Source organism: Choristoneura fumiferana, chromosome 22 (assembly GCF_025370935.1).
Source record: "Choristoneura fumiferana chromosome 22, NRCan_CFum_1, whole genome shotgun sequence".
Classification (NCBI taxonomy): Eukaryota; Metazoa; Arthropoda; class Insecta; order Lepidoptera; family Tortricidae; genus Choristoneura; species Choristoneura fumiferana.
This window is the reverse complement of record NC_133493.1, coordinates 14,567,867-14,639,955: the sequence shown is the minus strand read 5'-3', so window position 1 is coordinate 14,639,955 and position 72,089 is coordinate 14,567,867. Positions and strand designations below refer to the sequence as shown.

General features: G+C 41.4%; 2 protein-coding genes and 1 long non-coding RNA gene across 4 annotated transcripts in view; 2 read left to right on the top strand and 1 right to left on the bottom strand.

The window, feature by feature from the left end:
* The first annotated feature begins 13,993 nt into the window (after positions 1-13,993).
* On the top strand, positions 13,994-40,718 carry LOC141440237 (uncharacterized). The gene is made up of 6 exons (XM_074104694.1): positions 13,994-14,176; positions 26,249-26,424; positions 28,124-28,261; positions 34,613-34,700; positions 39,815-40,004; positions 40,601-40,718. The coding sequence occupies exons 1-6, from the start codon at positions 14,119-14,121 to the stop codon at positions 40,716-40,718; spliced, it is 768 nt and encodes a 255-aa protein (XP_073960795.1). The 5' UTR covers positions 13,994-14,118.
* An 18,737-nt stretch (positions 40,719-59,455) lies between these two features.
* Positions 59,456-61,939, top strand: LOC141440313 (uncharacterized). Of its 2 annotated transcripts, none has more exons than XR_012452685.1 (3): positions 59,456-59,576; positions 60,302-60,728; positions 61,121-61,210. XR_012452685.1 is itself a non-coding variant. In XM_074104796.1 (3 exons), the coding sequence occupies exons 1-3, from the start codon at positions 59,504-59,506 to the stop codon at positions 61,285-61,287; spliced, it is 558 nt and encodes a 185-aa protein (XP_073960897.1). In that variant the 5' UTR covers positions 59,465-59,503; the 3' UTR covers positions 61,288-61,939. The 2 variants fall into 2 exon arrangements, 1 of the variants encoding a protein (XP_073960897.1); XM_074104796.1 differs by having other exon boundaries at positions 59,465-59,576; positions 60,302-60,619; positions 61,121-61,939.
* Positions 61,940-69,518: 7,579 nt separating this feature from the next.
* The window catches only part of LOC141440265 (uncharacterized), a 3,097-nt gene continuing 526 nt past the window's right edge, over positions 69,519-72,089 (bottom strand). Inside the window, exons 1-2 of the long non-coding RNA XR_012452677.1 lie at positions 71,239-72,089; positions 69,519-70,356 (exon numbers count right to left, since the gene is read on the bottom strand). The exon at positions 71,239-72,089 is cut by the window's right edge and continues 526 nt beyond it. This is a non-coding gene — a long non-coding RNA (uncharacterized lncRNA). The remainder of the gene's footprint in view (positions 70,357-71,238) is intronic.

Genomic DNA, 72,089 nt, shown 5'->3' with positions numbered 1-72,089 from the left:
GCCACCTCCAGCCGCGGCTAGCTCCTTTTCTAGTTTAAGAGTGCGCTTTCTGGCCGCGGTTGGAGGTTTGACTACTGACTGCCTCCAGCTGCGGCTAGCTGCGTATTTTATTTTAAGTATTGGGCTCCTGGCCGCGGCTGGAGGTTTGTTTACTAGCCACCTCTAGCCGCGGCTAGCTGCCTATCATAGTGTAAGAGTAGTGATTCTGGCCGCGGCTGGAGGCTTTTTCTGGCTGCCTCTAGCCGCGGCTAGTTTCTTAATGTAGTTATAAGTTTTTCTAGAATAAGCTGAATATTTTAATATTTGAAGGTTAATGCGATTGTAGCCTATGTAAAATCGGCATTTCAATTGTCTAATATGCAAAAGAAATAAGCACCTAAAAAAACATCGGTGGTAAAGAAATGGGGGATAAGTCGTGCGGCCGGGTTTTCTACTCCGTGCGAGTCGGAGACTACTAGCACATCCCTTCCCAGTGTTCTTAACGGATTTTTCCCGGTCGTATGTCGTCCTCCCAAAAAAAAAATCTAACCTAACCTAACAAGGTTTGCACCGCGCCACTCGCCAGTTCGCGCTCCTGCAACCACCGCATCTTAGCCGTTCAGTGTCCACGCGTTATGGACTGCCCCGGGTGCGCCGCACTTAAGGAACAGCTAGCTCTACGGAACTCACAGATGTGCCGGTTGACCGAAGCGGCGGCCCGGATGCAGCAGGTCATTCTGGATTTTCATTATCTCTTGATCGTGATCATATTTTATACGCCGTGACGAATAAAAACGCATAACGAATTAGTTGTGACCCTGCCTCTTGAGGTAGAGGTAGTGACTCTGTGGTGTGCGGGGAGTGCGCGGGACACCAGCGGTGGGCATCGTTGAGAACGCCAAAAGAAGGCACCGGAGACCTGCAAAGATGCATCGACGGATAAAATTAAAAAAAAAAAACAGGACCTGATTTTTTGTGAATTTTTATTTAGGAGTACTGGTCGCTTAGACCTTGGAGGGGAAACCAAATAGGGACACCTATTATCAAAAGGCGACCTTAGGCCGACGTACTGAGCCTACAAAATCGACACGAAAAAAATTTGGAGATGCTAGACCGGGTTTGAACCCAAGATTCTCTGTTCGGTGGCCATAGGTCAAACCGCTTGGCTACCGCGGCTTTAATCATAAATAGTAAGTCGTCGTTAATTCAATACTTAAACCCGCATCACTTTTCTAAAAATAACTGACTGAGGACATTCGATGGTGTTGCTCATTTTGTGGAAGAGATTGAATTTTTTTTGGATGAAAACTCAGGATGTTCGTTGACAAAAGTTTAATCTTCATAAACTATTATTATGCATTTTATTAAGTTTTATGTGATTGTAACGACATTGAAATGCAGTGATAAATTTGCACTTTAAAGTTAAATATTTCGCAAACAAATCACTGAATCGAAAAATCGTCTTAGCAAACCCCTAATGGTTTTAAAAGAAACCAACGATATCCCACACTATAGGGTTGGATGAGAAAAAAATACCCCACTTTCCGTCTATACAAATGTTTTTTTTTGAGTTTTTAATTGCACTATTTTGTCGGCATAGTTTACATATATATCCGTGCAAAATTACAGCTTCCTAGCATTGCTATTTAGTCCCTGAGCAAGCCGCGGACGGACAGACAGACAAACAGACAGACAGATAGACAGACATGGCGAAACTATAAGGGTTCCGTTTTTGCCATTTTGGCTCCGGAACCCTAAAAAGCTACTGAAAGCGCCGATGCGCCTGAATGAAAACGTAACGCAATTTATTGCACTGAGGTGCATTTTTTTTTGTAGGCATGAGCCCCAAAAAGCGGATAAATGTTGTACACTTATCTAAGAACCATCGCCTATAACCTAGAAACCCAAACAAACAAACAAAGAACATTGTCAGAGTATGGGACCGGGACGCGTAAGTAATACACCAAGGTTGAGCTTAGACTGCTTTATTATAATGTTTTTCTCAAAAATGTCCGTAAAAGTTGACATTATCTTTACATATCAGAAGGTGAAGTGCATAGTTTATGGTCAGCGAAAAATTAAAAAGTTAAAAAGGTTGCAGGCGCGCTAGCTTGACAATAATGAATTAGCGCGCCTGCAATAAGTCACAATTTTTTTTATGTTAAAGAGGCCATGGAAATGTTGGCACAAGTCGTATACAGCCAAGTCTAATGGCCGGTATCAGATATTTTGTTGGAACTCCGGACTTTTTTACTGGGTCTGAAATAGCTTGTGGTGTTTTCGATGGAAAAATACACCTACAGTTTATTTTTAATGAAAAAAGGCGGGAAAGCATAAGAAAATATTGGAATAAAATTAAATTTTATAATATATTTTGAGAAAAAGTTTATTCTATTTCAGAATTATTCACCATTTTTGAGAAAAGCTTTATATTAGTCTCGGCTGAATAGCAATTGCTGGCTTCGTATTAGTTAAACGGACTCGCAAGCTCGTCCGTTTAATACTCATACTCAGCCAGCAATTGCCTACTTCCAGGCCGACAATAATCTACTATTGTCTACCCGCATACATCTATATATAAAATACCCACAAACATCTCACCCTAAATGCATGTCCTTCTCCGCTTCGTCGCCGGTAAAAAAGTGCTGCGCTATGGCGGCGTAAACTAGTTTATAATGAATTGCGAAATATCAATATTATTATTATCTACATAAGTAATAGGTAGGTACAGTCAGTTGCAGAAGTGGATGAGTAGTTGTGGTGCTCAAAATATTATCTTAGCTTCCTGGGTCCTCACTTGAGAACAAAAAAATAATAATTTGAACTTTACTTGATTGATGTTCGGCTCAAATTATGAAAACAGTGCATTGGGCGATTTGAAGCACCGCAGCCGCTCATCCATTTCTGATGCAGTACATGTACTGCTTATAATATTGAGGGTCTTTTATACCTACATCGTGTTTTTCCTGATTTCTGTTTACTTCGACACGGCTTAGTTCATTGATAAAACTACCTGCAGGCTTATTGTCTAACGTACTCGGAAACGCTATAGTATTAATTTTAGACAGTACTTTTTAGCAAAATCCTTAATAGTAAGCATTTTAAATTCGACAGTATTGTACACGCGCCAGCTATACAGTCTAGCCTCATTATCTAATACTGCCTGAGTGGTGAATCGTGATCAGGGATGTTATGGTGCTCCGTATCCGTAACCGAAACTATCGAATATCCGAAATAAAACAAGTATTCGTAACGACTTCGATATAAAAATTTTGGATAGTTTCAGATAGGGTCGGAGTCTAAATGAGACATGTTGTGACAAGTGTTTGTATTTATATTTAAACACTTGTGATGTAAGTATAGATGCGTGTGAGCTAACTTTGGGGCGGCAGATGTGGACTTGCCTTCGAAATCCAAAAGCTTAATGGTTACTTGACCTGAAATGTATATTTCAGAACTAAATTATTGTTATTATTATTTTAAAATTTATGACGGTGGAAGCATTGTACACTTCCACTGAACGTAGATATAGTTTAGATATAGTTAGTGTTTAGTATTGTAACTAAGGACCCCATACATCCCTGTATTTTTATTATTTATTTTTTGTATTTTTTTTCTTTAATTGTAGGTATACTTAATATAGTTTTTAAGTATTTTATTTGTAATTATATTATTATGAAAAAATGACTTTCTGCCAAGTTTCTTGCGGCGCATTCTTCTTGGCAATGATGATTGTGCCGAAGGCACAACCTGTATTAAGTGAATTTATGTTTTTATACTTTTTTACCAATTTTGAATAATTTTGTATGTTCTATTTGGCAGTCTCATTAAAGATACGTACGAGTTAACACGTGTTATGTATTTAGTAGGCTTGCAGACCCTTGAGGCCCAGTTTTAGCCCTTAAGGCACCAGACCGTAACAATGATCTTTCCGAAAGCGCTGGTAGTTTAAAAAAATGACGTGTAAAAATGCCCATTGCGTCCTATTTACTGAATAAATCATTTGAATTTTGAATTTGAATTTGATATTATTTAATAATATTGTAAATCTGTTAAAAAAATAAGGTGCTTTGGGGTAATTCTGTAAACGGGGTTATTCCATTTATTTAAAATTTCTCCTAAACGTGTTGATGTTTAAACACTGGCAGCACTTAAATGGACGCCCTATTTACCGCTCCTCGCGTCTCTCCAGATGATGCGAGGCGCCGACATCGGTTGGACGTGCAATATATTTTTTTTGGGTCGAGTGCATTTTCGTGCCAAAAAATTAAATACGAAATAACCCCAACACCGCTATCTGCAAAACCTGATAAGTTACAAGATTGAACTATTGATGTTATGACAAATAATCGTTTTTTGCGAACGACTGTGTCAGTCTAAAAGGCCTAGCTATAGTTTAAAAAAAAATCCCGAATTACCCCTTTAGGGGTTATTCCAGTGAAGTGATTCCCGAAATAACCCCAGCTTACTTTAGTATGGTAATTGTCTGAGGTATTCAAACTTTCAACTTTTCAAGATTTAGATTATTTTTATTTTTGGTGTAAGGGGGCCAACCTCCATCTATGGACCCCAAGCCAACCTTACCTGCCCGTGGTGCACCCTGCCGTCTAATAGACTGGACTCTGGCAGCTGGCTGATTGCGGCATAGCGCAGCCAAAATCGGCACAGTTAAGTCCCCGGGCCCCGGATGGGCTGCAGCATCGGCGGTGCAATAAACTGTGCCCTACGATCGCCAACTCGCATGCCCAGTGTGGGGATTATGGGCAAACCCCTACCAGAATGAAGCGCACGGCAAAGAGATGGCCCCCAGTTCCCGGTCGCCCCGCTATTCCTTGCCATAGTAGCGTTCATGGTAACGGCGGGGCAGAGGATGCTAAGAATCCCGGGCGATCCAAGGCTACCTAAGTAAACTGACGGACGGACTTTTAGGACTCTTCTAGCGCAGTTGGAAGTGGAGCTGGAGAACATAAGGTGGCATATTCAGGAGTTAAGTGAAGTACATAGAGAGGGAGAGGGCACCATCATCTTAGACTCGGGCCACCTTCTGTACTTCCGCGAGGATGATCAAACATCACAGGGTGGCGTAGGGTTCCTTGTTAATAGGTCCCTCTCTAACAACATTAAAGAGATCTCCAGTGTGTCGAACAGGGTAGCGTACCTGATACTTCGGCTAACAAAACGATGTAGCATGAAGTTTATTTAGTTGCTTGCATACTTGCTTCTTTGAAATGGTTATGGTTCACGCGAGCGAAGCATGCTCACTTGCAAGCTTGCTTAAATGTTTGCTTGCATGCTTGCTTGCTTGCATACTTGCTCGCAAGCTAGCTTAAATGATTGCTTAAATGCTTGCTAGCATGCTTGCTTGTTTCATTGAAATGTTTATGGTTCACGCGAGCGTAGCCGCGGGTAAAAGCTAGTTCAAAATATAAAAGTGACATGGCATTTCTAATTGTTTTATATACTTACTAGTATATTCCCGCGGCTTCGCTCCTCTCCCCCTATTCTGCTATTCGGGGCGGAGACAAACTCTCCACACATCAAAAATCATAATAATCTGTCTAGCTGTTCTCGAGTTATAAATGGTGTAACTAATCCAGCTTTGTTCTATAATGTATGTAGATTTAATATTCCTTTGCGGCAAATTTTGAGAACCACATTGCGTTTGTGGGGTTATTTCGGAATACAGAGATTGAAAAAATCTGTAACTATGGATATTACTAACGAAATAAAAAATAAAAAATGAATGGGGTAATTTTAGCCTAAAAAGAAATATGAATCTTGAGCCAAATTATAATAAAGTCCACCTTTCAATAACACGCAGAATAACCCCGCTATATTCCGAAATAGCCCCTGTGCAAAAAAAATAAGTAACTAGTTTTTGAATACCAATATTTCCATAAACCGATCATATTTTAGAAACTTTTTTATACAGTATATAAGATAGATTAGTGGAAACGACAGAAATATCCTAAGACTTTAAATATAATGTACCAACTCGGAGTAATTAACGAAATTACAAACGTCATGTCAACTCATCAAAAATCCACGTGGAATTACCCCAAAGCACCTTAGTTCGTTGAGTTGCTTGCCGGATTCTTAACAGAGGTTTTTTCGAACCGGTGGTAGATATACTTACTTGAGGCGTCCCTAATTTTATTTTACTTATTATTGTTGTCGTTATTGAATTTATTGCTACTCTTGTATTTTATTTTTAAATCCTCTTGTACAAATTTCCACACATATATATATGTTTATAGGTATTTATAATTCTTATATTTGTCATGATTTATGTAATATATATAATATAATATATATATAGTTTTTTCTTTTCCCGCAATAATTACGCGTTCGGTTACGTGGGTGCACACTCACCGGGGTTCAGCTGAAAACCAGCGCTGCAGTTCTGGTTACAGGGCTACGGCATATGCTGAGCTGAGTCCTTTTGGCATCACACTACAGCATAATATCTCTTATTTTCCTCTCTTCTCCTATTTATGTTTTTACTGTGTTTTTGTTGTGATGTAGTGTGTTTTTCTTGTCAATAAATGTTGTGAGTTTGAGTTTGAGATATTTTTTTAAATTCATGTGCTTGTTATACCCTAGATTAAATAAAGATATTTTGACTTTGCCTTTGACTTATGTGTTATTTTTTTGTTGATGAATGAACTTTAAACAAGCGTCAAAAATTAAGAGCATCTACACTGTTTTACGGCACGTAATTAATTATCTTAATTCTTGATATAGCGTCCAGGAGAAATCAACTTCATTAAAATTTGCCTGTCGAATTTCCCTTAAAGTTAACAGAAATCAAAAACATAAAATTAAAAAATCAAAAAAATCTGACTGCCTTCAAAACTAAAATAAAGAAAATAAGTCTAGTGGTCTAGAACTCTGTCAAGAAGCTCATTTAAGGTTCAACAGTCGGGACCCATTATCAAGATTTTTTGAGCTGGATACGATTTTAATGGGTCCCGACTTTGAACCTTAAATGAGCTTCTTGACAGAGTTCTAGACCACTAGACTTATTTTCTTTATTTTAGTTTTTAAGGGAGTCAGATTTTTTTATTTTTTTATTTTATACTTTTTTGATATTTCTGTGAAAATAGTAGATTAAAAGTATTATAACTATTAAAAGTATTATAGCGTATATTTAGAATGGGCTAATTATTAGCTTTCATTTGATTCCCATTTTGTTACAATACAATTTTTATTAATTCCTTCGCCATATTTTTTTCGCAGACGCTATACTGAAATATTATATGCTCTGTATGTCACTCCGACAGTTATGACGAATCCAATGATACCTCATATGATACAATCCGTCCAGCCGTTTAGGCTGCAGCGAGGACCAAATAAATGGACATACATACCCACATAGGTACATACATACATACAAATCAAACTCAAACTCACAACATTTATTGAGAAGAAAAACACACTACATCACAACAAAAACACAGTAAAAACATAAATAGGAGAAAAGAGGAAAATAAGAGATATTGTGCTGTAGTGTGATGCCAAAAGGACTCAGCTCAGCATGTGCCGTAGCCCTGTAACCAGAGATGCAGCGCTGGTTTTCATACATACATACATAGGTACGCTCGAAAAACATAACCCTCCTTCGGGCAGTCAGGTAAAAATAACACGTTGTACGTACTTATTCATGTTTTCGAAAATCTTAAAACCGCATTACACAAAATCGGGCATTAAAAACATTAACCTCACTCAGTGAACGTGTAAGTGGTGCTCGAGACGGCATTACGGCCTGTTCCTGTACAGCCGCCGGCGCCGCGCCGCATTGTAAGTAGGTATCGAGAGCGCGCTGAAGCCGCCGCTAAAAGGCCGCGGTGAATTATCCCGATTGTAACATTTGCGTCCATTATCGGGCGCCCACGTAAGTGCTCGATTTCCTAAGCGTGGAAGCAATCAAACCGATTATTGGGAATGGATCCGGCGCTCCGTGAAACAATAAGACGCATTAGCCTCTTGCGACCCCCCCCCCCCCCCGCAGGCTGCGCGGGCGCGGATCAAACGACCCCCCTCCCCAAATCACTCCCGTAATTGTTCGCTGATGGCTGCTCGATTGGAAGCAGGTTGAGAGGTGACTGCAAATATTGAGAAAAACGTTTGGTGCGTTTACTCGTAAATAATGAAACATGCTGGCCTCGCCTTGTCTACCTAGGCATAAACTTTATTTAACTTTGGATCGGATTAGTAATTAGTTATTCTGTGGTAATAGACCAATAGAATAGAATCACAGAATCCCTTAATAGGAATTAATTTCCAGAAAGCAACGAATCGTTTTAATACCTTCATATGGTCCTAAATGCGTGTAATCCGAGTTTGCCCCCTTCTAGGGGGTGAGCATAACTTTTGGGAGCCAAATAAAGTTTTGCCTTTTTGTCAGTTTTTAGGGTTCCGTACCTCAAAAGGAAAAAACGGAACCCTTATAGGATCACTTTTTGTCCGTCTGTCTGTTTGTCTGTCTGTCTGTCTGTCAAGACCTTTTTTCCCAGGAACGCGTGGAGGTATGTGTCAAGCTAAAATTTATACCAAATACTCAGATCTACTGTTCCTCGGAGCTGTGAAAAAATCAAACTTCTAAGGCAACGCAATCGAAAGATGCCTACAGCCGTTCATGCTGCAAATTTTCGACATTCGCAAGGGAATCAAAACCTACCTACGGGGTACCTCCCGTGATCTCAGAATCTTGAAATTTGGTACGAAGCAACGTCTTATAGCACAGATAAAAGAAAAATTGCGAAAAGCATCAATTTTTATTTACATCATATAAAAAATATATTTTTAATATGTTTTTAATAATTTGTACGGAACCCTCAGTGCGCGAGTCCGACTCGTAGGTACTTGGCCGATTTTTTGGTTTTTAGCACAAAAACGGTACCTACGTCATTTAGGACTAAATAAAGGAACGATTTCCAGCTTTCTGGAAAATAATTCCTCAAAACGCTATTAAAGGATTCTATGATTCTATTTTATTGGCCTATTACTAAATAATCCGATCCTACTAATGGAAGTTTGTAAAATACTTCAGGAAGTTACGTTATTATTATTATTGTCATCCCAGCCTATATACGTCCCACTGCTGGGCACAGGCCTCCTCTCAGAACAAGAGGGCTACAAAAGGGCGTCAATTATTATTGTATTACGTTATTATTGTTAATGCGACACAAAAAGAACGAAATAAGCTTCATGAAAAAAACAAGTTAGTATCAATAAAATTCGTGTAAAAACGCAAAAATAAATTTTGCTGCAAAGAAAAAAATATTATGGGAAAATAATCTAACAAATCGGTTGATGGCCGTTGCGATGGGACCAATGCAATGCACCTCTTGACCGGAAGTCCGGCAGCGGTTGATGATGATGATCAAAATCAATCACTACAGCTCCATAATTTATAAAGCGTAAGCGAGTAAACGGCGGCCACAAAACAATATACAAATGAATCGTTTAAGACACTCGTAATTAGCAGCGCGCGCGCGGGTACCACCGCCATCGCCACCGCCACCGCCGCCCTCAAAGCGCGTCGCTAATGGCCGCAAACAATTACCGCTCGCTCGTGGGGGGGGGGGCTCTTCGCCGGAGTGTGCTCTAATTTGGCGGCGCCTTCCTTCCGGCGGGGGGGGGGGGGGGAGCTGATCTAATCGCGACTTTCCTGCTTGTTGCGAGCTCTTTCATCTGCGCCTCCCGCGCTTCGGCGGCGCTGCCGCAAGGCTCGCCCCGTGGCTCCGCTCGTCCCTGGGTGGATGTCGGCTGCTGAGACCTTTGTGTGAGTTCCATCCGTGGAGCTGGGTGCCATCTAATCAGTATTAGAACTTTATTTATGTATACCTGAAGCAATTTAAAGTTCTGGCTAATAACATAAATCATATCTAATAAATACATTTAGCACCACAACAAAGTGCATAAGCCTGCGGCTCTACTGAGGCGGAGACGAGCGGAGCGGAGATAAGACGTGTAGGGATCGACCAATCATATTTTACATCTCGTCTCATCTCGTCTTCGAGATGTGTGGATTTCAACTAGGACCCTTGCAACTTTACTACTTTCAGAATAAAAAGTAACATGCAAATCCGTGTTTGGTTAGTGAATGTGTCATCGTATGAGTAGGTACTAAAATTATAATCAGTCGGCATTCGAACTTTATACCAAATTTTAAGTGTTCAAGTAGCTTTCTATTGCTGTGTTTTGGTTGCGGTGAATTTGAAGTTTGATTTTTTTCACTGCTTTCTTAGCAAGTATTGATATTAATTTCAGATTGATACCTTAAGGCTCCGTTTACACCAGAGATTTGAGAGGATGTGTTGCGAGGAATTAGTTTTCCATGAAAGATCTAAACGCTTCATTACGAGTAACACATCCTCGCACAGCACATCTCTGGTGGAAACAGCTGAGCGGAGCGAGGCGAGGTAAATGAAGCGTTTCTATTGGTTTGTGAAAAACACATTCCTCGCAACACATCCTCTCACATCTCTGGTGTAAACGGAGCCTTACGCGTTCCTGAGATTATGGACAGACGGACAACAATGTGGTACTATAAGGGTTTCATTTTATAGTCTTGACGCACGGAACTCTAAAAAACCGGCCAAGAGCGTGTCGGACACGCCCAAAATAGGGTTCCGTAGCTAATACGATAAAAAATTATTTTATACGGAATCTTTCTAGTTTAGGTATATTTTATACCTTAGGTTGCTATTTACTCTTAAACTACTAATAATTCTCAAGCAAACTTAGCCGTTATAGTTTTCCTTGAAAGTTTGATATAAAAACTACCATTCTGAATTTTTTCAAATTTATCCACCCACCGGTTTAGATTTTAGAGGGGGGGGGGACACTCGATTTTAATGAAAATTTGCACTTTAGAGTTGAATATTTTACAAACAAATCACTGAATCGAAAAACCGTTTTGGCAACCCCTAAATGATTTTAAAAGACCTATCCAACGATACCCCACACTATAGGGTAGGATAAGAAAAAAAAACATCCCCACTACGTCTCCGTCTCTAATTTTTTTTGAAATTTTTAGTGTACCATTTTGTCGGCATAGTTTACATACATATTTGTGCAAAACTACAGCTTTCTAGCATTGATAGTCCCTGAGCAACGCCGCGGACGGACAGACAGACATGGCGAAACTATAAGGGTTCCGTTTTTGCCATTTTGGCCCCGGAACCATAAAAAGGAAGGTTAAAAAGTACTACAGTCTCAAAGTTCGCAGTAACTGACCGATGTGTCGATTCGCTTGCCGCTGCCCCCTGCTCGACCAGACTTGGAGACTCCAGCTGCCTGTCGGCTGCCGGAGCCGCGAGCGCGAGCGCGGGCTGCGGAGCATCGCGGAGCACAAACGGCACTTCATTTCCGCCGATTAGCGACCGCCCCGAGACCGGGAGGGGGGAGGGGGGAGGGTAATGGGCGCTATTATTTTATGTTCCGGCGGGAGGAGGGAGGCGCGGATACAATTGGCTTAATTCCCGGCGAGGAGCGGCGGCGGCGCGATGATCGAGTTAATTGGCTGGAAGAGGCGCCGCCGGATGCCGCCTCGCAGCGCCAGCGGCAGCCAGCGGCAGGCGCGTGGTTCCTTCACCAGCACCTTTAGAGGGAGTACCTACTGTGATTTTATTTCGTACTAGCTAGAAGGAAGGAACTTGTAAAGGCTAACTTCATGATGTGCAAGTGCGAGTCCGCCTTACAGATCCAAGGCGCTAACTTAAAACTGAGGCCTTATTGCTGAACACACTTGGAATCACCATCGTTTTCATTTCACCACTTCTTGCTGTCACATGGAGGACAGTTTTACATTTGGCCGACTGTCGGGTCCCGCTGGGCGCTGACCATACTAGCACACTATGCTTCTTATATATATTCCAACACGTACCAGATCGAAAACGTGGCTGAACGTGCGTGAATCTGTCATCGCCGACAGTTTTTTCGGGTCGTCCCAATGTAACAGAGCTATTGTAAGCATACCTATCTATACTAAATGCATCCGTGGCATTTGTTGTGCTTAAAGCCTTCGGTCCGACCTAGTGTAAAGCAGCCGGGTAGGTGTACCCCTTATCTGGCTTACCTAATTTTGTTTGGCCCAAACTCGCTAGGCATAACATGTACCTACTTATGTAGGTATCAGATCTATGGCAAACAAATTTTCAGCAGAAAAGACATCTCGCATACCTATCTAAGACTCATTTTTCATAAAGAAACCATCGTACTATTGTCTCAAAAATAACTTCAGACACAAAGCTTGCAGAAAAGTACCTGTACTGTAGGGTAAAGAGGGTTGGATGCGATCTCAACTCACTACACAGGTGTTAAGGCAAATAAGATTAAGTTTCGGACATATGATAATTATGCGATACGAGATAATGCCAAAAAAAGGAAGAACCAAAACAGTCCTTCAGCTTTAAGAGATCAAACAATTCTAGGAAACGAAGGATTTTTATGGTCAAAAACACTTCCAACGCCGTATTAAGTCCTCCCTTAAAGTTTCTATGATTGTTCTTTGAGGAAGTTTTGTCACTTTGGGTAAACCATTTATCTACGTTATCTCCACACAATGGCATGAATCAGAACGCAACGAAAAGAAAGGGTTTATTTTTATCTCTGCGCTAGTGGACGGGTTCGCTGCAGTCGCAGTGAATGGCGGAACAACGGCGGCCGTAACGTGCCGGCGCCGCGTCCGGCGCGGCCAGGCTGGGCCGGGAGACGGCGGGTCGGCGTATGGCTCCGGTTTCACCAAAGATGTGTGAGGATGTATTTCGAGGAATGCGTTTTTCGTGAACCAATAGAAACGCTTCATTTACCTGTCCTAGCACAGCAAAGCTCTGGTGGAAACAGCTGAGCGGAACGAGGCGAAGTAAATGAAGCGTTCCTATTGGTGCATGAGAAACACATTCCTCGCACGCACACATCCTCGCACATGTCATGTCTGGTTGAAACGCGGCCTAAGATCTGTCTGAGCCCTGGTCCATCGATTATAACATTGTCTTTGAACAATACAGAGAATCTGGTATCAAGCCATCTGAGGCTAACAGAAATAGTCCGTCCGAAAAATAAACATACCGATAAAAGAGTAGGTGTAAGACTGGCTTACTAACTGACGAGACAACGCACAGACTAAACCACTGGAGGTAGTCTTCAAATTTAAAACCACGAAGAGATTTTTCGAAATTCCAACGGAATAGTAAATACTTTTGTAGGTAATAAAATAATAGGCAGAGCGCGATAAAGAAACAATTTATAACTCTAAACATACTTGAAAAGGATATGATACATAACTACATAATACCTACTTATGTTGATAAGAGTCTGGGTTTCGATTGCTACTACCACGGTGCGAGAGTTACCTGCACGCTTAGCGCACAATTTGATCCACTAGACTATTACTATAGGTAGGTACCCAAGCTCTGCATTTCTCTCGACCAGCTCTAGTTTTTTTTGAAATGGTCACCCTGAACGACTTTGATATTTAAGTTGTACGTAAACAAGTTTCATTTGAAATGATGTAATCTAATAGGCTGAATAATAAATCATTAGAGCAACATAATCACACATTTATAAACGTGCAATAAATGTAGATACAGGACGATTTAATAGTCACAATCCAAATTTAGAGATGTTAATACATGGCTTGTCCTTAATTTGACACTTGATATTTGAATTACCAAAACATGTTTTTATATCTACCTATACCGCGTCACTTGTCAAGATCTGGAAAGCGATAAAAAAATTTCATGCAACTAGTTGTGTGCGGTCCTAGAAACTGTCACATCAAGCTCTCTACGAGGACGTCGACTCCGGCGACCGGCGGCGGCGGCGGCCGCCGCGCGAGTGTCGCGGCGCGGCGCGCGGCAACCCCCACCCTCGCGCCCACCAATCAGCGATGAGAGGCGGGGCTACGGAGGAGACGGGAAGATCGGGTCTCCAGTGGGAGAGAGCGAGGCGGATGCGAGGGCGCGCGGCCGCGGCGCAAGGCGCGACTCGCCAGTGACACGCGGCGCCTCGACCAGGCAGCTCGGGAACGTTCGGTGCGCGACTAGTGTTCACCCGCGGCGCTGCCGATGAATGTTGCAAGTGTTGTAAAGTTGTAAGCCGCGGCAGCAGCAGCAGCAGCGGCCATCGGCGATGTCGTCGCGCCGCGCCGTGTACAGCATCGACCACATCCTGGGCCGCCGCCCGCGCGGTACGCATCCCACGCACCACACACCACACACCACACACCACACAGCCCACAGCTGGATATGCCCACTCTTCACCCGTGTTTAAAAAAAAACAACTAGCGATCAAGGAATTAAAAAATGATAATTAATGCTTTTTTACAGACATTGGTCTCGACCATCCGTCCGTGTAAATGATTGTCAGGATTTTTTTATTGTGGTTGACAAATGTTTTCATACATTGATCAACGTTCAAATTGGTAGTAAGTAGTACCATCAGCCAAATTAGTGGTCTATTGGTGATTTGATTTGGTGGTCTATCAATTTTTAAACAAAAGTTCCTGTCAAATGAATATGTCGCTAAAGTCGAAATTGAAAATACAAACTGAAATATAGATGCACAGAAAAACCAGAAAAATAAGACCATCACTGGGAATCGAACCCAGGTCCTCGGTATTCCGTACCGCGTGCTATACCGCTACACCACTGATGGTCAATGGTCAATTTAGGTTTTACAGGATGACCGTAAAAGTAAACATTTGGAATTCAAATAAAAAATACAAAAAGATTCCAAAAAACCAATCTTAATCAGCTAAAGTCGAACTTTCAAGTTGACAGACATATTGTTTTGTGACATGCAAACGATTATTTTCTTAGTTTGGGACTAGGTCAATTATAACTGGTGTCAAGTGTCCCATGATATTTATTTTTTACCCGACTGCCCGAAGGAGGGTTATTTATTTATTTAGGGTGGTAATAGACCACATATTTGGCTGATGGTAACTACATAGCTGTAAAACTCTTTATTGTACAAAAGGAAATCCAAAATACAATCGATTACAAATAGAAAAGTACAAAGGTATGTAGACTTATCCCTGAAGGAATCTCTGACAGTCTGAGTGGTGGGAGGAATAATCATTTGGAGGTGACCTCTTTTTGATATTTTTTTTTTGAAATTCCATTAGGTACCTAATGTACCTATTATAAGGGTGTTCAGTTAAATTAAGATACACAACCATCCGCTGTCCTTTTGCTGGGCCTCTTAAACTTAAAATAAAAGGGCTTGAACAATAGCTATAGTTCCCACGTGTGGGCTCAGTGCGGACTAAACTTCACGCACACTTTTGAATTGATTCACAAATACCTGTATGTCATCCTCGCGATATTTTCCTTCACCGTATAGCTCGTGGTAAATCCGTACGTACATTCCGGAAAACCGAAATGCGCGTCCTGGTTCGAACCCGTGAACCTCTGCGAAGAGGCCATTGCTCAGAACGCTTAGATTTCCGCGGCATAAGACGAGGTATCTTGCTACAACGCTATCCAGCAGTCTAGAGTACACAATAGGACCGATAATTATATGTACTTATGTAAATACTTTATTGTAAATAAAACATATAGAAATAGAAAACAACAAAACAAAAGAGTACAAAGGCAAACTTATCCCTAAAAGGGATCTTTTCAGGCTAACCTAAACAGGAAAGGAAAACTTAAAGACATATCGTCACTACTTTTAAAAAAGCTCGTATCTCAAAGAATAAAAAAAATCTGAGTGAACTTTATGACCATTTTTTCAAGGATCAATTTTGTTGATATAATTATTGATTTGAAATACGAGATTTTTTCAAAGTAGTGACGATATTATGTACTATCTACAGGGTACTAATAAGTTAGGTACCAATACTTTAATAGATGTCACTTTACATAAAAACTAACTAAAGTGAGTAGCTAAATCTACCAAATAAAGGGATCTAGATTCTAGGCGCTGAATACGATTTTGTCCCGTTCGGTGTTGAGACCCTTGGTTCGTGGGGTCCTAGGTAGCCTAGCGCTCTGAAACTTTACAAAGAAATATGGAAGATGTTAGTAGACGTCACAGGGAACCGAAGAGCTGGCAGCTTCCTCGGACAAAGAATTAGCCTAGCAATTCAAAGAGGGAACTGCCGCCTTAGCGTTCGATGCTAGGTATTATTTTATAATAGCCCATAATAGATATTCTCACATAGTACCTAGTTCAACTTCCCAGATCTAATTGAATTGAGTAAATAAAACAATAATCATTTTACTCTGGCGAATTTTACGTATTTATTATAGAAGATTATACACAACACAAGATACAGTAATATAATAGGAAAAAATTAATAAAAACAACATAAATATACCTAACTATAAAAAGAAAACACCATCTAGGAGGCCCTCCTGCGGCATAGACCCCAACACACTGGCGGCATTACCTCTCTGTACAGTTAGAGAAATTCGCTGGGAGAGGTTTTACTCTTAGTAATATTTTTTCCCTCTTTAAGCCCTCTTGTTCTGAGAGGGGGCCTGTGCCCAACAGTGGGACGTATATAGGCTGGGATGATGGGATGAATATTTTTTCATTTAATGTAATATGTATATTGTTTGACAAATAAAATTTTCAATTGCATGAAAATAATCATTTTTTTATGTTTATACTCTTTTATACTTATGCAAAGTAATGTTATGGTAATTAAATTTATGCCAACTTATCGTTATGCTAATCCACATTATGCGCATTCAGTTATGCGAATTAATGGTATGCGAATTAATAATTATGCGAAATAACGTTATGCCAATTTCAATTAGGACAATTAATTTATGCGAATTATAATACAACATTTAGACGACCAGATGGCCTAGTGGTTAGAGAACCTGACTACGAAGCTTGAGGTCCCGGGTTCGATTCAAACTCAAACTCAAACTCACAACATTTATTGACAGAAAAACACACAAATATACCCGTAAATATATTCCCGTGTCGGGGCAGATATTTGTATGAAAAATACGAATGTTTGTTCTCGGGTCTTGGGTGTTTAATATGTATTTAAGTATGTATCTATCTATATAATTATATTTATCCGTTGCTTAGTACCCATAACACAAGCTTTGCTAAGCTTACTTTGGGACTAGGTCAATTGGTGTGAAATGTCCCGTGATATTTATTTATTTATTTATTTAATAGACCCCGTTTAAACACTCTCCAAACGTAATTACTCTGTACCTACCTCTACATGTAATTGACAACATTATTGATATTAAATATTTTGAAGTTATGTTCCGTAACAAAGAAAGTTTTACTCACTGACTAGTTAAGTTAATCTCATTAACAGGATGTTCCAAGATGGTTTTAAGTAGTTGAACTATTTATACCTACGTAGAGTCGAGTAGGTACTATTTAGCTTTATAGCTTTTAAAATAATTGGTGCCTTCCTTTTTTGTTAGCACCTTGTGATCTTGTAGACGACCAACACATCCAATTACCTACTTACTACTGCAAGGTTCCAGTATATTCTTAAATAATCATATTTCATCCAAAAAAGTTACTTCCATCCAACCAAAACTTTTCTGATGATAATAATATACCTGATATATTTTTTTGTTTCTTGTGCGCGTACTCCTAGGAGGATTCTAGTCTCGTGCCTAGTACGCCTACAATATTTTTTTTCGTGTTTTGTTTTGACTGTATAGGTAAGGTTTAACGGTTAAATAACAAAACATCTTTTATAAAAATGTCATCTTCTTCGTTCATCTGTTTCGTTTCCAAACCTAAACCGGAATTTAGTTTGTTCGTATTTTACTCCTCCATAATAAAATTGCGAATGGGCCGTGAATCACATACCGCCTTACTGACGAGAATACAATCAAACCTGCGGCGGCGCGTTGCTCGGCGCGCGGCGCAGGCGCCGACACCAAGCTTACCGCTAGTTTTAGGGCTCCGGAGCCAAAAAGTACCTAACGGGTCCTTGTTATAAAGCTCCACCATCTGCCTGTCTTTCAGGTCGTCTGTTTAAAGGGCTGTATAGATATACGAGTATTTAGAAAGTACCTAATAGATATCTATACATGCTTTAATTTTTTAAGAATGTGTATTACAATAATGTAGGTACTTACCTAATGTAAAATAAGGGATAAAAATAACATGTTATTGGGTGTCTTTAGTTAAATAATCCTTGGCTCTTGACACCAGTTGTATATAGTTTGTATGTATTTAGGTCATACATAAGTATTAAATTCATACCAGTGTTTCGCGTCCCATTCTTTTTGGCGGTGGGTGTTTTGTCTCATCTCCTGGCTTTAGGTGCCACGTTGCTGCCAACACATTGGAGCAGCTTACTGCCGCCTATCTGGAACCTGCAAAAATAATAATAATAATAATAATGTGGACTCAGAGAACAGGAACATATAGTTTGGCGGAGGCAGGAGGCTTGCTGTAATATACTAGTTTGTGCTTTGTAATTGAATTGAATTCTTTTTAGGTCATATAAGTAGTATTAATATACATACCTGTGTTTGCGTCCCGTTCTGTTATATGCGTGATGTCTTGTACCCGGGTTGCACTACAAAGTTTCATGCCGCCACTCATCTGTGGTCTGTTTTTTTAAGAGTAGTTTTATACTTATTCACTTTCATTTCTTCAATTTGTCTGTTTGTAATTGATATGGTTGGTACTGGTCCGTGTTGATCAATATGTAAATGGTGTATATCATAATCTTTGCCAGCCAGTTCCTTTTGTCGGAGGCATCGCATCGCAAAAGAAAATGTTTAAAAATTACTATTTATTGCCACGACAGCAGTATAAGTATTATTATCTTTTACACTGAGCCACGTCACTTCTCCCTTTGTCTATGGTTTTAATTTCTTAATTTCTTCTTTTTTTTTAATTTTTTTTTTTTTTTCTCCGTCTGACTAGGGCAAAGGAACTGGCTCATGCATACATGTTTATTTAACGTTTGGGCTCCACAGAAAACCAGCGTTACTGCACATAATGTGCGGCAACACATGCTGAGTGGAGACCCTTTTTGGTATCCTGCTGTGTCACCTGGTAACATAGTTTTAGTGCTAGTTCTAGTCTTAGTTTTAGGTGGTACATTTTTGGAGCCAAAATAAACTTTTCTTTCTTTCTTTCTTTCTTTCAAATATCCAACTATTTAGCTTATGTGCGATTTCGGCCCACACTTGACCGATATTTTTCACAACCAATTAACGAAGTAATATTTAACCTAACTCCTAGTAGGGATTATCTAAGTACCTTTAATTCATTATCTTACTATGATTTGTTTTTATGTTTGTGTCAATTATTCTAATTGCTGTTTGTGTACCTGTCATTAGCTTTTTTGTGTAGATGCTTGTTTGATATCCATAATATTAAATTACTCGCCTGTTACCCGCGACTCCGACCGCGTAGAATTCGGTTTTCACTATCCTGCTGGAACTATGAAATTTTCCGGGATAAAAACTATCCTATGTCCTTCCCCGGGACTCAAACTTCAATTTCATCTAAATCGGTTCAGCGGTTTAGACGTGATGAAGTAACAAACAAACAACCAAACAGACTTACAAACTTTCGCATTTATTATATTATATTAGTGGGATGGTTAGCAGTTGGTCTGCAAATTAAAATATAATCGCCATGACGACCGCACAGTCAACCACATAACGCGTAAAACACGAAACAATATAATAATATAATTTGTATTGCTTTTATTAATATTAATCCTACTTTTGTGTACGTGAGCCCAATGTTTCTGTTTCTTAGAAAGGTCTTCTGTATTCTCGTGACCTATAGTTTGCTGGGTTCCGTCAGCTAGGATTATCCGGGATAAACTAACGAGTCAATAGTAGCGAGGACGAAGGGACCGACCCACAAACTATTGCTAATGAAATGTAAATTACTATTTGTTCGTACTTGTCAACCCGCTACCTACTCACCGTAACAGTGGCCTAATAGACCATTTTGAGAATTGTCGGTTGAATAAAATATGGTTTAGATTGAAAAATAAATAAGTACACTGGGAGTTCCGTATTTTTAACCCCCGACGCAAAAAGAGGGTTGTTATAAGTTTGACCGTTATGTGTGTCTGTGTGTCTGTCTGTGTAGCTCTTAAACTAGTGGACCGATTTGGATGCGTTTTTTTTATTTGAGAGCAGGTTTTCTAGTATTAAACACAGGCTTTGATTCGAATGATTTTTGTATGAAAATTCTCTTCCGTAAGAACTTTTTTGATGGTGTGAACTTAGAAACTAATTTATTTAAGGTTGCAAGAGATCATAAACCTGTAGTGCCTGTGCCTACCTCTCTATTTCAATCTGATACCTTCACCAATGCGTTTCTGAGAAAGGCAGTTTTGAGTGAGACAGACTTACATTGAGATGAATAACGAAGTCATCCAATAAGGGGTTCATTTTTAAGGTTTTTAGATACGGAACCGTAAAAAGAACCTCTGTTGAGAATTTATAATTAGCCCAGGTAAGGAAGTCACTGGAGCGCGGTATTATTTATTCAAATCAGGACAACGGGTTTTGCATTTTATTGATAAACCCGTACTTATTCAAACGAGATGTCAGAAATCAGATCGCGAGGACGAGTGGTGTCAGCATCGATCGCGACATGAGCCGCTGCAATTGCAATGCAAATCCATTATGATTGGCCAAATCCGGCTCTCGACGGCGAGCACAGCCGAAGCGGAGGGTCGCGGCCGCCGCCACTGCGCGGTGCGCGAACCAGCCAAAGCCAACCGGCAACGAACACAGTAAAAAAAAACATACTTACGTGATTACTTACGTTATTAGAAAGTGTATAAAAAATCTATTTACTTTACAACATTCCAGCTTTTAAAGTACTGAGTATCTCTTTTCGGTAAAATCCGTTTTACAAACTTTTGTTTAACCTTCAATGCTCGTATTGTACCTACCTATCATAAGCGTTGTTTCAAAAATTTACAAACTTTTCTTCGACCTCTTCGGATTCGGATTGACTTGAAATTTGGTACTGATGTAGTTTGGATGACAATGCCAGTACGGTCAACAAGAATATCCAGAATTTACAATGTGTGAGTTTTGAGAGGGAATGAATAGAAATCGTTTTAGGTTTTGCTGTGATATGCTGCGTGGTTGTATACTAGAAAGAACTAGAAGCTTCGCTAGCTGTCCCTCTCGCACCCGCAACGTATCGCGGACGAAGTCGAACCGCGGCAGCGGCTTCTCGTCGTACAAACAAACAGTTAACAGATTTTAGTGAACTAAAAGAACGATGAACTATTGGGATCGCGCAGAACTAGCGAACTAGTTCCTTTCTGTCAGCGTGGGGAATAAATTAATAAAAAATCTTAGTTCCTCTCCTTTATACTCAAGCCTATAGCTAATGTTCTTACAAATGTTTCCAGCCATTGGCTCGCTGTCAATCAAGAAGCAATATTGATATCCCCGACGTGACGACGTGACGCGCCGCGTCGTGTCGCGAACACCTCCACGACTGCTAAGTGTCGTGACGACATTAGTCGCAAGGCTCGTAGGTAATTACGCGACAAATTCGCGCGACTTCAAATGGGCCGCGGCTGTGTGCACGACACGCGACACACAATGCGCTATTTAATATCGCCAACACAAACCTCTGCGTCCTGCAGGTCTACTACGAAACTCGAAGTTCGTGTCGTGCGGTCCCTCTGACACTTATATTATTTATTACGAGAGCGAGAGGGACGGTACGATACGAACTTCGAGTTTCGAGTTTCGTAGTAGCCCTGCTGATCCCTGTTGGAATTTAATTTCCCGCGTCCCACCTCAAACTCGCCGGACCCGTCGCGCTGTTTCATTTGAAATGACAATGGATCACTCTGTTTCGACCATTTGTTTTCAACCATTTGTGGTATTTTTAAGGGAAAGAGAAGTAGATAGACAACAGGAGAGCTAAAAGTTATAGCGTGATTTGTAGTACAGTAGTCTTGTACTGTAATAATTGTAGTAACTACACACTCATAATGCTATAGCTTATACTGTGGATGGCCTTCCTGGAAAACGAAACAAAGGTTATAATATTTTTCTATTTATTATTGTGATTTTTGCTAATGTAGCTTTGAGTTTTTAAATATTTTTTAACCGATTTCATTATGTACTAATGTAGCTATTGTAACTAATAATTAGGACTTCTTTGGAATTAGCGACTGAAACGTTGAAAAACGCTGGTTTAAATGAAGTCTAACGTGCCTAATAAAGTAACTGAATGCCCCCGCGCTAATCGCTTGATACAAATTGAAATTAATTATGCCCTCGAGAGCGAGCGACAATGGCACTCGCGCCGCGACAATCAGCGCAGCGCTCACTCCCATTAATTATTCTAATTAACTTTGAAATTAGTGCGTTATCAAGAAAGTGGCTGTACCTGGCGAAAGGTACGGAGGAGGGAAGGGGGGGGATTGCTTACAGCCAACTCAGCCAAGAGGTTTGCCTTTTGAGCTTTCTAAAATATCATAAAATTAAGCAATGAGTTCTACGTACCTACATGTTATAAGGCGACTAAATTAAACACCTATTATTTGCGCCGTTAACTATTTAGCGGATTAAGGGGCTGTTTCACCATCCATTGATTAGTGTTAACTGACGGTTAGATTATGATGCCGTCTCTATTTGTTTTGTTCGAATAGACGGAGACGGCATCACATTTAACCGTCAGTTAACACTAATCAATGGATGGTGAAACAGCCCCTAAAACTAAAATCACGCTTTAATGGTAAACCTGCCTGAATGCTCCATCATCAGATCCTAGATATCGTTCTTAGTCAGAGTTGTTTACTTACGTTGTTTTGTCTTGGAATTGGAGCGCCTATATAGCTTTCGGCCCCATATAAAGTTTGCCTATGGAAATGGAGATGGTTTGGCTATGGTGTAGTGGCAATGGGCAGGCCATATAGCACGGAGAACAGAATAGATGGTCGCTGGGGCCGAAAGGTTCTCGAATGGAGACCGCGGATTAGCAAGCGCAGCGTATAGGACGTCCACCAAAAAGATGGACGGATTACCTGGTTAAAGTCGCGAGTTCACGGTGGATGCAGCCCGCTTCCAACCGAGGCAACTGGATCTCTATGAGGGAGGCCTATGTTCAACAGTGGACGTCCTATAGCTGATATGATGATGATGATGATGGAAATGGAGAGCGGCTGGTAAGCTGTCGGTTGTCTTAAAATAGTCGATTATCTTTCTTAAATTGTGACTGGAAAGTAGGACACAAGTTATACAGCAAGCAAGGTCTCGAGCAGGCCGCGGGCCGCCGGCACAAAGCCCTGCTCATTGCTCCGCTAATCTCGCAACAATCACGAAAAGCTGCTGCAAAAATAGACTTACGATAAATAAATAGAGCAGCATCAAGTGACGTGATTTGTAAAGAGTTTAGTTGCGGCTCGCTGCGCGGGGCGTGCCGGGCGACTGTGGCCCTTGCGGCGCCTGCGCAGGGCGCAGTTTGCGCTGCGCGGTGTAATAGTCTGCGGAGTGTTCTATGGGGTGTAATGCACTATTATTCGCCGATCGTACGTCGATCGACGATTCATACGTACATTTAAATTTTACTGACAGATAGAATTTAAAAATGAGTACTTTGTAGATTTTTTTTCCATTTTTTGTTGACTAAACTTGTACTGACATGACATCCAAACTACCCCTATTGCTTCAAATTTATCTGATTAGGACTAAGAATGGGTAAAATTTGATTGGTAATATTTGACCTCAATAAACTAATGTTAATTTATTTATTTATTGAATACAGTCAGGCTTACAGTTGGCACCAAAACGCCTAGCTCGTTAATACTTAATACTATGTTAAAAATAATATTATTTTAGATTAAAGTGCTCCCCAACCATCGGTAAACACGTCAGTATCCTGGATTAATATTGAAATAAGTACACTACAAAATGCGTACACTGCAAAAAGTTTGTAATCCTCAATCATGATTTAGTTCCAGAATCTATCGCGTAGTATTGTACCCTTTCATATTTGATCCACAAGATATTCTTACTTTGGATCTCCTCCAAATGTCATCTACGATAGACCACCGTGCTGTGACAGAATAGAAGGGATATGTAAAAGACGGGTTGGTTCAAGAGCACAGACATATGGAGATAACTAGTTTTAGGATTCTGCATGTAGGTATCCATGTGTCTCTGAGTTGAGTTTGTGATTTCTGAGCATTTCCGAATTTATGCGCTTTACCATGAGGCTTTTGAAGGTGTGTGAAGTTGCTAATAACATAACATAAGTTGAATTGTAATTGTGAATGATCACTTGCTTTAATTTTATTATTCGTATTACTCGCATGTTTACAATTTGTTTTGTGTGCCAAAGTTAGTAAATAAATAAATCAGTGGCAGGCCGAATTGAGAACTATTTCCCAAGCCCTCTCAATTTGAAAGAAGGCCTGTGTCCAGCAGCGGGGTGTATACCAGGCTCTAGATGATGCTGCCGATCCGTGTTAAAGCCGGGGCGCGGGGCCGGTGGGATGCGAACCCCTAACTAACGTGTGTGTAGTACCCACTCGTGCTGTTGTTCCGTTGTCCGCTGCAAGCGGGAGGGGGCTCGCTCCGCATTAACTCGACTTAGCGCTAAGCCGAACAGATAACTGACGTTTAACGTAATGCCGTTACAATTTAATTTATGTACATAGTCCCATTGTACCATTTGTATCCGAGCGCGGCTCGTTTGCTCTTTTTTTCCGCACAATCGATAAACAAACAATAATAGATGTTTAAGGGGATCTCAAATAGTATTTCACCTTTAAATCTGTTCCCATCTCAAATTGTAGCCGCCGTAAATGTGTCATTGTACAGTGTTTATTAGCAAGTTGAAATTCTTTGAAGATTCTTATTTATACACGTTTACAAAGAGCTTCAGTTAATCAATACCAATCATACACATTTGTGTGTTGTGTCAGCACAACAAAATAAAATTTGTCTGTCGAAATGTGATCTCGTTCTTCGATATTGTAATGTGGGGCGTTGGGAGACAAGTAAACACTACGAGTTTTGGGTAAATACTGCTTTTGGTGTACTGCCTTTTGGCGAAATATGTTTCGCCAAATTTCACTTAGCTTAAGTTTCATTTGGCAAACCAATCCTTGGCATAACTTTGCTTCGCATCTCAACATTTTATAATTGCAAAATTTTACTTCATCACACTTTTATGTGGCTTATGTAGCAAATGATTGGCTAAGGCAAATAACAAATGTCAAATAACATTTGCCCAATCATAAGGTAGGTATATCAGTCATGATATTATAAAATTAATAAATGTTAAATTATGTGGCGGTGAGCGTTTGGATAGGTTAGGTTCTACGGGAGCGAAGCGTAGCGTAGCTTCCGCCTTAGCCTTCGATGTTAGATCACTTGCTTGCTTGACGCATTGCGAAATGTTGAGTAAATGTTTCTAAATAGTTGGGACAAATAGTTTGTGCTAAATAAAAAGTAAATACTGCTTTTATTCTACAAGTTCACGATTATGTATAGTGTGCATATTGGGTGTGTGCTTGAAAGAAAAAAAATATAACCACTTTTTTTTACGTTAGCAAAAAAATAACTTCTTACAAAAAAGAAGAAAATTTTGAAGATAGTTATTAAAATTTTTTGAAGGTAAAGTTAATTCAATGAACACTTTTATGATTTGGAATTTTGACATGTAAGGAGGCGATACGAGATACAAGTGAAACTCACGGGTGCTGTGTAAATACTGTTTTTATTCTACAAGTTCACGATTATATATAGTGTGCATATTGGGAGAGTGTGTCTGTGTATCGCAGCATACACTACACTATCTTCAATTACCTATTTCATAAATTTTCAAATATCTGTATTGCTGAAAAAGTAGGTAGGTTAAGTACAACAGTCTATATAAAATTTTCCAATATGACACAATTTAATATGAGTGCATTTTTCTGTTACTCCAGGGGGGCTACTACGAAATTCAAAAATCGAAGTTCGTATCGTACCTTTCCATTTCGCTCTCTTATTAAATATGGAATACATATAAGCGTCAGGCGGGACGGCAAGTAGGAAGTTCAAATTTTGCACTTCGTAGTATAGAATAGAGCCATATATTTTTCAAAATTACACCACAACACAACCATATTCCTTCATTCATTAGGTATATCAAATACGGCATCATTTTTTACCACGATCGAATGGTATTTTAGACGTAAAAATCTTTAAAAACTGTTCCATAAACACTGATTACACACGGTTACTAACCACCTTCATACCTAGACATCTTAACAGCAACATAATCTTTTACATTTTCAAGCAAATGCCATTTGTCGCAGATCACATAGAGCTGAAAAGCGAGAGCGGCGCACACTCGCCGTCCGACTCCGAGCACGAGCCCGAGCCCGAGCACGAGCACGAGCACGAGCACGAGCACGAGCACGAGCACGAGCAGGAGGGGGCGCGCGAGCCGCTGGACGGCTTGGACGGGCTGGACGCCGGCCGGCCGCGGAAGGTAATTTGCTACGAACGCTGTGCTACACAAATACAAGCCACATTTTCTGACTTGTAGAGGAGGTTTACTTTATGAGATCGGTTGTGTGATTCACTAAACGAAACTCCGAATTGTCTACAAGCAGACGCGTCAAGTCGGGACTCGGGACCGTCCGGCGAGCTCAGTACAGTACATTACGAGTACTGTATTACTGTGTACTACTGTGGTGAGACCGTGGCCGAGGGTCGGTTCCGGTCGTTTAGAGAATCACGCAATGAGCTCCCGGGTTCTGGCAACCAGTTTTATATACAATGTTTTTGAAGGTTCACGTATTTGCTCACATAAAATTATTAATTCAAATATTTGTAAGTAATCAATAATCATAATCATAACTCTTCATTTTTTTTGTTAATAAATTTGAATTACTAGTAAATAAGTTGATAAAACTCCTCCTCAGACTTACGATTAGTGATTTCCATGATAAATAGTACAATTTTGGTGAATCATTTCCGGACTTCTAATAATTTGAATAATATTTTTACGTGAACTTTGCCACACATACAAATTTATGTTGTGTAAAGTTTTCGCCCGTGAGTTCATCCTTTTATTCGGTGATTATCTTCCTATAGGAAATCGGATTTATTTTAAAACGCAGCAATCATACGTTATTAGCCTATCGACATCGTCAGTGCGACACCAGTGCTCTTAGTGTAAGTTTTCGGTTACAGAATACGTCTCGATCGCCTTCGCGTTATAATCTCAATTTGTATGGAAACACTTGGGAAACACGAACAGCGCCTCTAGCGGAACGTTTGCGATGTTCGTGTTTCCATACAATTTAAAATTTAAACGCGAATGCGATCGAGACGTATTTTGTAACCGAAAACTTACACTAAGGGTACAGTAGGGCTACTACGAAATTCGAAACGAAGTTCGTATCTTACCGTCCCGCTTACGCTAATATTATTGCATACGAGAGTGAGAGGGACGGTACGAAACCAACTTCGATTTTCAAATTTCGTAGTAAGTAGCCCTACAGAACCAGCTCACGGATAAAGGCTTGTTTAGATACATTTTGGTAGCAAGTGCAGGTGAGAAGTGATTAGTTCACATGTTTTTACGATGGTAAGTGTCAAATGTAAAGAAATCGTTTACACATTGCTCAGTCGTGCTTTATGCATGCGAAGTGTTCAACAAAATGGTGGACAAACTACGATTGGAATGACGAAATATTTTAAGGATAGTCGCAGTCATTGCTTCAGGAATCGAAAATGACGTGTTAGTTTTTATTTTTATTTATTTAAGGTTTACCAACAATTGTTAACACAAGATACATCAAAAAATTGCTGCTCGCATGAACATGTTGAACTGAGTCTCGAGTTGAAACCAAAAAACATGAAAGGTGGCAACGAAACTTATTTTATATTAACAACAAATATGTAATTAATGAGGATTCAACCGGATTTTGAATGCAATTTACTAATCACTCTGCATCTGCACTTCTCATCTGCACTTGCTACTTAACAAAGTGTAAACAAGCCTTTTAAGGCGAGCACGGGTGACGTTTTAACACACAGTTGGATCTCTCTGTTTTTGGCACGGTTAAGACAGAGAGGTCCTCGTGTGTGTGGACGTGACCGGTGGCCGGTGGCCGGTGGCCGGTGGCCGGTGGCCGGTGGCCGGTCGTGCGGGCGCTGTATGCAAGCGGGCGTGTCAGCAGGTGCGCCGCAGCCGCACGACGTTCACCACGTACCAGCTGCACGAGCTGGAGCGAGCCTTCGACGCCACGCAGTACCCCGACGTGTTCACGAGAGAGGAGCTGGCGGCCCGCCTGGAGCTGAGCGAGGCGCGAGTGCAGGTACACACACACACAAACAACAGCCGCATACATATTTATTTATTCTTGAAAACTTGCTATCACTATACAAGCACTATACTCATCAGGGAGCCACTTGGGCTACCGCGCGGCATGGATCGCGGTGTAGTACACAAACACAAAGCATTTTAACGGTACAGTGGCCAAAAACGGTACTTCTGCCCTACCTATAGTAGGTCGAAAGAAACCGAAAGAATGCTAGCTCAGCTTTTGTGCAACTGTCTGGGATGTAAAGATTGTTTTTAAGTGAGCAGAAGCATGGAGGACCTCAGTGCTATGCTCGCTAACCTCAGCAGAGTTTTCGACTGAGTTGGCTTGAAAATGAACATGGACAAGACAAAAGTAATGTCTATGTCCATGTTGTGCTAACTACCGTAATAGTCGGAGGCTCTGCGCTCGAAGTTGTTGACCACTATGTATACCTGGGACAAATGGTCCAGTTAGGTAGGTCCAACTTCGAGAAAGAGATCACTCGACGAATCCGACTCGGCTGGGCAGCGTTCGGGAAGCTTCGCAGTGTCTTTTCATCCAAATTACCGCAGAAGTTTGAAGTCAAAAGTCTTTGACCGGTGTGTGTTGCCAGTGATGACATACGAATTTGAGACGTGGGCAAAGAGAAAGATGGGCCTCATTAGGAAGCTCAAAGTCACTCAGAGGGCTATGGAGAGGGCTATGCTCGGGGTTTCTCTGCGGGATAGAATCAGAAGTTATGATATCCGCAGTAGAACTAAGCTTACCGACATAGCCCGAAGAATTGCAAAACTGAAGTGGCAGTGGGCGGGGCACATTGCTCGCAGGACTGATGGCCGATGGGGTCAGAAGGTTCTCGAATGGCGTCCGCGGACCAGGAGACGAGCTGTTGGTAGGCCTCAAACAATGGAGCGGTGACCTGGTTAGGATCGCGGGATCGCGGTGGATGCGGAAAGCACAAGAATGGTCTGAGTGAAGAGCCTTGGGGGAGGCCTATGGCCAGCATTGGACGACTTTCGGCTGACATGATGATGATGAGCAGAAGCTATGATGTCTAACGTTTGAACGCTTGCATTCAGCATCTCTATCAATCCTCATCTTATGCCGCTTGTTAGAAAGAAGCGGTTGTGATTTCGAGTGCGTAACCAATGTAACCGCGCTAATGCCGGCTCATTACGCGTCGCGCGTTCATTACGCGCCATTAGCCGCGGCGCGAGCGCGGATTAGCATGCCGCCGCCGCGAAGAATGGGCCGGATGGAGCGAGGCGCACTCGCCGCGAGAGGCCACAATTACGTTTGAGGGGTGGCTCGATTTAGTAAAGAACTACAATTCGCTTCTTAATAGCTAATTCCGCGAGCTTTTTGCAGCAGCGGAGGGGCTCTCTGCGAAACGACGTAATTGCATCAGGTTTTATTACTGCTCGTTAAGACGAGCTGCAATGCAATATAACAGTGATTGGTTTGTTGTGAATGAATAATCTCATTATTATACCGGTACTTACATACCTATAGATAAATTGCGGTTTTAGGCCGCACAGCTGTTGAACGTAAGTAATTTTTCGGAATTCCCATGGTAATTTGGTGAAATCCCGGAAATTTAATTCAACCTTTGTGTGAAGCCGCGAGTAAAGTTTAGCATTCAATAAAACTAACCCAACACTTGCTGAAGTATTCCAGGTTGATGTCGAATACGTTTTTGCGAACAATTGAATCAATATCAGCGGCTTAGCGGCTCAGCGGCGTGGCCACTGGGAGTGGCAACCGAACCGTTGATCACTGTACCATCGCGATCTGTGATTGTTGAGCCACTCGCCACTGTTCATAATTTAGCCGAGTTAAACACGCTCAAAAAAAAAATTGACATTAATAAACCAAAATTGCATTCCACGGCCAAATTACGGACAGTGGCAACTTGGCAAGTGGTTCAACAATACCCGTCCGGCTGTAGGTAGGTATATTATGCAAGAAAGGCATTGTGGCGTGCCAGGTATTAAACCAGATCGCGCGACACTCAGGCCCCGTGGCCTCTCGAGCCGAGGGGGCTTACGTGTAATCTGTAGCCGCAAGTGGCGCCATCTGCCGCTCGTTAGCGCGCTTGTCTCCTCATAATCACTCTCATTACCAATGCTTCGTGCTCAACCAGTACCAGTGCTATGCGCTAACACGGGTCTAGATAAGTCAGCAATCTTCGGCTTTGATTTCACTTCGCCAGACAAGTTTTTCTGTGAAATCTGGACTTATCAGTATACACAAGTAGACTTTATTAATCCATAGGTACATATAAGCATTATAAATGCTGAAGTAACTCTGCCTCTTTCTTTGTCCTATCTTCAATCTTAAACTGCTGAACTGCAATGATTAAGATGAAAGATGTTGACATGGTTTAAGACCCTGGAACGGACATAGAAAAATTGCTAAATTCATTGGATTTTTTTTAGTTCCCGCGGGTAAAAGATACTCGTAGTCTGAAATATTTTAGAAGATGGTTGGGTTCCGTCAATACTGTGTACACGCCTATAAATATTTTTAGGCATTTTTTATTGTGGCTTCAAAGTGTTTCCAAATATTGGTCGATGGTCAAATTGTCAAAGCTGCAACTGTGCATTTTCAACCGACTTCAAAAAAGGGGGAGGTTCTCAATTCGTCTGTATGTTTTTAAATCAAAAATTCCGTTGAAAGAGTTTTACAAAAGTGTTCAGTCAAAGTAACCTGCCTTCTGCCGAAATATTCCGGATTAATTTTAGAACATAATAACAATAAGATACGTTCAGATTGGTTCTCAATCCATCCTGGGCTCGCGTGGGAACTACGGTCCAAGCCCTCTCATTGGCACGTTATACAGGCTGAGATAAATCTTACAACGATTTGTGAGTCAAACAGTGTCGAGAATTGACCACCCCAGCCCCAGCAGCCACTAACCGGGCCGATGATGGCGCGAGTCGCCGCAATTGCGCTAATCCACTCGACGGCACCGCCCGCCCTCTGCCAAAGGAAACAGCGCTCTGTGGCGATGGCTCAAGGTGTCATTTGGGCGGGGAACGAAAGAACAGGGTTGCTCAACCTGTAGTCCGAGCTAGAGAGGGTGCCCAGATAAAACCTAAACTTAAAGTTAAAATTAACTAATTTGTAGAGTCAAAGTTAAAGAGCTCCAGCAAGAACTATGACGTCACATAACACGACTGTCTTTTTTTTTTTTTAGAAAGAGATGGAATGCAAACATTCGATCTTATCTTACTGGTATCTTCCTTCTTTATCAACAGATAATATTGATGATTTTTAACCCTCGCTCGGCGCACAAGAGGGGTGTAAAGTTTGACGCAAATGTCTGTCTGTCTGTCCGAGGCATTAGTAGCTCTCAAAAGAATTGAATAATTTTGATGCAGTTTTTTTTACGTGAAAGCGAATTTTCTTGAGCAGTTTCTTAACTACATATGTTGGATAAAAATCTGTTTAACCGTATTTAAAATGACAATGTCGAGGGATTTTCAACCTTTCTAAGTTTATCAGATAAATATAAACTATTATCTAGAAAGAAATAAAATGCAAACTTTGGTCTTATCTTCCTTCTTTTTAAACAGATATTGATGATTTTAAAGCGGTTCGTTTTGTTTTCGTTTTTATCTTATCTTACTAATATTATAAACGCGAAAGTTTGTATGGATGGGTGTTTGTTTAGATGTTTGGATGTTTGTTACTCTTTCATGCAAAAACTACTGAAGGGATTTGCATGAAATTTGGCATACCCTGCATATATGCCCTGGATTAACATAAAGGCTACTTTTTATCCCGATATTCCCATGGGATAGGGATAAAATCTTGAAATTTCAATCGCTGGGTTTAGTGCCTTGAAATTTTGGACAGTTGTTCTTAACACAACCTCAATGAAGATCACATTATAAATTTTGGGAATTTTGTAAAATCCCGGAATTTCAATTGTAACTACCAGTTACACTACTTGTTAGGCGCTAGTGGATCCACACTTGGATAAAGTTGGGAAACGTTGCTACGGAAGATTTAATATTTAGTCGTCAAGTGGCGCGGCGCGGCGCGTGCGCGCTAATTGCGCGCGGTAATTGACGCTAGGTTCTGCGTCAGTGCGCCGATTGAGCGATACATTTCATTTGAAGCACTTTCAATGAGCACGGACTGCCCTCGCTCTCGCGCCGTCCATTGTGTAGACCGATCTGCCGCCATCGGGAAAACAAATTAAATTTTAGGGCACGGCGAAATGTCGCTGCTAAATTGTTCCCGTAAGTGTGGACGGACGCAGGGACGCTCACTTTGGTATTTAGTTTATTTCACGGATTATTTAAAGGCAGGTCCACATTTCACATTTTTATCTTGATACCCGCTCATTGCCACTTCAATGAGCTAATTCGCTTGGCTATGTCGGTGACCCTCGTCCTTCTACGTACTTATCTTCTTATTTCTGATTCGCTCCCGTAGAGACTCCGAGCACAGTCTGTACTAATCTCCATTGTGTCTCCATGTACTAATACTTATTCTGTGCCATAGCTCGCGAGCAACTCTGAGCTGCTGAGCTGAAACACCACGTCATCATTATGTCATCTGGCAACACACACTGGTTGAAAGACTTTCGTCTTTAGTCGCTGAGCCCATCATATAAATAGCACGGAGATAGATGGCTGTTGGGGTCAAAAAAATCTTGAATGGAGACCACCGATCGGCACGCACATCGTAGGATATCTACTAACAAGATGGATGGAAAACTCGGTCAAAGCTGCGGGCCCACCGTGGATATACAGGCCGCTTCCAAGACAAAGAATATTCACGATCGCGTATCTTTTTTTTCGCGTCTAAACTAAACATGATAGTCGTCGAAAATACACAAAAAAAATGGTCTACTCAAGTACTCAATGTACCTACGTCGTATACATGTCGTATATGAACGAGTTTGAGTGCTAACCAAACGCGCGCCGCTAATCGCCGCCATTAGCCGCGAGATTATGAAATTACACCACTTTTTCTCACAATGTCTTTTATTAGCGCAATGCGGCTCGACTGGCTCAATTTGTTTCTATTCTGGCGCGGCGCGAGCGACTCTGCGCCTTGCGGCGCGGCGCCACGGTCGCCGCTGGCTCGCGGCTGGCGGCTGGCGGGCCAGGCATGCCGCGTGGAAACCACGTATGCGTAATTGCTTTTCATTACGGGTCCATTGTAGTCGCGGGAGCTGCGGGGGTGGGGGAGGGGGGGGGAGGCTACCAATTGCCGACGGTTACAATAAAAGAATTAAAAAGTGAGCCGCGCGCATTGTCCGCGATGCAGATTGCGCGATTCAGGAGTCGGAGCTCGTTTTGCACTGAATTGATTAGCGGAGCTTCCGTTACTTCGACTTTGGTTACGGACTTCGATTAAAATAATCTTTATATCTCATTCAAAGCAATTTCTCAACAAAAAAGACTTATGGAAGTAAGTAAAGGTTCATCTCGACCATGTTTCTGCTAGAACGAGTGCGGATTGAGAAATTCACACACGCCACTGATATTTTTCGCAGGTGTGTGCCAGTTTAATGTAGGTATTTACTCGTAGTAAATTTCAAATGTTATTTTGTACCATCAGCCAAATAAGTGGTCTATCAATTTTTAAACAAATTCCTATCAAATGAATATTTATGTCGTTTTATGACATGCAAACATTATTAACTTTAGGGTGGTAGACCACATATTTGGCTGATGGTACATGAATTCTGAATAATTCAGAAGTACCCGGGCTTGAACCCACGACCCTCAATTTAATAGGCCACAGGTTTTGTCCTTACCACCATTACTTCCATTATGATTTGAAACAAACAAATGTCATAAGTGTTGCACTAGGTGCAGCTTGGCGCGCGGCGCAGCGCGTTGCGGTTTGTGTAATTAATGCACAATTAAATGTAAACCCCCTGTTTCCTTTCCAGAGTTTTTAACTATCTCCACACCAAACACCACGATTGGTTGACCTTTTTTTAGTTTTTAAAGCCTAATAAACAAGCTAACACGTAGACACACACACAGAAAGAAACACTCACATTTATATCTTAAATATAGAAAAATGAATCCCTATTTCCCTTGGTCACGGCATCACGCGTGAACGGCTGGACCGATTTCGCTAATGTTTTTTTTGTTGTGTTTGCTTTTGTCATAAAAGTTGTCTTATAAAAGATGATTTAGAAAATTGAAAAACTACACTGGGGCGAAGCCGCGGGCACTAGCTAATTTATAATAAATATTAGTTTGAACGATGAAAAAGTCCCACACGAAACTTCTGAGCCGAAACTTGCTTTAATTTCTTGTGAAAGTTTTCGGAAACTGGTTGGAACTTTCCTACGTTTTGAGAATGTTCTGTAAGTAGTGCGTGTTGCAGGTGTGGTTCCAGAACCGTCGCGCCAAGTGGCGCAAGCGGGAGAAGGCGCTCGGCCGAGAACACGCGCCCTTCCTGCATCACGACCACGGTGAGTCACTGTCTCTTCACACCAGCCGCAGTACACCACGCCGTCACAGCCACACAGACACTGCTACAGTTACTAGCCATAGCCACAGCATCGGTCACGATGACGATGACCCCGGCTAAAATAATATATTTATTATATAAAAATAATATACACTGAAAAACGCGTCTTAGCTCGAGTTGAGTCCTATATGGTTTACTCAGTTCAATCCAGTAAACTTTATTGGATCGAACTTAGTCATGAAAACTATCACAGAGTGCACAATAGAGTTGGCCTTGTGTATGTATACGTGTAGGAGGTCTTTCCGTTAAAATTTGCCGTGATAGGGGAATAGGAATATAACGCGAGCTGCAAACACAAGGCGTCTACATACTCGTATATGGCTACGATGTACATTGGCTTTCACGTCTTCTTAGCACCTGGCCGCATGACCACGGCGCGGCGTCAGAGTGCGGCACGTTGTCGCGCCGTGCACTTGACACACCTTATAAATAAGCTGCATGTTGGTTGTGGCGCACCGTAACGGCAACGTGCCGCACTCCGGGGCCGCACCGCCGTGGTGATGTGGCCAGCCAGGGCTACTACGAAACTCGAAACTCGAAGTTCGTGTCGTGCGGTCCCTTTGACACTTATACTATTTACTACGAGTTTCGAATTTCGTAGTAGCCCTGCAGACCTTTAGTCCGCATCGAAGCGCACTGCGATTTATTGCTCAGAAAATTAGTTATTACGGAGACGACACTGTAAACTTTTATTTTTAACTGGTAAATAATACATGAGAACACGAAAAGCCTACGTGCGTAGAGTAGAATAGCAATGAGAGGCGTAAGAGAGATATCGGTTTTGTATTGAAATACTGTACCTACTTATTTCAATCTAGAACCGATATCTCTTTTTTACAGGTGATGGCATTGCTATTTCTGTTATTATTAGTTCTGCTTGCACCAGTCATGGCGCAAACGAGCGGGTCACCGCTTAAAAATAAACTTCAAAACAATAGCTTGAACCTTATCTGGACGATCATCCGTTCGCGTTTACGTTCGTAAATAATAGAAACTATAATAAGTAGATATTTGGTAGGTACTTTTCTACAACAGTATCATGCAGATGAAAGCTGCTTGTCTTCATATATTTCGTTGGATAGAAATCTCTACAACATTCCAGCTGCAAGACTGCCAACGATTAAGCTGATACGAAAAGTATAACACTTGCCTACTTGTATTAAAAAAAATCGTTTACTAGCATTATTAAGCCGCGACGCGCGCGGCACCTGCTCGTTTTCGGCCCCCTTAGCGCTGCTATTACGCCCTCCCATATAATTAGAGCAACTATTAACACTCATTCGTAACACATTCGTACTTAATTATTGTTTATGCGTCCCATTATCACTGAAATGATTCGATATCTGTTCGTGTAGTCATTGTCTACGGCAGTGCGTAATCACCACCCACGCCGTCGCAGACACACGCGACGTGCGGTAGATAATGTCCAACAAGCGACCGCTTGCTTGCTTTACGTTTGCTTCAAGATAGCTTTTATCCGTCAGTGCTTTGTATTAAAAAAATCATACTACGCAGTGGGTCGCGCGACTGGGTCGCGGTCGCGGATCGTGGTCGTCAGTCGCGGTCGCGGTCGCGGTCACTGTGTGAACACAGTTCGGGCGAACTAACAGCTTTTATAGAGCAAGGAAGAATCAGCATATTATTAATTTGAATGGCGCTGCTTACATTTAGGGCCGTTACAATCCAATCCAACTGCGATATAACTGTCGACTGCCGATTATCATTGTCCATACATTTTTCTTTGAAGTTGTGATACAGTCCGTTTATATAATGGCCCACCGATCGGCGACTACAATATTTCATTTGGGTCCGATGTGCCCAATACTGGCATACTCGTATTGTCTAATGTTTCTGACGCTCGCGATTGGTATCAAATGACAGTTTTTGTGTGCGAAATTTGTCATTTGATTGCAATCGCGAGCGTCAGAAACGTTAGGCAATACAGCACCAGCTCAGAGTCCGCGCGGCAACCGGTGTACACGCTTCCGCCTCCGCCTACGCGTCCGCTGTTCGCTGTTGGCCGCTGTATGTGTGTAATTATAACAAACGCGCGTTCCCTGATCACCGATAGCCGGTAAACGGCATTTAATGAGCGCGGCGATTATTGCCGGTTAGGACCATTACGGCTCGCGCGGCTCGCATCGTATTGAATTTTAACTAGCTTATTGTGCGTAATTATGGGTGGGTTCGTGGCCGGACTGGGCCGAAGAAGCGATAAATCATGACGAGTTGGAGTCAGCTTTTAAATCGAATTTGATGTCGCTTCAGTGTACAAATACAAATTATAAATGTAATTATAGACAGGAATCTTTTTGTGTTCTTCAACAACACACATAAATTTGCGTTGATGTCGTAGAGTTACAGTAGCATACTTCCAAAGTTACGTAGGTTTTTCATAATTTTGTGCAATGCAAAGATAAAACTTTTATTGTCATTTTGTAGACCATTACTTTGCTGTGTGCCAACTGTGCAAAGTCACGCAAATGAAAGTGCAAATTCACGTTGCGCAAAGAGAGGGTCTACTCCGAAATTCGAAAATCGATGTTCGTATCGTAACGTCCCTCTCAATCTCGTATTAAATAGTATAAGCGTCAGAGGAATGGAACGACACGAACTTCGATTTTCGAATTTCGTAATTCGTAGTAGCTCTGCAGACTCTATGAGTAACTACGTATTTCGATTTTGATTCCTGCTTGTCTAGTATGTATGTTTTCAAGTAAATACTTTACTGTACAAAAGAAAAGAAACAAAACACAATTAACAAACTTTCAGATACTTATACAAAGGCGGACATATCAATTTAATCTCTGCCAGTCAACCTTTGAGTAGATGAGAGGAGTAACCAGTTAAAGTCCGACAAAGTAGCTTTTTAAATAAGACTTTTGTATAATTTCTAACAACCACGATTATTGGAAGATGAACTTATGAATAAGAAGTACCCATACCCAAGGAGGAAGGGTTTTTTTGTGCTGACTGCACTTTCTATTGACTTGCATTTTATACAGTTTTACCAAATTTCAAGTAAATCCAACCACTGGAAGTGGATCAAAATTAACTTGCAAGATTAGAAGCACACAATACACTCTTCATTAGACTCTTTACTTACCACCACATGCCATAATTAACAATTCAGGTAGATATTATTAGAACAAGCATCCCTGAAGTCTAATTGGTAGATGCCATTTGGTAGAATACCGGTAGGTATCAGGTGCCTTGGATTTTTCGTTATTTTATTTGAAACGACGCCCTAAAAAATTAGAACGAGCCTAATAGCGGCGACCCTAACATTGTTATTGTGTCGATACGCAAACGACATTTCATTATCACAAAATATATCATTACCGAGCTTCATTACCAGTCGTCAGGTTTGTTCAAGCAACGTACATTGCGCTTCGGGCCGGGGGAGAGTAGTTGGTGGTAGAGTGTAAGCGGCAGTGGACGAGGTGTGCAGGATGAAGGGTCGCGCGGCGGCCCTAATGCGCGTATAATGGCTGCGCGACAATTTGCCGTGATCGATGGCAGCTCGACTTTTACAGTGTGTAACTAAAACCCAGTACATTAATTCACTGGGGTATAAAAGATAAATTTAGATTACAGCTATAGAATGTATTGAACTACTCGTATTTAAGAAAAATAGCTGTTAAAAATCGAATTATTTGAGAGTTCCTCGAGAAGTTGTCTCCCTGGGTTTTACTTGTGGTTGTAGTTATTCCTTATGGTGCTCGCTCAGTTTCACTGAGTACCTTTAATTTGAAACCATACGAAGCAGAGGCAGTAAAGAGTTTCTGCCAAAGCGCAAGCGAAGCGCGAGGGAAGCGTCTCTGTTCCAGCTTGTGCTAAAATGTGTCGTCAACATATCTAGCGGATTGTTTACCACTACAGGTCGCATTTATATAGATTCTCGTGAATTTTTGAGCTGGGTCGATAGTTGAATAACTCGTTTATTTAGGCTTCCCAATTATGACGATTTGTATTTGATAGGTCTATTGGGTTCGCACAATACTTACGTCTTACGCTTATAAAAGCGTAGTGAAAGTTTTTTTTCTGTTGATCTCTCGCATTAAAGCTAAAATTCTGAAAAATAAAATCTCACGTAATATTACTCTTATTTTGTTATAAAATACTCGAAGCTTTACAAGTATCGTTCAAAAGATAAGTGTCTCAAGTACTGAAGCGACACGCGTCCCCTTAGCGCGTCGCATTGTCGGCGTCCCACGCCTCGCGTCGCTGAATTTGCGCGACAAATCATTTCCTGCGTAAGCCTAATAAGTCACCAGAACGCAAAGAAAATAACACAGGCTTACTTCTTTGATACTTTTTATGAACTGCGGTAGTGGGTTTATAATTTGGTTCTTGATACGATTTGCATCAAAAGTTGTCAGCGTTACGCACCCTTTGTTTGTGTTTTAATAGAACGCGTTACCGATTACTCGGAGCTGATAACTGGCTCAATAACAAGCCCCGTGTTTGCGAACGTGTGTACACTCCACAGCCACACGCCACACGCCACACGCCACACGCCACACGCCGCGACCGTCAGCTGGCAGCTTATCAGAAGAGCTCGCTATCAGGTGGCGGGAAACGTGAACTTTCTCTATCAATGCATTGTGACAACGTGCAGCTTTCAGTCCAGCTGTCGGTCTGCAAAAAGACAATGTCTGATTCAGAATATAGACGCTCTATTTTCGTGTTACATTTTTTTAGTAATATTTACTTATATTTAGCCACCAAACGTTTATGAACGATTAGTTTGTGTTTAGCCACAATCATGCTTGATATTAAAGTCAAATATGGCCTAAATGCCCATTCATTCTCTCTTGAACTCTGCACGAAGCGAGAGAATATAGTTACCTGATTTATTTTCATGCTTTTTGCTTATTTGTTCTTATGTTGATTAGGTACTTTACTATCATAAACTGCAAAAAAATCCACCTTCTACCCACCGCAATGTAGGTGTAGCAACAGCAACCAGGCTGCTGGGAACAAGAGTGTCAACAGTTGCAGAAAAGCTGTTGACTCTGAAGATTACATCTAAATATCTCTGTTTGTTTGTAGCAATAAGCGAGTGGAGCGGCGTTGGCGTTGGCGTGGGCAGCCTGGGCGTGGGCAGCGTGGGCGGCGAGTGGTGGGCGCTGGGGCTGGGCGCGCTGGGCGCGGCGCCGCTGTCCGTGGGCGTGGGCGCGGGCGTGGGCCTGCCGCCGCTGTGGCCCGCCGAGCCCAGCGCCTTCCGCGCGCTGCTTCACAGGTACCTACCACCTCACGACCACCTGTCTACGTGTAAAAGAGTACCGTGACTTACAACTGATGACGATGTACAACCTGAAGCACTGGAGATAGAGTCATGAAGTTTGGCTCATACCTATTCGTTAAGGAACTCGGGGATCAGATCACACAGGTGGACGCTAAGAAGGAAATTTTTCAAATCCCCAGTTTATTCTTCAGCTGCAGGGTAAAGCCAGTTTATATACGAACATGCCCTATCTAACCACTAGCAGGTAGAACATAGCGGCTCGTGAGGCTAGCTCGAAGTATGCGGCTTCTATTTAGTTTACAAGGGTTTTAAAAGCCCTACTTACGCCTTTAATTTTCAAACGGTTCACTACCCGTATTTCCTCTAACTGTTCAGTAGTGAATGTATGTCGGCCTGGCCACATTACCACGGTGCGCAGTCGCATCGATAAGCGATGCGCCACATTGCCGTTACCATTACGGTGCAGCACAAGAGGCAGACTATAGGGTGTGTCGAGTGCTCGGCGCCGTATTCCTGCACGACGCGCCGCGCCGTGGTGATGTGGCCAGGTCCTTGTGTCCGAGTGTGTATCCCCCCCCCCTACCCTGCAGGTACGTGCTGTCGCTGCCGCCGTGCGCGCCGCGCGCGTCGCCGCCGCGCTCCCCGTCGCCCCCCGCGCGCCGCCCCCCTCCGGTGGCGCCCCCCCGCCCGCGCGCGCCCCCCTACTGACCCGCGCCAACGCCTGGAGCTGCTGGCGGCCGGCAAGGTGCCCACGTAGCGGCGGGGCTCCCCGCAGCGCTTCATCCCGGATGGCGCACCGTTTTGCCCCGCGAATCGAAGCCCCGATTTCGATTGATGGTTATATGAGGTGTCTCAATATTGATGCAGAACGTTTCAGCAAAATGTCGGGGTGAACACCCTGGGTACAGGTTTTTTAACCGGAAGTCTTGATTCAAAAAGTAGTCACGCCTCTGACGTGGCACCCACTTGCACACCCACAACTGAACTGGCATCGACTTGAACACCCTTGATCTGAAGATTCTAAAATATTCGGCATCGATTTTGAAACAGCTCACAAATTAATTTTAATCGCGATGTTGTTTTCTAAGCGTAGTATAGTTAAGGATGAGTCTGTTACCGTAAGGCTTGTAACTTTTGATCTCAGCACCGGCGAGGTGTCTCTAGTCGCGAGCGCAGCGCTCTTTCCTCGTGTCGCACTCGCAGTGTGTGCGTGTGTGTGTACAGTAGCCGTTAGTGTGTGTGTCGACAAGCGTGCCTTACGAATGTGACGTCGCTCGGTGAGTTGCGGAGACGAGCGGGTCCGGAGAGGACTCGGTGGCGGATCCGGAGTGGTCGTTGGCGAGGCTCGACCGCTGAACTCTCAGGTCGGGTATTAACAAGTTCATTTTTATACAGAAGACACCTTTGATGCATAAAATACCTAAGTAGACTGTAAAAATATTATTCCTAGAGTTACAAGGACGTACAGTCACCAGCACCAATATCTGACACAACAAGCGTGCATAAATATCTGATACGACTCTATTTCTAGGGCCGGAAGGACGTGTCAGATATTTTTGATATTAATGCTCGTGACTGTAGCTCAAGCGCCATATTCTTACCGTCCAACGGTTTGGAAGGTAGGTACACGTCAAAAATTACGCAAGTAACAAATTCTGGCGTTTACGGTACATTCGTATTCCAAGAATCTCGCAAACGCACAGACTCGAGTCCCGTCCCGTAGCGTCCACTGTATCCGCCACTGAGCCACAAATTAATTGATGACGATAGATAAAATTGAATCACAATTTGACTTTTTGTATATATTTTTTGTTGTTTTAACTCGTTTGATTTTGTCAATGTATCTTTGAATTCTAAAATACTTATGTTATCAGAAAGTATTATTTAAGTCAAACATAACATTCCAGGCCATGACAAGCCGCACATTCCGCGAGATCTCACTCTCAAGCCTAGTTCATACCTGCAACAAAACTCCTGCATTACATTGCGAGGTCGTAAAGCGAACGAGGTTGAAGTGGTCAACCAAGCACCGCAATGTAACGCAACCTGCACGATTTTCTAGCAGAAATTTTACCACAAAAGTTTTTAGTATGAGACACTTAAGAAATGTCGACTAGTAGCTTTTGTAATTTTTGTGGTAGGTAAGTACAAGGGACGGGTCTGGACTGGGCTTACATTATGGTGTTAAGTGTCAATAATAATTTACAATTAAAATATTTGTAATGAAATGAGTGAAAAGTCAGCACCAGACATCGTAATTTAGGAGGCAAACGACAAGGAGGGAATTCTTCTAGCGATTAAAATTAGATATCGATGCTTCTGCTATCTTGGTAGTAGGTACTGTAGCGATCGCCCCAGCTTTGTTTAAAAGTATTTTAGAGAGGTTGAAAAAAATTAAATAAAGCAATTTTATATGATCGTTAGACGAAAAACGAGAGACGAAAAAGAGAATGGAGTTAACAGAAGTTAACAGAACTATTAGGTTTTTTTTTTCATTTTTATACCTAAGTACCTACTTAGAATTTTCAAACGGCACATGCTTACTATACAATAAATTTTGTTATCGCTAGGTATCGGAGTTTTCATCGCACGGTAAGACGTTAGCGAGCCATGGAGTCTACATTAGCAATAAAATTCAACTCGTATTCATAATCATACTCAATACGATGAAAATCCCGATGCCTATAGTTATCGCCAAACTGTTACCAGTTTGTTGGCTATCAATCAAATGAAGTATATTATTTTTACAAAAAATACTTGGTATCATCACTCGTAGCTACTCGCATTATAGGAAATGCATCAATATCTTTCTTTAAAATTTGCCTTTAAATTCCGATGTCTGGCTCAGCACATATTATTATTAGCTGTGAGGGACCTAAATGTAAATCGTTTGATAAAGAATATATAAATCGGTTCGTTTGGATGCTAAGCAGAGATTTAAGTGTATATACCTAAATGATAGTTGTACATAGTGTAAAGCGTAGCGCGTAGAGTAAGGTAGCGGTAGCGGTAGTGGTAGCGAGTTGCAATAATGTGGTTTGTGTAGTCGGTACAATATATCACGTGAGGACGCACGCTGTTGTTTTATTATCCCTCTCACTCAGTGGCACACGCTGTGCTGTTCACGCCTGAGGAACCTAAAGACAAGGTAAGATAAACGTCATCGTCGACATCGACCAAATGATTAAATATTCTGTCTTTTTTTAAAGAAAACATTATATAAAATAAACACAATATTTTTCCCAGGTGATTCATTTCGCAACTGACGAAATTATAAGGACGAACAAACTATAAGTATAACTAACTAACTATAAGTAGGTACTTTAAGGTGGTTATAAAACTAACCGAACCTAATCTATGCAATAAATAATATTTTCGGCAAAAAGCAAGGATCGCGTACTAGTTACAAATATCAAATGAATAAATTTTCATAAAAACAACGCTACTTTATGTGGCGTGGCGTCGATTACCACCACTGCAATTTTTATACTTATAGCAAATTTAAGCTTGTTTACTTACCCACACTAAAGAACGTAAGTAGGTATTGGGGTATTTTGGATTTTGTTACAAATGGACAGAAAGGAAGAGCCAGGACCATTCAAAGACATAACTATGTACTATATGTTTCATTCACTCTCTGGATTGCCTATCGAAAATGTTCGCTCCACGCCACCAGTCGCCCCGCTGCCGGTCGCATTGTGGCAGCAAATCTGAAATCAATGGCGCTCGCTCGGCTTACGAGCGGCAACAAAGGCCGCCGAGTGTTTGAAGACAGATTAATTCGGCGAAAATTCGGCGGCGGCGCGTAATTTAATAACTTTCGGCGGAGCCGCTGTTTGCGCAACATTTTCTAATTAAGTTTTGAACCGCGCAGACCTGCTGAACCAAGAGCTTTACTTGTGTGACGGTTGGTCTGCAACCGCGGCGGTGCGGGAGCGGGACACACATTCTATGTACTTAGGTACGCGTATCTCGGTGTGGAGTTGCGGAGGAAACATAGAACTTAAGAAGTTTCATAAATTTTGGGTGTTGTGTGCAGTATTTAGGCAACAAAATGACGATCGCGACACGCGTCTGCAACTGGGTTAATAAACAAATTAATATGAACCAGTGACAGGTGCATCCGCGTCCCGCGACTTGTTGGCCATTTCTGGCGCGCGACTGCAATGGGCACAAAGCTGAAATATAGGAGAATTAGTTCATAAAAACCCTTTGTGTGCAAGTAAGTAGGAATAATGTGAAAATTAAATCGATCTTCATCCTTTTCTTTTTCCGACAACATAAGTTATAACATGCGACAATAAATAAATGAATAACTTGTTTCCCAAATGCGAATAAATTGTTCGACATAAGAACAAAGCAAAAGAAAGACGGGTAGCGGTCGGTCGCGGTCGCTGACATTGCAGTTCTACTAATCACTCGGCAACACGCCTTGGTTGCTAAGATTGTAACGCAACCGCCCGTCCCGCTGGTTGCGGAGCAGATCCCGTAGCACTCGCGCCGCCCCGCGGCTTCATTTCAAATATTGCGTGAGCCCTATTGTTTGCGCGCCACTCCGCGCCGCAAATTTGATTCCCGCCGAACTGTTTGGCCACTTCACATTAATACCGGCTTCCATCACGAATTAAATTGATTTCATATTTCGTAATTTATTGAATCAGGCGTTACTTTGCGATCTCGACTCGATGTTCTGGAATGCATGTAAATAATTAGGTACAACAGTATGGGGTCTATTATAAATGAACAGGTAAATTTAGTATCATCTCCCTTGCTTCGGCTTGGGTCTAATTTCAGCAGTAACTGTTAATAAAACACGCCTTAACAGTAAATAAATAAAATTCAGGGTAGTTTTATATGACGATTAAAATGTATTAATATTTTCTGGGTAGCTTTTGTTTTGTTTGAGAAAAAATATACGTGGGTACTTAGGGAGTTACAGTAGCAAATGAAAACGTTTGTTGTGGTTTGTTAGTCTAACATCTGATAGCATGGCGTACACGGTTGTGTTGCTCTGACGATGAGCTCTAGTTGAGTTCGAAACGCGTCAGTGTAGTGTGGTGGTGGTGATAGATGGGTTTGTGTGATTTGTGTGTGTTCTTACAGTGTGGAGGTGGAGGAATTGCATAAACACGCATATCTTGCATAAACTTAGCTATCATAAGGTCGCGGGTGAGCAAAGAAATTCTTTTAATTCATTCATATTTTTAGGGCATTACTGCTACTCTACCTACTCATTTAACTTAAGCAGGTACAATATACCTGGTAGGTGTACCTAAGAGCAGTTCGATTTACCTAGAGTTGGTTCGAATGGATTGAACGAAAGTGATGTCACTTAGACATTTTTTTTTGGAAAATTACATTTGTATGTTCGTGTGAAGGTGAAGCAAGACACAGATACTTTCATTCACTCCATTCGTGCCAGCTTTTGTGAATCGACCTGTACCATCACCCAAAGGGAATATGGCTGTCTACCACTCTAAAGTTGATAATCGTTTGCATGTCACAAAACAATAATGCCAATTATAGACGTCTGTCAACTTAAAAGTTCGACTTTAGTGACATATTAATTTTATTTGTTAGGAACTTGTTTAAAAATTGGCTTTGGGCTTATAACTTCTAAATTGCATTTTACCTTTTTATCAATATTCCCAGATCTCAAAACTTCTTGGTCTCAAAATACCAAAATTGCAGAATGCCTAATTTTGTTTTCTTATACCTAACACCGGAATCTTAATATGGCTGAATTTCAAAATACCTTGTCTCATAATACCTAAACTTCAAAATCACTTTCATGGCAAAACAACATATGCTTAAAACAACCAAAAGTTAAAATACCTAAATTTGTACGTTGAACAGGAACTATAAGTACTAAAAGTCAATAATCAACATCAAATTTCTCAAACATCACTAGGACATCACCCGTGAAAAAAAAATAGGCATTTTGCCTTTTGGGTGTTTTCGGTTTGAGTTGTTTTAATTTTTGTCATTTCTGTCATTCGGTATTTGAATGAATTGTGCATTTAAATCTTTAGGTATTTAGAGAATTTGACATTTTAAGTCAAAGTCATAATGAATTTCGTTCATTTTAATACAAGAGACAATTTGACATTTTAGGTGAGCCAATGGTAATTTGAAAATTAGGAGTATTAGTGAACAATACAATACAATACAATACAAAGACTCTTTATTGTACACCAGACATAGTAAGCGATACAGAAAACAAATTATTAAAATTACAAGGTGAGCAATAGGCGGCCTTATCGCTTAAGAGCGATCTCTTCCAGGCAACCGTACCACCTTTCCAGGTGAACCTTAGTATTATGAAATTTAGTGGTTTTTAAGCCCAAAGCAAAAATTGATAGACCACTTAATTGGCTGATGTTACCTCTACCATGCTCAACTTGTCTCTTGGTGGTAACTAATCTAGAATAAGCAAATCCAAGAAGCGTGAGTTTGATACGTGTCTTCATTGAACACTAGTTAGTGAAATAAATAAGCTTTGTGATACTTTTGATCACTGTTGTAACAATAGGTGTTTAGGCAAACCGGTGGGAGACTTGGTACGGCGCTACGTCTCTGGTAGGTAGAAAATAAAAAAAAAACCTAGAAACTACCTACAATTGAATTTAGTGCCCATTGAAAAGACTAACGAAAACGTACAAGTGCTCGTCACTGTCCAAATAGTTGTCACCTTTAATTTTATGTCATTAGCGATAGAGATGTCGTCTATTAGGCATTGTTGTGTGCCGAACACTCGGACGTTTACCTTAGGTACATTGTCATCTTAGATAGGTGGATTGGATACTAATGAAAAATTTGTCAAAAAACCTTCCGCAAAAATAACACCTTAGAAAAAAAATCACAAACTTAAGTAGATAATCATTTAGTAAACCTCAGAAATCTTATCCAAAGCCTTGTAGTCCGGCGGCCATTGCGTTGGTAGCGCACGTGTCGTCGAGGGCGGGGCGCGGCCACGCCTCCCGCGCCGCGCATTGGCCGGCGCCACCAGCCGCCGCTGCGGCGCGCCGGCACGAGCTGCACTGCTGCGGAGACCCAGCTGAAGCCAGGCGTCTGTAGCTGCCTTGCAGCTGACCACTACTTGTTATGATGTTCATTAAACATCTCCAGTAGCCACCAAACCCGTAAAGGAACCTTTGGCCATGATTCCAGTCTCGGCCAAAACATTATTTTAATTCCATAATGGTCAGAGTATAAAAAAGTCGACGCCAAAAAAAAACTTAATTCAAAACCTCATCGTTCGTTACCATGTAGTTCAAAAAATTATACATTTAAAAAAAGTACAAAGAGATAGTCTTGAATCATGTTCATTGTGGCATACATGTATGCAATGCATTGCCAGCTAAATTTAGGGCGGTAAATACGAAATTACGAACGAGAGTCTATTACGGTCAAGCTCAAGGGCATAAATATATATACGTTATCAAGACGTCAAAAATATCTATACACCTTTATGCTACTAAACAAAAGGTCGATATACATGTTTTGAAGCTATGACTGTATAGATATATATGCCCTTGACTGTACAAGCCTGAAGTCGAAGACTGAGGGCTTAGGGCTTTAATGAGTCAATGCTCGTAATTTCAGTAGGTAATTAAGTGTCATCAGTGTGAAATACCTACAATGTTTTTCATCACAAATCAATAAGTATAGTAGGTATGTTTGTCGTCGGTAAAACGAAAATAGTAATAAATATATTTCTAATCTATTTGTCTAAAAATTGTTTTATTAATAACACAAATACATACAAATACCTAATCTTCATTCGTTTAAGTGTATGCAGATAAAAAAGCAAATATAATTTGACTAGACTTTATTACATCGTGGTTTTCATTTGTTACGCCCTCGACATGCTTCGAGGATCGAGGCCCTTATTAACTAGTCATCATACAAGACAGTTCTCGCTTATATTCTTCTCACACTTTTATTCTGAATACTAGTTCTTTCTTACGTTCGTCATTATCTTGCACTTCTTTCTTTTCGGGTGGGACTCCCGACTATATTCCTACTTTGTCATTTCAATGTTTAGGGATAGATAGGTTTATAAGACAGGTATTTTTATTATCAAAACTTATTTCTGCTTTACATATTTTCGAACTTGGTTTTAGTCCTTTCTTTTTCATACTGTTTATTATTTATACAATTATGGTACCTTAAAAAACTCAGTACCTATCCATACTTTTGTCTATTACATTTTGTTTTAATCTACTATTACACAATTCTATTTTAATTCTTACTTAATCCTATGCTTATTGCTTATATTATTATGCTCAACATATTTGAAAAGCATAGTTTTAGAGCTTTGTCTTGTTTCTTGCGACTACATTTTATACTTCAGGAACCTGTTCCTGTTTTTACGGGACATTAGTTTCTTAATTACATCTCTGTCAATTTTGATGCCAAGTTCTATTTCGAATTGGACTCATTCTCGTTCGAAAGCAGGGCATAATCCAACGGTTGAAATTTCGTGATTTTATCCCATCCCGTGGGAAAATCGGAACAAAAAGTAGCGCTACCTATGTGATAATCCAGACGTCCAGGTATCTACATACCTAATCTCTTCTCAATCGTCCTGCCTTTTTAGTGTGAAACGGTAACAAACATACCTACACAAACATCCACCTGACAAGAGCTCTGTTGCGGCCTAGACAAGCGCGTTTCCCTTTGGCATGCTAAGTTAAAATAACCCCATACTGAGCGGCCCATCTGGCAGCTCGTTCTCTCTCCTCTAAGCTGTAAAAGCCATCTGAGGCTAACAACAACAGTCCGTTCGAGTAAAAAAAAGAATATTCTAAAACATAGGTACTTTCATTCTTTAGCATTTATAATTTTATTATTAGTGTGATCTCTCTACATACAATTAGTATACCCGCAGCCACCTCGCTGAAAGCAATCATTTCCTCCAGCGGCGTCCCATTAGCAAACATGCAGCTGACAAGTTCGCAATAAAAGAAGCCCCTAATTAAGTCCGCGAAACAAAAGCTTGTAACTGAGTAAGGATGCAATCAAGCGCCCGCGCCGACCAACACAATGCCTGTCGCGCGCACTCGCGCGACCACAAACACAAATAAGTAATTTGTATAAATGTTGTTAAAGCTCTGCAGGACTACTACGGAACTGGAAACTCGAAGTTCGTGTCGTGCGGTCCCTCTGACACTTAAGCATACTATTCAATACGAAAGCGAGAGGGACGGTACGATACAAACTTCGAGTTTCGAGTTTCGTAGTAGCCCTGCTGGCCTACATACCTACTGTCTAACGCGTTGGAGTCGCAATCGTATTCACCACTTCTTTTTATTACAAGCTTTTATTTAGTTTCACGTGTCCCGTTGTCTGTCTGTCTGTCTGTAATCAAATCTTGCAAGTTAAATTGGACCAACTTCCAGTAGTCAGATTGACTTGAAACTTGGAATACTTATGTAAATCGCGTGACAATACAATAATCAAGTAGTGACATCCTGGTAGTCCAGCCAGGATCGTCTCCGCAGGACGGAACTCTTCAACGGTTAATAGCATCGACTTGAAATTTGGTATGCCAATGTAGTTTGGGTGACAATGCAAGTACAGTCAACAAAAAGTACAATCAGCAAAAAAAGCTTGTATTAAAAATGTTTTTTTATGGTTAGGTTATTTGTCAAAAGGAAGGATGAGAGTAGAGATGCTAAAAGCGGCGACGGGAGCCCGCGTCTTAGGTTATAATAAAATAATGGCCTGTGGTTAAAATTGGAGTCTGGTAGACAGACAGATGATGCGATAGAGATCAGGTTATGGCACTTGTCTCACCGCCAGCGAGGAAACGATTGGCTATCGACTATTTTCTCGCTCAAGAAACGAACAAAAGATAAGATCCTGTGTGAGTAAAAGAGACACATATATTAATAGTTGATCGCTGGCTGTTCACACTGTCGGCGAGAACTCGCTCTTACATCTTTTGTCGCAGCGACAAGAGCTATAAAACTCGCTGAGCTATAGATACTCGCTCAGCGATGTCAGCTTGGCGGCCGCCCCGCACGAGCCAGTCGAGTGGAGCGAGTAATCGCCCGTCGCACGCGAACACTCGCTTGCAGCCGAGCGACAAAACTACACTCGCTTCTCGCTGCTCGCCCACTCGTTTCTAGTTACTCGCTCTACTCGCTTCTCGCTCATCGTCGGCGGTGGGACAAGTGCCTAAAGCACGGGGAGGAGATTTTTGCAATACAATTTGTTAAATAAATCGTCAAAAGCGTATTCATTTGTGACACGACGTAATATAACACTATTTCATACAATACTTTTTAAAATAATACGAAAGCTATAACATGCTCCGAGCAAACGCACAAAAAATAATGACGGCTTGACAGGTGGTGGTTGGTGGTTGGCTGACTGTACTTTTTGTTAACTGTAGTTAAATAATCATCCAACTCACATAATATGTCTACCAAGGAAGTGGGTCAAAGTGAACTTACAAGATTTGACCCAGCAAAGAGGGCAGTTAAATAAGCTCGTAATAAGAAAGGCTTTGCATTGTGTAGATGGCCACTGGCCAGCGTTGGTAAGGGGGTTCATTTAATTTTATAACTTTTTATTTTTATTGGTACAGAAAATATTAACTCTGTTTTGAGTTGAATGAGAAGAGTTACAGGAACCGGCAAATTAACAGTTTCGGGCGGGAGTAATATTTTTGCAAAATATTAAGAGAGTTGTATTTGCGAGTGGCCCCCGGCCCCGCGTGCCTGTTTATTGTTTATCAATGGCGGCGGAAGCAATAAGGGGTTGAATGACAACTTGCGATCGCATTACCCTTTTGTTATGTGCGAATTATTGAAGCTTATGAAGCACGGTTACTTTATATTTGCTGCTACTCTGAGATACGTTATCTGCAAGACAAGTATTGTATATTTGTCGATCTGGATCAGGACATTTATAGGGTTTTATTTAGTTTCAGCTGAGTCAAATTAAACCTACTCCTAGTGCGTGGTGAGTTCGATGATAATTCAAAGAAATTCAAAATATTTTATTGGTCTCAGAAAATTTTACAAGAGATAAGGTTGGGACCTCCTATTAAGCATAAAAATGCTTGTGTCAGCGAGTCCGCTCTTCCACAACAATACATGTGCAATATACAATAATACTCTGTGAAATAACTCTGGTGGTCCGGCCAGTATCGTCTAAAAGGAAAACGAAACTCTTCAACTTGAAATTAATAACAGAAATGTAATTTGGATGACAATGTAAGTATAGTCGTCAAAAAATAAAGTCAGCAAAAAAAAGGTCGAATTGAAAATTAAATTTTTAACACTATAAAATATAATATGCTAGCGTAAGTTCTGTTGATGAGTACTAAAATAAAATAAATAGTTCTGAAAGAAATTTGTTTAATTGAAGGTTATGTTTAATTAAAACTCAGCCTTGTTTAACATATTTTAACCGATCTAGTAAACAAATGAAATACCAACGAGATGTCTTAAAATTCTCAGGAACTGCCATAAAATATGATAAAGCGGATAAATCCCTTACTCGGTTGACTGTATCTGTACCTTTACCTACGTTTAATTTAACCAATATGTAATGTTCCAACCGCTGCACCGATGCGTCGCCGTGCACACACCGCGACCCCGCGACCCCGCGACCCCGGCGACCCCGGCGACCCCGCGACCCCCGACCCCGCGACCCCGGCCCCCGCCGCGGGCGCGCGATATTAAATTTATCCAGCGATTTGCGCCCTGAGCCGCGCCGCTGTTTGTTGATGTTTTAATCTTGTGTCATTCCTTTATATTAGCTCGTAATAAAACATTTATTGGAATTTTTGAATTGCGGCGTCGGAGCCCGGGGCGGGGATTACTGGGCGTGGGCGCGGGCGCGGGGCGGAGGCGGGAGCGGGAGCGGGAGCGGGAGCGGGAGCGGCGAGTACGAGGACTGAGGGTGAGGAGCCCGTGCAGCACCGAGGATGGTTTCAAAACCATTCTATACACTTCATAACATTTACTATGATTGCTAACAGTTGATGTAAAGTATCTACTGGCTGTCCACACACCACAGTGCGCCAATAATTTGTAAGTTATGATATATGTACTTTTTAAATTTTAACGCATTCATTGTCGTGCCGAACTTTTTTTAGAAACGTCTGCTGGGAGGTGTTCGCTCAGTGCCTCGAACGCTTAGAAGCGTTCATTACCTTCACTTAGTGCCAAGCGTCTTATCTAGTAGATCGTACTTTTTAAAATAGGTACGGATTTGAATTTTGAATTAATTTGTTGGACGTAACAGTTTTTGAAATTTTGGTATTTTTATACCACCGGTAGGTACTGTTACCGTCTACAATTTTCCAGTAACGGTTTTTGGTCAAGTAACTATTAAGTACATACCTACATAAATAAGTAAGGCACTTTCAGCTTCCCTATGTTAGTAGCCCCCGTATCGATCGAACGTGTGTTCCCACAAATTATAATTGGAACAATACCACGATGATTTGCCCGCGCCCCTCACCCCGCGCCCTCAATGTGTGCATCCACTCAATTATGCCACAATCGCGTTAATCAACTCTTGCGCCGGTGCTGGAATGCGAAGGGCGCACATTGACTCGGGTCACTTGCATGCGAAAACTGTGGGAATGTAGGTGATTTACTGTGAGTTAGTGAAACTTGGATGCGCTTTGAGAAAGTATTGCGTGTGAATTGGAGATGCAATAAAGGTTTGGCGCTTTGTGATTGATCATTGAATCTGTATTTATTTAGGTTCACGTTACAGTTCAATATTTAAATTAGTAAATTTTATTATTTTCCCTTGGATGCCGGTGCTGCAAATAAAATGCAAGTAAAAAAGAATTATCAAAGTTCAGAGAAGAAAAAGATTCTGAGTCGAGTTGTGAGAATAAGTACTTACAAGAAAAAAAAACAGTCAAATTGAGAACCTGCTTCGTTTTCTGAAGTCGGCTATCTATGATCTACCTGTTTTCAGTTTTTTTACCGAAGTTTGGTATCATATTTATAGCTGTATCAAGAAACTTGTCAAACTAGAATATTTACTTAACGAGACCAAACAGAAAAAAATATGAAATTGAGTAAGTTTTGGATAACCTGGGCTTGAACAGAAGAAGACGAACCAGGCCTAATTATTCGATCATCTTCAGTTATCACTCAGTTAATCATTCATTATTCATCATCATCATCATAATAGCCATAGGACGTCCACTGTTGGACATAGGCCTCCCCCATAGACCTCCAGTTGCCTCGGTTGGAAGCGGCTTGCATCCACCATGAACCCGCGACTATAACCAGGTCATCCGTCCATCTCGTAACTAATTAATCATCATAGATATCATTGCAATATATGTCCCATACTTCTATACGGATGCGAGGCCTGGACCCTTAAAGAGCAACTCCGGAAACGTGTAGAAGCATTCGAAATATAGGCATAACGTATGTTGGCCATAAGCTGGACGCATCGAGTGACCAATGTTGGGGTCCTACGTCGAGCTGGGAGGAAACGCGAACTGATGCAGACCATCAAAAGAAGAAAGGTTGCCTACCTAAGCCATGTGCTCAGGCATTCCAGATATAGACTTCTTCGATTGATAATAATGGGCAAGTGGCCGGAAGAAGAGCTGTTGGACGTAGGAAGAAATCGTGTCTGCGCAATATCCGGGAGTGGACCGGAATCACAAGTGCCAAAGACCGGGAGAAATATGCGGAGCTGCACACTGCTAGCCTTCACTAGTTGGAGAGGCACTAGAAGAAGAGAAGATAGATACCATTGGCTCTGACCCCGTGGATCTAATGATACCTTTAAAAGGTAAGGTAAGTAAAGTAAAGGTCTATCTGCCTCAAATGAACGGAACAAGTGTACCGCGTCCCATCAGGAGTAATTATTGTCGCACTCGAGCCATTCATCAATGTAAGTGATTACCAGCATTAGCGCTATCGGCAGCTATCGCGGGACGGTACAGTCGCCAGCAGACCGTAGCAGACACGACGTATGTACAGTCCAACAAACTGTAGCCGCATTGCCTAACGCTCTGACCTTCACGATCGCATATACACAATCTCTTTCTACCCTCGTCTTACACCGTGTGACAAAATGAAGTGGTAAAAACGATTGTGATTTCAAGGGCGTTATTTTTATTTATTTTTCACTAGCTTTTTCCCGCGGTTTCGCCCGCGTGGAATTCGGTTATAGCGCGCTGTTCCCTCGGGAACAGTGCATTTTTAAGGGATAAAAAGTAGCCTACGTCACTCTCTGGCCCAAATATTATCTCCATGCCAAAAATCACGACGATCTGTTGCTCCATTTCGACGTGAAAGACGGACAAACATACAGCCATACAAACACACACACTTTCGCATTTATAATATAATAATATTAGTATGGATTATTGTTGTCGCCAGAGGGGCCGAAGACTCAAGTGCTCGCTTTTATTTACGTTTAAAAAAACTTAATGATTTTAATGTTAAGGACGCGACTCGGAAAAGTCCTCATGGACATTGGGAATGGAGGGCCAGTAGCGCCGGACTCTTACCAGCTAAAACCGATTCGCGCCCCTTCCATTCCGTTGGTTGCCATCTGAACTACTTTAAGTTTGATTCCAATTTTTTTGAATCAAACCCAGAGCAATCCAAATAGCAACTACTTAATAACAACTTAGTTTTAAGACTAGGTCAATGGTGTCCATCCCGCCGGCGGGCCGCCGCCGCCGCCGCCGACCGTACGGCGCCGATAAGCGCCCGCGCACAATTGATACTCGTTTAATGATCGACTGGCGCGCGATTACGCGCATTAATGAAAGTGTTTTCGTGTTCCGATAACGATCGTGTCATAATAATAATATAATGGATTACTTATTTTGGCACGTTTTTAATAACGCTGGAGTTCCCGTGCGCTATCTAATTTTTCGTTAAGCTTATTCAGGTGATGGATATTATTTTTGATGATTATAGGGCAATGCGAGAGTATGCCCACTAGTGGAGTACCATATAAAAGTAGGACTGTAGTACTGAAAAAAATAATATAAACTTTACAAAAAGTGTAACAAATGCTGCATTTCTTTACATGATTTAAGAATCTCGAGACGATTTCCACAAGAAGTTTCGTTTAATTACCCAGAACAGGACGAACCCAATCGGATTCAGTTAGTTAAGGCTGCTTTATTGTATAGGTATTACTTTCCGTCATCGAACGACTATAGGCGCGGCGAGCACATTCACCCTTATGTTGTAGACATTCCTCCATTATGCGGACGGCTAAGGAGTAGAAATCTCTGCCGATGTCAGTTTTCCCGGAACGCCATAATCTGGACATCTTTAAGGTCAAAGTGAACAGACACCTTCTAGGCAATTCAAGCAAGGCAATTCGCCTTCCATCAAGCGAGATTGAGGCCAAACGTAAGCCTATTTTAAATATATAAAAAAATGTTGCAAACAAAAAGTATTAAATTATTAACTAGTGCTTGGTCACTCTGCAAAGAAAAGTTCATTATTCCATTCAAAAAATCCATTATCAAGTATTGAGGGTGTTAAATTGCCCTGCTGACGTCTTCTGAATCTTCTCGTATAGCGTGGTTACCATGATCTGTTGATAAGCTCAGTGTTCACCATCATAGTGATTATACTTATACACCTAATCACTCAACTGTTTGATATACTCGAGCCTCGAGTGTGGCCACGTGCGGGACCCACAGGTGGGTTCAGTAGGGATCCAGCGCCAACCGACAGTGCCGGTGGCAGACACGGGAACTATCTTATATTGCTGTACCATATCGCAATTACAATAAAGATGGTGGCGCCCCCGTCAAATGCAACGGTCAGTTGGTAGGGCGAGGGTGGTTCGCACCTGAAATAATAGTCAGGTGTTCATGTTTGCCTGATAAGTGCTGGATTATAATTGTTACAATCGAAATATTGCAAACAAAACTATCTGATAGTAATGTAATAGAAATTGAAATGATTTCATTGCTCTAAAATATTACTTCACAAGACTGACATAGACAATAAGATTCCTAGAAAAATATAGTTCGTATATTCATATTCTGCGTACCCTCACAAGAATGTATGCGGTAAAAACTTTTCAACAAAAAATGGAACCGACTTCAAAAAACTTGAAAATAATTTTCTACTATTTTGAAGTCGGTGCCGCAGCATGAGCCAGCAGGAGGGGAACTATAGTCTTCTACTAGTTCTTCATGAGCTTCAATCACTCCTGCTTTCTCGTGCGGATTCGAGGCACTGACTTCAAACTAGTAGAAAAATATTTTCAAGGTTTTTGAAGTCGGCTTCATTTTGTGTAAAAAAGTTTTTTTTTCATGGTTTTTAGTGATTTGTAGCTAAAGTGCATCTCACAACGATTCCATTAAACACGGCATAGTTATATTATTTTATAACAGAGTACTGGTACATACGGTCTTCTTTATCAGGTCCAGTACTAGACCTTGACTTTGGTCTTAAAAATGCCAAAATCGCTACAGGTGTGCTTTTAAAATTTGAGGATGTGCTCTCCCCATTCCCATCCCATCATCAGATGCTAACTTGGTGACAATGGAACCAACTCGGAAGTATGTCCTTTAGAACAAAAAAAGAATTTTGAAATTCGGCCCACAATTGGCGGAGTTATCGCGTAACAAACATACACAAAAAAAACATACAGACAAATTGAAAATCTCCTCCTTTTTTGAAGTTGGTTGAAAAATCAGACAAACAAGTAACCTTCAGTAACAATCCGTTTGACGCGGCAGAGTTCACCAGCTTCAAGGAACAGCATTATATTTCAATACTCTATACCTAATACCTTATTATTTATAATTGGGATATCATACAATAACAAACAACAAGTAAATAAATTACAATGAAATTATATCTATTTGAATAAAACTATTATAAACTTAAAATATCTTTAAAAGAAAAACTGAAACAAAATATTCAAAGTACCGCATTGAATAGCTAGTTCGTTATCCGAGGAAGCTGCCAGCTCCTCGGTCCGCTTGTGACGTCTGCACTAACCTCTTAGATATTTTTGTAATATTAATAATCCATACTTAATATTATAAATGCGAAAGTGTGTTTGTCCGTCTTTCACGCCGTAACGGATCGACGTGATTTTTAGCATAGAGATAGTTTATGGGCACAAGAGTGACATAGGCTACTTTTTATCCCGGAAAAATGTACAGTTCCCGAGGGAACAGCGCGCGATAACCTAATACCACGTGGGCGGAGCCGCGGGCAAAAGCTAGTAATAATATATTATTTTAATTAGATATTGATTAGGAGCTTTAGCCGATGGGCCTAATAATGATATTATTACACTGGTTATCAATAAACAAGGTAATCGCGGTGATAAGCGATATTAGAGGCTCCGCCGCGTCTGGCGCGTGACGTCATCCGCCCGCTTGCTACTTGCGAGTGCATCTATACTCTACTATAACCTACCTAACCAACTTATACACACACACACCTTTCGCCGCATCTGCACTTTACATCAGGTCAACCAGGATCCGTTTTATGTAAAAAGCAAACTTAGAAAAGTTGGGATACCCCTGACATGATGTTATGATAGCTACCTACGTGTATGCAACAAACGTGTATTCATGCAGCTCTTCCATCTCCCACACACATATCACACAAACCCAACATAAATTTACATTTGTTGCATACCAGGATGAATTGAAAATGTATGTAGTTCAGGGCTTTAGTTAAGAAAACTTAATTGATTCCTTCGTGTTACGAAAGTTAGTCATACAAACTATATGGGTAACTTTCGTAACACAAAGGAATCAATTAAGTTTACTTAACTAAAGCCCTTAACTATGAATTTTTTTTTGCAATTCAGCCACCAACGTATTTAGCTATCATGAGGTCGCGGGTGAGCAAACTCATTGCGTTAATTCATTGATATGGACCTTCGCCACTTTCAATAAATTGGTCGATCAACACACACAGAAATGTAGTAACTTGCACGATTTTTTTGCAGGCCTGAATTGGGCTTAAGCCGGCTCGATTCAAAGCAAGTGCATCGTAGCGCCCACACAGACACAATAATAATAAATGATTTATTGCAGAAAACTAGATCCATTGGTTACTAAACATAAAATTATCTTATGTATGTCAGTAGTTTACATATAATAAATACAGGTTATGCTTCACTTAATACATGTTTGCCGATTCAAAACCATCAGGTTGATTATTGATATGGGAGAATATGGGGAATCGGTTTGCTAGCTAACACTGTCTAAATACTGTTGAAGCTGTTTCGCATCCTAAGCACCCGAAGGGGGTATCTTACGAATGATGGTATCAAATCTGTGTGTAAACACGACCCTCCACACTAGTGTATGCACCACACGTTGCCTCGTTAGTGGCTGCTTACCTGCACACTGCATCCGCTGCTAAGCCAATCCCCGAATAATTGGAGTGATCGGAGGGGGGAGGATTACTCCCGCTGCAGTCCGGCACGAAGGACCAGATTGGTTATATTTAATTCGCCGCTAACGAGACAAATTGATCGCTCTACGGCTTTTAATTTGCCGGTGAGAACGTTGTGTAGGTTTATTTTTAATTCGCTACCGATTGGCTTTAGTTGTGAGGGTGCATGTGGCTCAGTGATACAGTGGGTGGTAATACTTTGAATAGTCTTTGCTAACAACATTTTTTGTTTATTTTATTTATTTAACGAACAGTATTCCTACATTGGTTTCTTGAAAATAGCTCTAAATGTTGATAATGATTAAGAATAATGATGAAATCCTCAGGGATTAGGAATCTTGAGCCAATAAATCGATAAACTTAAGTCATGATCGGAAAAAATGTTGTGGTACTCGGTCGCCCCAGCACTGTAGGTAGTATAAGTAGAGGACGAGTTTTCGCGGACTACTTTATAACTGGAATTTTCTTACGATGGACAATGTTTTCCTTTCTTTCCCAAATTTCAAATGTACTACATATTTAGGTTTCGCTCATAAATTCAGAGAAACTCAGTGTGTGGCCAGGCTCGAACTTACGATCCTTGAGACGCAATAGGTCAAACCACTAGGCTACCAGACGGTAAGTTTAGATATACGCTTTTAAAAAGATGTTACGTATAGAATAGGCTAGTGTCCTAAAAAATCTAAAAATTCCTAACTTAGACTATATGAAAATATTGGGCATGTATTTTTTCTTCTGAAAATGAAACAAACATTTATGAATATTAGGTATAGACTAGTAAAAGTTTCGCGATGTCACCGCGTCCGCTCCCAAACTTTGACGCGCTTCGTCAGTGTCACTTTTTGTTTGACCGTCCAATATTTTCTAATAATTAAACTGACCGACTAAATATAGGTAATAAAATAATATTATTATTACCCAGGGATTACCCAGTTGCATTGCATAATATCGGTGCAGTTAAAGAAGAGTTAAAGCAATTAGTTAGCTATAACTAATAGTGCCGATATCGGGTTTGTTAGCGCTAACTGGTGCAGTTAGCGTAATTGGTTTGCGGCACGGCGCGCGGCGGGCACAGCGCCAGCATTCGCCATGCGCGCGCGCCGCCTGCTGCCCGCGCTGGTCGCGCTGCACGCGCTCGCCGCCGCCGCCGCCTACGGAGATGGTGAGGCAACAATACTTTACCGACTGACAACGGTTCTCTTCACGGAAGCCATCATCATCATCGACCCATAGCGGTCCACTGCTGGACATGTAGGTCTCTCCCGATGAGCGCCATTGCACCCTGTCTCCGGCTCCACGCGTCCAGCTTCTGCCAGCAGTCATTCGCAGATCGTCACGCCATCTGGCCGGAGGGCGTCCCACACCACGTTTGCCGAGACGCGGTCTCCACCTAATAACTCGTTTACTCCATAGTCAGTTCTACGAAAGACATGACCAGCCCACCGTTATTTCAACTCGATAATTCTCTGAGCTATGTCGATGACTTTAGTTCTGTGTCGGATAGTCTCGTTGTGGATTCTATCCTTCACCGGAACTAGAAACCAAACCTTCAACGGAAACCAGTCTCAAGATATTGTCATTATCAGCCGGAAGATGTCCACTGTTGATAAACTCGACTCTCCAAACTATAGGTATAGAGGGGCTACTCGGATTGTTTCGAGGCTTCTTGCTAGCGTGAGGCCCTGTCTGGCCCTGTAGGGGCGTCACCGAGCATAGCGTTGACCAGTGACGTATGGTGTGTGTCTAATGGCGTGCATTGATTAAGCAGCAGGGTGGGCGCTTTGCGCTGTTTACCCTGTTGTGAGGGGTGGTGGAGCGGGGCAAACCAGCGCCGTAGCGTCCACCCTGAAACTGACCGCGCGCGATTAATACGTGTGTGTCCGGCAGACCCGCGCATCTCTCACCTGCGCGCGTCGGGCGGGCCGCTGCCGGGCACGCTGAGCAGCGTGGGCGCCGTGGAGCACGCGCCGCCGCTGTACCGGCCCGGCAGCCAGGCCTACGTCGTGTCGCAGTTCGTCAAGCCCAAGCCGCCGCACCAGTACTGGGAGGAGGAGACCTCGCTCACGCTCGTGCCCGAGAACAAGAACTGTCTGCTCTGCGAGACCATGGACACCGGCGCCTGCCGCGCCATGCCCTCCTGCGTCTACTGTGAACTGACAGTCACCGCCTTGTGCGAGCGGTCGACGCCCTGCCTGCGCTGCGCCGGTCAGTACACCCTGCATGTCGGCCCTGCCGGCAGTGCCCTCCTGCGTCTACTGTGAACTGACAGTCACCGCCTTGTGCGAGCGGTCGACGCCCTGCCTGCGCTGCGCCGGTCAGTACACCCTGCATGTCGGCCCTGCCGGCAGTGCCCTCCTGCGTCTACTGTGAACTGACAGTCACCGCCTTGTGCGTGTACTGCGAGCTAAATATCACGACCCTGTGCGAGATGTCTTCGCCCTGTCTGAGCTACGGTGCTCAGTACACTGCTAACGCTGCATATACTTACCAATCTTTCTTCATGTTATGGCTTTACGAAAATGAGAAAGCTCCAATTCGTTAGGGCAACAACACCAAGATCCCAACTCTTCAGTAAAATAAAACAGCATGGGTTCTCAGCGTGTGTTAGATTACAATGTACCCAGACTTGATTTTCAAACTGATCCCTTTAGCGGAGAAGGAAAGCCAAGCCAGCCACACGTTACCCCGTCCTCGCCTGTGTTGCAGTGATCAAGAACCCGTTCTTCAAGTGCATCCCGGGCGAGAAGTACATGGACGAGTGCGACTCGTGCCGCTGCGTGGACGGACACTCGGGCTGGTGCACCAACCAGTTCTGCGAGTTCCGCGCGTTGCACCTCTACGCCGCCAAGCTGTCCGATGGAGAGTTCTACTAGACCAATAGACTAATAGGCCAATAGACCAATATACTTCTAGACCAATAGACTACTATACCAATAGACAAATAGACCACTAGACCATTAGACTAATAGACCGTAGACCACTAGACCAATGGACCACTAGATCAATAGACCACTAGATTATTAGACCACTGGACCACTAGACCAATAGACCACTAGACCAATAGACCACTATCTATACCACCACTGGGCCTGGAGTGGCCCATTGGCCCATTGGCCACTCCAGGGCAGGTAGCTGAAGAATCCAGCAGCAGTTGCCACTTGGAGTTGATCCACTACACGCCACACACACACACACACACACACACAACACACCTTATCGCTCTTTGGGAGTTCTCAGATAACTAAAACTGAGATAAATAACGTTTGAACTTTGAACGAAAAAGATACAGTCGAATTTTTTGATCTTGACCATAGAACTCTAGAACGTTTTCGTATGAGGCGTTATAATTTTTCGCGGGCAATGCGATGTCACTATGATTATGATTAGTAATGCGGATTTTTTATTATCAGATGGTCACAAGCATGCTGTGAATAACTTAGAGAAATCAATGATTCTGAAAAGTATTGTTGTCAAAGTTCAAATGTTTTATCTTTTTAAGTACATCATTAAATAAGTAAGAATGTCTCTGTCGTTTGTTTTTACTAGTTTAGAAAGTCTGTCCTGCCAATTACCTAAATTATTTATGAGTCATAGTAATGTTCATTGGTTAATTATTTCCTTTTTTGTATTTTTTTGTCTATAAAAAGTTATAGATAGATATTATTACTTACCTTCTAAAAAAATCAATACAAGCAAATGTCATGTGATTATCAGAAATTCACAAAGGGTCGTAATCAAAGAGGTTGGATAGTTTCAGGTCGTAATCGAAATACAATAAAATATCAGCCGAAAATAAAATGATAATGTGAAATTAGAATTTTATTTAAAAATAATAACAATAATACGTAATGAATAGTAACATTATGCCTGTAAATTACAATCAAACAAGAAGGTCTTCCGAAATGAAATTACGCAAAATTGTAGATCGTACACGATATTATTGTTCCACACTAAAGATAACAAAATTATTAATCACAACTCGTTATCTGAGCATCACCGCACTCGTGCCCCCCCCCCCGGCCCCCTCGCCGCTAAGCTGCCATTATGAGCACAATGCCGGCGCGGGCGCAACAATGCTCTAATTCATACGAGGATTATTAATATTATATTTATTTTGATGAACAAAAAACCATAAAGGATTTAGGGCTTCCCTCTCAGAAAGCTGTTTTGTATCAGCTAATGTAACATTAATACTTGGTTTTTGGGGCTGGAGTAGGTACCTACTAGTTACAAAGTAAAACTACGCATGCAGTGTAATTGCATGTTTGGTGACTGGGTTGACGACATGCATTACGCATGGAGAATGTGTGAAATATCGTTTGATTGCGGAACATTGTCGTCAATGAAAAAACCAGTATTTTACTGAATTAACTTAGTAGTAGTGGTGTAATGTGGTGATAGATGGGTTTTGTGATTTGTGTGTGTTTTACAGTGTGGTGCATGAACACGCATATGCATAAGCTTAGCTAGTAAGGTCGCGGGTGAGCAGGAAATTATTTTAGCTCATTGATATTCCGCAAAGTAACGCCTGATTCTAAATTATGAATTAACTTCTTTCTGTCTGTATGTATGTATGTACGCTTAGATCTTTTAAACTTCGCAATAGATTTTAATGAAATTTCCATCAATAGATAGACCAATCCAAAAGAAAGGTTTACGAGTATAGGTATCATTTAGAAAATACAGAGCGACGTGCCCTGGCTACCAGGTGTGGTTTTGGGGAAATGGATGTGAAAAATATGAAGTATAAACGGTCTCAATGATTGCGCCATTTTTTTTAAACTTGCACCCGTTCAAAGCCTGGGATGGCCAGGCCAGGTAAGATTATCGTTATGTCTTACAAGACGTGTCATCACAGACGTTAATATTTTGATCTTTATAATTTCTTGTTGAATTGACAAATCAAAAAATATGCGTGTAATATTTACGTACCCACAATGTAATGGAGGTCTATGGGGAGGCCTTTGTCCAACAGTGGACGTCCTACGGCTGAGATGATGATGATGAATGTAATGAATCGCGTGATATTTCGCGAATATACCTACGACGAGGCTCCACAGACCTCCATGTCGTGGGAATCATGGGGAATTACTTTCGTACACGAATAGGTACCGCCGCCACAATGCTGCCACGCTTCACGTGATGATGGAAGTCATTGTCACCTTCTTTCGGTTTGCGGAAGCTCACTCAAGCTCGACTTTACATTAACTTCCTTATAAAGTATTGCTTCAGTCGCGCCGACAATCCGGAACAAGTTACATTCATAATTGTTCGATTCACTCTCTCGAATTTCCGTTTGCATGTGTCAGTTTCGGTGCTCGGAATAAGGTTCCTTTTGTGAAGATAATTCGCAGCTTTGTGCGTTATTTTGGTAATTTGCCAATCCTTTGCAAATGGAATGGCACAGTTGCTAAGGATAAGTGAGAGTGTCACCCTGGGTGGGCAGTGCTGGTTGGGTCGGGCGGCTACCGGCCACACCACAATATGGCATTACCGCATTGTCCGATCCCGTAGACACCAGTAGTAATTACTTTCTTAAGTCTGTTAAATTTGATGACTACCCAAATAATATTTCAAAAGGGTAGGATTAATATTCCTGACAAAGACTCTTTTAGTTGAGCAATTTATGATTCTGAGTAAATATTAAAAACGCCAACAATAGAATTTAAATGGGTGTATTAAAAGCCCATAAGTCGGCAAAAAATGACCCGATTCTTGGAAACGTTCATGTGTTTGATATTTATATTTCCGTTTGTTATACAAACGGATGTGTTGACAAAAACGTATCGATGTGGTATCCATTACGGGCATAATGGGGCGCGCACAAAAGTGCGGTTTGCTGCTTTTGTGCGGCAATGTAGTCCGTTGGCGGAGGAAGCGAGCGCGATCCGGTGACAACCTACGCGGGTATAATTATACACGGAGATGTTGCCGAATGAAATCTTATTTAACGGTACTAATCGCTAGTACATATTTTGTATAGAAATACTGGGATTTCCCAAAATTTAATTCACGTTGCATAAAAAACATCTAGCCCTTTCGTTTCTCTAAATCTTGCAGTTGATATCCCTTGAGAATTATCACGATAAGAAGCCTATTTGTTACTCTAGACGTCTTTTTGATTGAGTTGAGAGTTAAACCGTCATATTATCAAGAATACTTATAACTACAACATAACATTTTACCCGATCAAAAATATTTGGATGTTGAACCGAAACTTGGTTGAATTTAGAACCTGGCCGTAATTTTAACATTTAATAACTTTACCCGTAATGTGTGTCTGGCGTATTAGCCGTGTTTGGGCACTTTTTGCGGTGAGTGGTAATTACGGCGCAGGCGCGACCGCCCGCCGCGCTTTTGTACGCGTCCTTAGCTATAGCGGTGCTACCATGGAACTGCTTCTAGCGTTCATTCATGTGAGTGAGTGAAATTAACATTCGAGTAATTTATATGTAAAAGAATTTAGATTAGCCCTCGGTACAATACTGAAAAACTGAAATTAGTTAAAAAATTGACATTTGTCGACGTGAGTCTATAAGCCCTATGATCTTATGTCTTATTATACTCAGCTACAAAAAAAGTAAAAAAATATTTATCACTACATTTGCTACGTGATGTAAACCGGAATTACTTCTCATTCTATATCTACAAACTACACTATCCGGTAGCAAACATGCTCATAATATCTAATGTAATTAACAGTGAATAAGAAAATAAAATAATGTTAAGTACCTTATTTTAATTAATATTTAAGAGTATCACTAGGTTCTAACTACTAGGTTGTACGTGTACAAAAGGAAAATACACTTGTCTATCTATCTACCTCGCTTTAACATACGCTTAGGTATTCTATCTCGCTTTCTCTCTAGCATGGCTGTTCTATTAGCATAGATTATTACGAGTAAATATAGTTCATACAGACCGGTGGTGCAGCATATTTTATAGAGACAGTATGTCACGTATTAAATTAACTAAAGTAGGGAACTTTACTTACGTTAAGTAAGTACTTAATTTAAGTTTAGTACCTGTTTTCAACGAAATTTTCCGCGTCGCGTCATATCGCTTCTGCATCATGCTGTGAAAACAAAACAACAGCAGTGTGCTTGACTCTTGCTTGGAGCGCTATCCACACAAGTGAGATCCACACAACTGTCAAAAAAACTCGTTGCGTTTCGTTCAAGTTTCAGGCGATTTGCGGGCGAGTTGCGGACGAGTTGCACCCGCGGTACCACAGCGGCGCGAGCGCAGCGGGCCGCTATGAAATATCAATATTGCGGCTTTGTCGCGCACCTCATTACTAATATAATAACATGTATTATAACAACTGCTACCCCTTCAAGCTCCGCGCCATAATCACCCCAAACCAATGGTTACTTTAAACTCCTATTGATGTTTGTTGAGACGTTTTTATTATATTTCAGAGCTTACATAAAACAAATTGGATCTTGAGAACAATTCAGTAACGTTCTCAAATAACGAACAATCTCTTTATGCCGTTTTTTTCCATGCTCACAATGAATCTCATTTGATGAATCAATTCTATCAAACTTAACTGTCGATACGAATTGAGTGGGACGATCTGAAGCAATGGGTCGTGTCTCGTGAAGCTTACGCGTACGACGGATGTATTAGAGTGGAAGACGGACAAATGGCCCACAAACCGCATTCACACGCGACACCGACAAAAGCGGCGGCTGGAAACTGCCACAAAAACTACTATCACTGCAAAAAACTTAACAATTATTGTATTGAGACTTCGAAGCAACGGATACACCTCCAAGCTGTGTCCTATAAAGAAATCGCGAGCAATGATCGCAGCAATGAATGAAATGGTGCATGTTAATTGTGTGGCATCACATGTCGAAAGATTTAAATAAAATTGTCTTTTTCGAAAAGTCGTTTAGCTTTCAAGAGTTTTTGCTTGAGTTGTTTAGTCTCACATTACAATTACAATATTGCAAAAAAAAAGCATTGAGAATAAGGTAAAAAATGTGAATAAAAAAGTCAAAGACAGATATTTCTCTTCAGGTAATTTTTACATTACAAAAGAGCAATTGATGCCTTACTTATATTCTATAACATGTAGTAGGCTTTTATTTCCAAACATAATACTTGTATAGTATAAAAAGAAACGATAACTATTATATAGATTAAAAAATATCTAAACCCTGTATCTCTCCTACCCGGGGCATCGTGCCTAGTAGGCTTGCGGCATTCCCTCGCTGCACGGCTAAGCTCAGCCTCTGGGCGAAAAAAGACCCGGCCCTGGGGTCGCCAGAGACGCCAACTAATTTATCCGACACCTCGCGAACAAATTTTTTGGTGTCGGATGACCACGGTCCTAAAGTTGATGCCTACCTGAATGCTAGAAATCGTTCAAAATTTAATTTTATTTTGTATGTTTCCTTCTGAAATGTCATATCATATTAACATCCTCTAGTAGGTAAATAACGTAGGGCTACATTAAATATTTTCTGTAAAAAATTAGATCGGTTTCTGCAGTACCTAGCTCATATCCTGTTAATGTACCTAATACATACGAAAGATCGTGAGCGTATGTTGGTCATCTTATACGATAAGCAACACAGTTGGATGAATCGATGAAATTGGGTAGGTACAGAGATCTAATTTTGAGGAAAGCAAGTAAACTTTATGGCTACTTTTTATTCAGATATACCTACCCACGGGATCGCGATGATTATCTTCTTCTTCTTCTATATAAATAAAAATGAATCGTAAAATGTGTTGCTAAGCGCAAAACTCGAGAACGGCTGGACCAATTCAGCTATTTTTTTTTTCATATCATCGTTAAAGTCTAGGGAAGGTTTTTATGAAGAGAAAAACTGGAAAAATTGCTGGGAAAAAGAAAATGCGAGTATGGAAGTGCGGTAATTAATGCATCACCTGTGGGTTTTAGTAAAATGCGGAGTGATGCGAATGTTTGCTACTCAATTTTATTTAGGCGTTTTGTTTTATTAATCCCCTTATTTTGCATTTGCATGCTTGCTTGCTGGCTGGAAGATGTTTGGACCTATAGTGTCTGAAATAGGGACGTTTTCTTCCATTTTTTTTCGTACACTACTTTTTCGTTTAAAGTGGAACGAAGATTGCCGAGTAAATGAGTTTTATGACATGAGTACCTTAATACTACCTACTAAATAATAACAAAAACAAATTTAAATGAACTAAAATAATTTACTTGCTCACCCGCGACCTTACGAGTGTAGTGTGGTGGTGGTGATGGATGGGTTTGTGTGATTTGTGTGTGTTCTTACAGTGTGGAGGTGGATGAACTGCATGAACACGCATATTTTGCATAAGCTTAGCTATCGTAAGGTCGCGGGTGAGCAAGGAAATTATTTTAGTTCATTGATATGGACCTCCGCAAAGTAACGCCTGATTCAATAAATTATTTAAAAACAAATTTGTTTACGTTCCTCAATTTACATTGACTGGTTGATTTATTTTGTGTTTTGATTTAATCTATTTATCCATTAATTTATTTAGCTTGCATGCCTGCTTCCAAGCTTGCTTGCATGCTTGCTTGCATTCTTGCATGCCTGCTTGCATGCTTGGTTACATGCTTCCATGTTATCTAGCGTGCATGCTTTCTTGCATGCTTGCTTGCATGCATGCTGGGTAACATGCCTCCATGTTCGCTAGCGTGCATGATTGGTTACATGCTTCCATGTTCGCTAGCGTGCATGCTTGCTTGCATGCTTGCTTGCATGCATGCTTGGTTACATGCTTCCATGTTCGCTAGCGTGCATGCTTGCTTGCATGCATGCTTGGTTACATGCTTCCATGTTCGCTAGCGTGCATTCTTTCTTGCATGCTTGCTTGCATGCTTGCATGCATGCTTGGTAACATGCTTCCATGTTTTGCTAGCGTGCATGCTTTCTTGCATGCTTGCTTGCATGCATGCTGGGTAACATGCCTCCATGTTCGCTAGCGTGCATGATTGGTTACATGCTTCCATGTTCGCTAGCGTGCATGCTTGCTTGCATGCTTGCTTGCATGCATGCATGCTTGCTTGCATGCATGCTTGGTTACATGCTTCCATGTTCGCTAGCGTGCATGCTTGCTTGCATGCATGCTTGGTTACATGCTTCCATGTTCGCTAGCGTGTATGCTTTCTTGCATGCTTGCTTGCATGCTTGCATGCCCGCTTCCAAGCTTGCATGCCTGCTTCCAAGCTTGCTTGCATGCATGCTTGGTAACATGCCTCCATGTTCGCTAGCGCGCATGCTTGCTTGCATGCTTGCATGCTTGGTAACATTCCTCCATGTTCGCTAGCGTGCATGCTTGCTTGCATGCTTGCTTGAATTCTTGCATGCTGCTTGCATGATTGGTTACATGCTTCCATGTTCGCTAGCGTGCATGCTTGCTTGCATGCTTGCTTGCATGCATGCTTGGTTACATGCTTCCATGTTCGCTAGCGTGCATGCTTTCTTGCATGCTTGCTTGCATGCTTGCATGCCTGCTTCCAAGCTTGCATGCCTGCTTCCAAGCTTGCTTGCATGCATGCTTGGTAACATGCCTCCATGTTCGCTAGCGTGCATGCTTGCTTGCATGCTTGCTTGCATGTTTGCTTGCATGCTTGCTTGCATGCTTGCTTGCATGCTTGCATGCATGCTTGCTTGCATGTTTGCTTGCATGCTTGCTTGCATGCTTGCTTGCATGCTTGCTTGCATGCTTGCTTGCATGCTTGCTTGCATGCTTGCTTGAATACATGCTTCCTTGCGTGCTCGCTTGCATGCATTGTTACTTGCATACATACTTGCTTGCATACTTGGTTGCATGCTTGCTTGCATGCTCGCTTGCGTGCATGGTTACTTGCATACTGGCTTGCATGCATGCTTGCTCCCTCGCTTGCGTGCTCGCATTGATTCCTCACTATAAAAAAAAGTACATGGCTAATAAGGTAACACAATATAAATTGATTTTAAGGCAGAACGAAGTTTGCGGGGCCAGCTAGTATTAGATAAGATTATTTATTCATTCAGTATAAAATTACATCATAATTTGTACATGTCAAAGTTACGAGAATTTATACTGAGATTGTCAAGAATACACAAAAGATTTAAATTAGAAAACAATTAAATGTCACAAAATGTTAAAATTTAATAAAATAATAAAAAAGCAATAAAACAATTACAATTCGAAACAGTTTCTCCACTCTATTACAATAATATATGTCACTACCAGAGGATCGTCCAATTAAAATACATAAAATAATTTGAAGATTAAAAATGGCAAGTAAAAACTGAAAATAAGAATCAAAATTGAAAATACTCAGAAGTCAAAAACAAAATGTAAAATAACAATGAAATATTAAAAAACAAAAACAATGTTTGCAAATTCATTAACAGAGTATAGCGGTTTATCCAACAAATGGTTTCTCAGTTTGCGTCTAAATGCATCATCAGGTGGTTCATTCTTCAGCTCGGCAGGAAGACGTTCATAATGCTCATAATAAATCTCGAAATTGAGAATTAAACATGGCGAGAAAACCTCTGGGTACAATTAAAATGTGTATGAATTCTCGCGCGCCCGCCGCGAGACGCCGCGGGCGCTGCCATACAAAGTTCAATTCTTATGGAAAACAAGGCTACCAATTGAACTACGTGTTTCCTTTTAAGCAGCGATTCGCCAACAGTGGAGACATAACAGGTGCGAGATCGTCAGCTGCCAGCGCGTCTGCCGAAGCTTGTGACGCGACTCTTGGCAACTGCGGCGACAGTAGAACAAGTGCCCACGCGCAGGCGACAAATTATCTGCTATGAAACGTCGTGGCATTCCGATGCGACAGTACTGTCACCAGTACCAATACCTACCTGACACAACACAGCGCGCATAAATTTAATATCTGATCCCACACCGTGTGGTGTCGGATTAGAACTACACCTCTCCATTTCTTCCGTGGATGTCGTAAGAGGCAACTGACGTAGGCGACATGCTATAGCAACCTGCTGGGCTACTACGAAACTCGAAACTCGAAGTTCGTGTCGTGCGGTCCCTCTGACACTTATACTATTTAATAAGAGAGCGAGAGGGACGGTTAGATACGAACTTCGAGTTTCGAGTTTCGTAGTAGCCCAGCTGTCACTATTGTTTTTTTATTATTATATATTTAATCTCATAATTAACACTTACAGTCAAGCCACACATGCTAATTGTACCGTTTTAGTCAAACTGAAAACCTAAAATTACTAAAAGTGGCTCCGCAGCGGTAACGTTTCGTATGCACTGCCTACCCCATTTGGGAGTACAGGCGTGATGTTTGTGTGTGTGTGTGTGATCCCACTAATATTATAAATGCGAAAGTTTGTAAGTCGGTTTGTTTGTTTGTTTGTTTGTTTGTTACCTCATCAGGTCTAAACATAAAATTCGGTATATAGATAGTTTGAGTCCCGGGGAAGTACATAGGGTAGTTTTTATCCCAGAAAATTGCATAGATCGAGTCGGATCGAGTCGGACTCGCGCATTAAGGGCGTACCATCTATACAAAATTCATTAGGCATTAGCAAAAAACGGCAAAAAAGTCACGTGTGTTGTATTGGAGCTTGCCCCTTACATATTTATTTTATTTTGTTTTTAGTTTGTTACAGCGGCCATAGTCATACTCGTACATAATCTGTGAAAATTTCAACCGTCTAACTATCACGGTTCATGAGATACAGCCTGGTGACAGACGGACGGACAGCGAAGTCTTAGTATAATAAGGTTTCCGTTTTTACCCTTTGGGTACGGAACTCTAAAAATATTCGTACATTTTGCCAAGACTGTCATTCAACTTACTCAAGTTTGCACTATTTAGGTACCCAAGAAAGTCGTGATGGTTCACTACTAATTCTCATCTCTGAAGACTCTGTCAAGAGTGTTACAACTTAAATACCCCGTGTTTCTCCATCCATTGATTATTATTTGACGGATTAATCTGATGTCGTCTCTATTTGTTTTGTTCGAATAGACGGAGACGGCATCACATTTATCCGTCAAATGAAACTAATCAATGGGTGGTGAAACAGTCCCTTAGACGAAGAAGAAACTATCGAAAGCTCAGAATTGCACATGTGGTGGTATTATGTGATTACAGGCATTCTAAATTTGGATGTTCCCTTCTCTTGCACTATCTGCAAAAAATAATGTCAATGTCAAATTGTGAATACTATCTAAGTTAGATTCAGAATTTGACATTGACTTTATTTACGTTAAAAAGCCGTGGTGGCCTAGTGGTTTGAACTAAGTGTTCCCTCCCGAGCAGAGGGTCGTGGGTTCGAGCCTTGGCTGGCACCTCTGAGTTTTACTACGAGCTTTAGGGTGAAGGAGAACATCGCGAAGAAACCTGCACAAACCGGCGAAGAAATTTAATGGTGTGCGTGAAATTCCCAATTGGCACAGGACTAGCGTGAGAACTACGGCCTAGGGTAGGACGTAAGCAGATAGGCCCAGATGATGATGATTAAAATAACTGTCTGATTTTACGCCGCCTGCAAGTATTGCTGTAATTTCCCGAATAATTTTGCCTGACGGAATTACAGCAAAAAATGACATGTAAGTATACTTAATCCACTTTTTCAATTATTTCGCTTTTTTACGAATGACACCACTAATGTACAATTCCGAGCTATATACATATTTTCGGCAATTCGTTATAGTATTTTCGCAACAG

Coding starts and splice junctions, on each gene's coding strand:
- LOC141440237 (XM_074104694.1), top strand. CDS start 14,119: ATGTCGTCGCGCCGCGCCGTGTACAGCATCGACCACATCCTGGGCCGC. Junction 26,425..28,123: donor ACGCCGGCCGGCCGCGGAAG/GTAATTTGCTAC, acceptor GCGTGTCAGCAG/GTGCGCCGCAGCCGCACGAC. Junction 28,262..34,612: donor TGAGCGAGGCGCGAGTGCAG/GTACACACACAC, acceptor TGCGTGTTGCAG/GTGTGGTTCCAGAACCGTCG.
- LOC141440313 (XM_074104796.1), top strand. CDS start 59,504: ATGCGCGCGCGCCGCCTGCTGCCCGCGCTGGTCGCGCTGCACGCGCTC. Junction 59,577..60,301: donor CGCCGCCGCCTACGGAGATG/GTGAGGCAACAA, acceptor TGTGTCCGGCAG/ACCCGCGCATCTCTCACCTG. Junction 60,620..61,120: donor GCCCTGCCTGCGCTGCGCCG/GTCAGTACACCC, acceptor CCTGTGTTGCAG/TGATCAAGAACCCGTTCTTC.